This window comes from Nothobranchius furzeri, chromosome 19 (genome assembly GCF_043380555.1).
Source record: "Nothobranchius furzeri strain GRZ-AD chromosome 19, NfurGRZ-RIMD1, whole genome shotgun sequence".
Lineage (NCBI taxonomy): Eukaryota > Metazoa > Chordata > Actinopteri > Cyprinodontiformes > Nothobranchiidae > Nothobranchius > Nothobranchius furzeri.
In genome coordinates this window covers 16,598,174-16,670,262 of record NC_091759.1, presented here as the reverse complement: position 1 = coordinate 16,670,262, position 72,089 = coordinate 16,598,174, and the positions used below count along the sequence as shown (strand labels likewise).

General features: G+C 45.1%; 1 protein-coding gene across 1 annotated transcript; it reads left to right on the top strand.

Annotated features, from left to right (window-relative positions):
* Positions 1-24,583: 24,583 nt before the first annotated feature.
* On the top strand, positions 24,584-63,555 carry oprd1a (opioid receptor, delta 1a). The gene is made up of 3 exons (XM_015941929.3): positions 24,584-25,081; positions 59,185-59,540; positions 60,521-63,555. The coding sequence occupies exons 1-3, from the start codon at positions 24,843-24,845 to the stop codon at positions 61,048-61,050; spliced, it is 1,125 nt and encodes a 374-aa protein (XP_015797415.1). The 5' UTR covers positions 24,584-24,842; the 3' UTR covers positions 61,051-63,555.
* The last annotated feature ends 8,534 nt before the right edge of the window (positions 63,556-72,089 follow it).

The window sequence follows — 72,089 nt, the reverse complement described above, 5'->3', positions numbered from 1 at the left end:
CTTGTGACTCATATGATCAAATCTCATACCGAGCAATTTACTATTGTCGATTGTTTTCATCTGTTTTTGTGTGTTATCTTTATGTGTTATATTTCCCATTATTATTAAAATTTAGTATATAAACCGTTTCATGCTATACCCGTGACTCCAGTCATTCTTAAACAACCTCCAATTCTCCCCGAACCTAATTATTGGCCCATTTGTTTATTTTTTCTTTTAATTATCTTATTGTATCCTGTAATCCGGTTACACTCAGATCTAAATTGAGTTGCAGCTGGAGACAACAACAGCTAATTCTGCTGCAAACTCTTTTGAAAAGATCAAGAAAAGTCAACATAAGTGTGTAGCAGTACATGTGCTCAGACTGTTTGAATCCTCACATTACAGACTTTTGGTTTGGGTAACGTGATGAATCAGGCAGTCACAGCATATCAATCCTCTGAAGTGGTTTTGCAGCACTCTGAACCTGATGAAACCGAAGGCACTGCCTCTTTGGGTTCAGGTACCAAAACTACTTCACTAGCCTAGCTCACATAGAAGTTTGCAGCCAATTTCATAGGTTATGTAATCAATGTTACAACAGAATGTTAATATTATATGGTAAGTCTGTATGTAATTTAATGGGATTGGTTGTATTTGACTCTGATGGATTAATTCTGAGAATGACCCCAGCTTTCCACAGGAGCCGTCAGCAGCACGTTACTGCAGCAGCACGTCATAGCTGCTGATAGGAACCGCTGTGGTCAACCACCGCAGCCGTCAGCAGCGCGAGTCGGCCGCGTCTCAGGAGCAGCATGTCGCGGCCTTTACGCGCCGGTTCTATTTTCTACGCGCGACGCCTCTGAAACGGGTCAAGTTCGACATTTTTGGGGAAGGAAAGACAGGAAATCGGACGCGGAAATGGAGCGACGCTCCAGAGATTTTCAGAATAAAGAAACGTACTGCCTTCTGGTTGCTTTACTTTAAAAAAAATGCTAACTGTGAGAAGTTATCACCTAGCTAGCGGTCTCCTTTGTTTTTCAGGTCCGTATTGGTGATTATAAAATGGACAGAACATAAAACACAAACCTTTTGGAGCCATGTTGTAGTTTTCTCCTGCTTGTTGTTGTGTTTACTGACGAAGACACTCGTGTGACTTCGTGCTCGGTCGGTGACAGCTTCTCCCCTACTGATTCGCGTCTCGTGGGAAGGGCCAAGCAGCAGCTTACGCGATCAAGACGTGCTGCTGCAGTAACGTGCTGCTGACGGCTCCGGTGGAAAGCCGGGGTAATGCATCATCAATGATGAGTGAGAAAGAAAACGTAATACTCAGAGGTTTTTAAAACACTCAGATGGGACAAATGTGTGAAAAGCAAGCTCAAAATATGGGTTTGATAGAAAGAAATACACCTCCTTGAAAGCATGCAAACTTAAAATGCAACAGTTCTTAGATGCCTTTCTAACACTGACATGTTTTCTGTCAGTTTTCAACCCTTTGGGCCCCAGGCCTTTTGCTGCCATGTTTGTCCCTCTATTACGGGACGCTTTGGCTCAGTTTAGAATTTATATTTTCTTTTCATCCATGTCATTTTGCAGTCCAGATGGTGCTGGTTGTCTCATAAAATAAAGTTAAGCCTGTTTGATCTGTACTACGTAATATCACACACAAACACTGGTGCTAAAAATCTTCACAGTAAACAGTCCAAGGTAAATAACTATGAATAAGCCAGTACAATAATGTGATCATCCACAGGCTGGAATGGTCGTCATATAATGGAATGAGGGCCATATTGACTCTATTATATAAAAACCTGATGCACCAGGCCAGCAGTTCCCAAAATCTTTTCCTTGAGGACCCCTTGCTCGTGTCCAAGAGAAGCCAGGACCCCCAACCCCAACTCCTACATGATTACACACATTAAATTAGATAATTAACAAACATTATATAGACATTTACAGAGTTATGCCATTTATATGAAGTTCTCATTATACTATAGGGTAACTGTTATTGGGATTTTATAAATGTCATTTTTACAAATAAAATAAAAAATAAGATCTCCAACTTGTTAACCACTGCACTAGGCTACCTGTTTCAACCACATATGTGCCCATGGAAAATTAAGCCATTTTAGTGCAAAAAAACAAACAAACATATGGTACAAACCAATAGAGTGTCAGGAATGTTTTTAAAATTGTTATCTAACCACAATCAAATTTACTTTACCTGGTAGATTTGTGTTGTCTTTGACCATCCATCCATTTTCATCCACCTATCTGGGGTCAGGTCGTGGGGGCAGCAGCCTAAGAAAAGTGGCCAGGATTTCCCTCGCCCCAGCCTCTTGGGCCAGCTCCTCTGGACAGTAGCGGTTTTAGGCACGGGCAGACAGGGCAGTTGCCCAGGGCGGCATTTTTTCATGACACAAAAGGGGCGCAGAAGCGCTGAGTAAAAAATAAAAAAGAAAGAAATCTGCGCCGCACCGAGGTTTCCTATTATCTGTCATATCACAGTGTTTGGATCGGAAACAGTGAGTTGGTGCCCCCTGCAGCTGCAGGCGCTCCTGCTGACTCCACACGTAGCCGGGGATCTGCCAAAACGTAGATATTTTTCTACATTTTGGCCTGTCATCCACACGAAAACTGAGTTTTTTCACACGAAAACGGATCTTTTTAAAAACTGCGGCCAAAGTGAAGATCTGTGTTTTCTCCGTTTTGGGTGTCTGCGCGTGAACAGACAAAACCGGAGTTTTAAGGTCCGCAACGTCACTTTGCGCGACAAAAAAATGCTGACATCACGTGTGCGACCTGTGTTTACACTAGTCGACAGCATGGAAGCCCTCAGAGCTGCGCTCGCTTTATCAATTGTCCAAGCGCTTTTTGCTTGTTTGTTTTTGCAAGCAGAATTACTGCTCCTTGCGGAAGACCACAGACGAAGGACGAGGTTAAGAACGGGGGAAGTACTGCCGCCTACAGGTCTGGCATGTCCTTAACAACGTATTTATCCGGGTACGTGTGGACAATTTTTTTTAAACGAGGTGGTGTGGATGCAAGTTTTTGGAGGGGCGGATATTCGTTTAAAAAAAACAGCTACGTGTGGACTAGGCCTGAGAGGGTTCAGGTGCTCCGTGTGTGTATGAAGAAGAGGAAGGGGAGGGGTGCGGCGGGGGAATTCACCTCTGAGTCTTTCCCAAATGAAATGAGCGGGTAGGGGCTGAATCAACTGTATTAACATGGCTAAAGTCAATCACATCTTGATTTCTTCAATTTAACGCACATTTCATTCATAATATCATAAACACAGGCCTATCATTCTTTCAGGTTTTTCTGAATTGTGTGAAATGGCCGAATAAAAAAAGGAAAATCAAAACGATTTTGTGGTCACCCCCCCATCAAGGTCAAATTGTTTAGTCCTGACTAAAGGAAACTTATTGAGTCAAGAGTCAAACAGAAGAGATGACCATAAAAAGGCTAAAACCACCAGGTGCCCGATTCAGGAATAAAAAAGAAAAAAAGAGGAGAAAGATAAAGGTATGTACGCTCTCATGATGCATGTTTTCAATTGTTTGAACCAGTTAACTGGGATTTTAACAGTTAAATTGGGTCAACTATTTGCTAACAGAGCTAATAGGGCTGAAATATTGAAACGAATATTGAAATGGTTCGAAAAAATTCCTTGAATAGTTTTTTACTGATTCAAACTAGTATTTGTTAAATGCTCGCTGCAGCCCGTGGCCTGCCAGAACAACAACAAACACATGTTGATCATGTTCACATAATAATAAATAAAACAACTCTACAAGCAGAAGAAAACTCCCCAGTCACCACTAACTATCCTGTTTATTTATTGCAGATGGCTGCACTGATTATTTGTTTACATGATTTGTTCTGTAAAAGTTGGCATTTTTGGTAGTCTACAGTTTTTTATGTCAGTTTAAATTACAATTTCAGAGGCAATTCTAAAATATTATGGATCATGATAAAGATCTATTGGAGATCTACCCCTACTTTTGGACTGTGGCTCAAGCTGAGAGGAGCTTTTCAAAACTTGATCAAGTCATACCTGAGGTCAACTATGTTTCAGGGGCGGCTCACTAACCTGGCTCTGATTAGTATCAATCACTCAGTAGGGGAGCAGATTTCATATGATGACATTATTGATGACGTTGCATCAAGGTCAGGTTTTAATTTTAGTTTGTGTTTTCTGTTCTAAGTGCAATGCTGTAGTGATTATCTTTAGTTTGTTATGTGTGAAATATTTTTGCTATTTAGAATATTTATTATATATTATGTTCATATATTCTTAATATTTAGTTATTGTTTGTTTTTGTATATTTGATTCTATATATTTTGATACAGTATATAATAGGACCCGACCGATATGCTCTTTTTGGGACCGATACCGATATAAAACTTTTAACAAAGGCCGATATAATGGCCAATAAATCTCCCTCACAAAAAAAGAAATAAATACAAATGTTCTTAAGATTAAACCCTTCATTCTCTGCCTTTTTGATGCTAACTTATTTCTATATTACACACCAAAGAACTGTCTCAGTAACTCACTAGGGTTTCCAAGTAATGCAAATAAGATTTATTTTGCAATCTCAAAAACAACAGAACACACAAACTCAGTCAGTATAAATCTAACATTCAAGTTTTTTGTTTTCTGAGTCTGTGGAGTTTTACACTTTTGTGTTTTTATCCTTTCCAAAGCCGACAGTATTAGGAAAATAAAAATAAGATACGTTAAATGACTAGTATGTGGCAATGTATAAGCCTTATGTAAAATATAAGGCTGAAAAAATACAATAGATTTATTCTATTGTAGAGAGGAATGTTTATTTTCTCGTATTACCGCCCCTACTACTCTCCCAGCTAGGGAGAGGAGGGGGGACACCTTTCACAGCTTTTCATTGCTTTGTTCCCAACCCCGCGCAGATGCCGGCGCGCAGCACTTCGGCATCTGCGCTATTTTTTTTCGCGAGCCACGGGTGAACCACGTGACTTTGAAAAGACTGCTGAAGAAGAGTGGAGGAAATTGTCTGAGAATATTCCAGAATGTCTACCAGAAAAAGGCCATTGTTACTTACTTACTGCCCTGCATAACTAAAGGGGAAACAGTGTGAGCTCTGCATAGAGCGTAATGCTGCAGCAGTTTTATTTTATTTTATTTTTCAGGTTAACTTTTCAATACGAGGCCACGAGGCACACAATAAACTTAGGAAGCATGTTGAGGGGAAACATACTTTTGTCATTGTTTATTTTACTGTTCAACTTACCACTGACACAACAAACATGCTTAAAACTGAAGACTTACTTCCTCATCACCATCGTCTCTGCTGCTGCTCTGCTGCATGTGTGCTGTGACCATGGCTCCACCCCCCAAGGAGTGGAGCCACACAACATGAGTTCATAAAGCTAGCGCCATCTGCTGGATAAGTAGCGCAATATCGGCCATTTCGGCCATCTTTTTGGCTGATAGCCGATAGTGTTAATGACCCCTATATTTGCCGGCCGATATATCAAAGTCAAAGTCAAAGTCAAAGTCAGTTTAATTGTCACTTCTGCCACATGTACAGGACATACAGAGAAATGAAATTACGTTACTCTCAAACTCTCGCTAGATAGAAAATAAACATTTAGTATAAAAACAGTAACCAAGTTCAGAGAGACTGTGGGGGAAAACAGAGGAGAGTTGGGAGAGCTGGGAGGGAGTTTAGCTTCCTAACTGCCTGATGGATAAAGCTGTCCTTCAGTCTGTTGGTCCTGGCCTTGAGACTCCGCAGTCTCCTCCCTGACGGCAGCGGCTCGAAGAGGCTTTGCATTGGGTGAGTGGGATCAGCCGCAATGCGAAGGGCCTTTTTTGTGAGGCGGGCACTGTAAATGTCTGATAGGGAGGGGAGAGAGACCCCAATGACCTTCTCTGCTGCTCTCACTATACGTTGGAGGGTTTTAATGCATGAAACGTTGCAGGCTCCGAACCACACAGTGATGCCGCACGACAGGATGCTCTCGATGGTGCCTCTGTAGAAAGTGTACATGATGGGGGCTGGTGCTCTTGCTCTTCTTAGTTTGCGGAGGAAGAAGAGACGCTGCTGTGATTTCCTCGCCAATGCTATGGTGTTGTTCGTCCAGGAGAGATCCTCTGTAATGTGCACACCCAGGAACTTGGTGCTGCTCACTCTCTCCACAGACACACCGTTGATGGTCAGCGGAGGATGCTGAGTGTGTGCTCTCCTGAAGTCCACAACAATCTCCTTGGTCTTCACCACATTTAGAGAGAGGTTGTTGTCAGCACACCATGTGGTAAGGCGGCTCACCTCGGTCCTGTAGTCGGTCTCATCCCCGTTGTTTATGAGACCCACCACTGTTGTGTCATCCGCAAACTTGATGAAGAGGTTAGAGCTGTGTACTGGTGTACAGTCGTGGGTCAGCAGAGTGAAGAGGAGGGGGCTCAGCACACATCCCTGGGGGGCCCCCGTGTTTGAAATGATGGTGCTGGATGTGTTTCTACCGACCCGTACTGCTTGTGGTCTTCCAGTGAGGAAGTCCAACAGCCAGTTACACAGTGAGGTGTTAAGACCCAGCTGGACCAGTTTTTGAGTAAGCTGTTGGGGGATGATGGTGTTGAATGCTGAACTGAAGTCTATGAACAGCATCCGGACGGGCCCTAGTATATAATGTATATTGCTGTACATTCTGACAGCTTCATAGTAATTAATGTAAATATGTGCAACTTAGAAAAATGAATGTTTAATAGTCATTCTAATAAAACATGCCTGTTTGTAGAAAACATGCGTGTGCGCGTGCAGGTGGGGTGGGGGTGGGGGGGGGGGGCTCAAATGGTGTGTATGGGGAGCTTCAGGAGGTGAGCATGCGCATGCGCTGACGGCCCAATCACCAGACACACTGCGGCGTCTTGAAGCAGATGGCAGCTTGTTAATCAACTTCCACAAACAATTAAGACAGATTTTCGCCTAATTTACTCACTGACAACGCAAAAAAATTAATAAATCTGGTAAATATAACACACTCAATCTGGAGGTAAGTGGAGAAAATCTGGAAAATTTGCAAACATATATTGACGAGGTTTTTAAGACTTTTGTCATGGGACCGAAGAAAGCAGCAGCAGCTGAGGCGGAAACGCCTGTGACCAAGAGGACCGTCCCCAGGACTCGCCCGAGGCCTCATCTCCCCGTAAGGATGTCTTAGATTTACTACAGTCCATAGATAAACGGCTTCTGGGATTTGAGGGACGACTCCACCTGCTTGAGGTGCTTCACAAGGAGTTCCAGGACCTCCGAACATCTCTGGAGTTTAGCCAGGAGCAGGTGGAGCGGCTCGCGGCTGAGAACACGGGAATCGGTTTCCTCCTTAACTGCAGGACTAGATCGGATCTCCCAGGACAACAAAGCTCTAAAGGAGATGGTTCTGGATCTCCAATCACGCAGCATGAGAGATAACCTGGTGTTCGCAGGCCTTCCAGAGCAGACCGGAGGAGAAGCGGAGGATTGCGAACAAACCATCAAGAACTTTCTCCACACCCACATGAAGATACCTGAGGAAACGGTTAAAAACATCACCTTTCATCGGGTACATCGCCTTGGAGCCAGGAGAAAAGACAGCAGAAGAACTAGTCCCATCGTGGCAAAATTTGAGCACTTTAAGCAGAAAGATCTTGTTAAAAGCCGCGGGAGAGAGCTTAAAGGTAAAGAATACAGCGTAAACGATCAGTTTCCTAAAGAAATTCTGGATCGCCGCCGAGTTCTCTTCCCACTGCGCAAGAAGTTTATCCAGGATGGGAAGCGGGCTGTGATCTCCGTGGATAAACTGTTTGTTGACGTAAGATCTACAAAGAACGAGGAGTAACAGACTGGCTTTATTAGACAAACTTCAGGTACAACTTTATTGTTATTAAAAGCACTCACTGCTCCCCATACACACCCTATTCACTCTGGTCCCGGTACTGCTGCACATTGGGTACAACCATCACCGGTAACCAGAGTTTGACCCTTTCTGCTGGGGTGCTGATGAGCAGGCTCACCCACCCAACGCTGAGCACAGCAACCCACCACCCCAGACCCCAACCAGACAGGCAGATCTCCCTCCTAGCCTCCAGCCCCAGGAAGCCAAGCAACAACAGAGGTGTGCTAAGACCCCTAGTCTCCCGCCGCCTGCTCCAATATAGTCTTGTGTGATCATGAGGTGTATTCCATGGCTGTGGTGAGCGGGCAGTGCGGGCATCATTCGGCCTATGCCAGCTGATGCCACCGCACCACCCCACTTACACCCTCAGCCCTCAGTGTCTAAGTGCGGTTTAAAATTGGAAGTGGGCACCAGCACCCGGGAGGAGGCTGAGATCCCCCTGCCAAATGCCGTTGAATGTGCTCACTTCCAAGGCCCTAAGTGTGTGTTTGCGTGGAATGTCGTCAGTGGAAGTGTATAAGGTGCAAATAAAATTGGGGGGCAGGTGGCCACAGGAATGCAGAAATGGGGTCCATACCCGCACTCCCTGACTTGCCCACCCCCCAAGGTCCTATGTGTATGTTTGTGTGATGATGTGAGGGAGCAGGAGGAGAGAAATATGCAGGGATGGAGAGGAATGGCTGGTTGGGCTTAGCCCTCCAGGGAGCCAGCTCCCCTACTGGCCCCAATAGGCACCTCCGTTGTCAAACTGCCACCCAGGGCATGGAGACCCCAGCCCATCCTGCCAGGGCCCAAAGCAGCAGCATTACAGAGCCTCACGGAGTCCGAGGGCACCAACCCAGCCCCACCCCAGCAGAATATCTATGCCCACCCCTGCATTTGCACAACTTCCAGAATATATAAGACATGGGACATCCAGGTAAGGTTGGGTCCTCCCCCTCCTGGACCTCCCCCTCCCCTGTGATGGAACGGCAGAGCCAAGGCCTACCTGAGGCCCACGAACCCGGGCCAGGCACTGCTGGGTGTCCCTGCCTTCTTCCCGGCAGCATACATGTCAGGACCCGACCCCCAAGGCCCCGCCCAGATCCCCACACGGGACCGGCCACCCCCAAACCCAGAGCCCCCAGGCCCCCACCCAGACCCGCCCAGGGGCATTGCAGCCGCCAGGCAGTGACCCATGGCCGCCGCCAAGATCCCCAAAAGGCCCCACTCACAACCGCCAGCAGTCCACCCCCTGAGGCAACCCAAGCACCCCCAGAGGGGGGCAATGGCCCCCCAGTCCCAGACACCCCCAGTGAACCCACCTCCAGGGAACATCCGGATACTCCAAACTCAGACCCCACACCCCCCCCACCCACACCATCCCGCAGGACAACATCAACGGCCCCCCACCCTCGCTATGTGATGGAACCGATCAAAGGAGCCCAGAGAGATTCATCTGAAGTGGAAGCAGAGGCTATATCAAGTGCAATATGATCTAACAAAAGATTTCTATACTGGTTAATGCAGAGACTTTCTCTATTTTTCCAATTCAAGAGGATAGTTTTCTTAGCGATGCATATGGCAGTCAGAACCACGTGAACCAAAGATGTTGCAATCGGGACATCGTCCAGCTTCCCCAGTAAACAAAGAGAGGGGGTGGTTGGGATATGACATTTCAGACATTTTGACAGATCCTCACATACTCTACCCCAAAATTCCTGGACAGGTGGACAGGACCACAGTGCATGAATGTAATTGTCAGGAATGTTGTTTGTGCAGTGTGTACAGGTGTCAGACGACACAAACCCCATCTTGAACATCCGATGACCTGTATAGTGTACTCTGTGTAGAATTTTGTACTGAATTAATTGTAAATTGGGGTGTCTGATCATTTTAAAAGTTTTTAAACAAGTTTGGGACCAGAAGTCCTGGTCAAAGCTAAATGATAGATCCACCTCCCATTTTTCAATAGGGATTGCAATTTTATCGTCTATTTTGGACAGTGTCTTATATACTTTAGACAGTAGTTTGGGGGGTTTGAGATTATAAAAGTCTAATACCCTTGGTGGTGTTTGTAATTCTATTTTATTGAGCTTAAATTTTTGTTTGACTACAGATTTAATTTGGTGATATTCTAAAAAGCTATTCTTATCCATTCCAAATTGGGAGACTATTTGATTAAATGGGATGAAGTCCAATCCTTCATATATTTGTTCCAGGTATAGGATTCCTTTATTTTTCCAGTCTGGAAGGTTCATCATTTTGTTGTTTTGCAAAATGTCAGGATTGTTCCAGATAGGTGTGCGTCTGCATGGTACTAGTGAAGACTCTGTCATTTTAAGATACTCCCACCATGCTGTCAGAGAGGTGCTGATACTAATACTTTTGAAGCTTTCATGTTTTCTTATGCTTGAGCTAATAAATGGTAAGTCTGAAAGCTCTATCGTATTGCAAAGTGTCTGTTCTATATCTAACCAAGACTCGTCTAATGGGTTATCTTGCAACCATCTTGGTATATATTGCAGCCTGTTGGCTAAGAAATAATAATAAAAGTTGGGTAAATCCAGTCCTCCTCTGTCTTTGGTCTTCTGAAGCGTTTTTAAGCTAATTCGTGGAGGTTTATCCTGCCAAAGGAATTTAGTAATTGAGGAGTCCAGAGATTTAAACCAGTCAGCTGGTGGATTGTTTGGGATCATTGAAAATAAGTAATTTATTCTGGGTAAGACCATCATTTTAATTGTAGCCACTCTCCCCATGAGTGATATTGGTAAGGATTTCCATCTTGCAAGATCATCTTCCACTTTCCTTAAAAGTGGGATGTAGTTTAGTTTGGTTAGATCTGCTACCTTGGGAGAGATATTAATTCCCAGGTATGTGATATTCCCTGACTCCAATTGTGTATTAAGCAAATTTACAAATGAGAAATTAATTGGTAGAACTGTGGATTTTAACCAGTTTATAGAGTAATCTGAAACTCTTGAAAAAGAGTTTATCAGTTCTATTGCTTGGGAGAGAGAGGATTGAGAATTCTGAAGAAAGAGTAAAACATCATCTGAATAAAGACTGATCTTATGTTCTATTTTCTTACACTTTATCCCTTAAATATCTGTTGTTTGCCTAATTGCTGCTGCTAGTGGTTCGATAAAGATAGCAAAACGTGAGGGGGAGAGTGGTTATCCCTGCCTGGTCCCCCTCTGAAGACAGAAGCTAGCTGATATTTGGTCGTTCGTCCTGACACGTGCTGTTGGTGAACTGTATAATGTTTCTAGCCAGTTTATGAAGAAGTTCCCAAAACCAAATTTATGTAAAGTTGCAAATAAGAACTTCCAGTTAACTCTATCAAAAGCCTTTTCTGCATCTAGAGATAATATACTAGTTTCTATGTTTCTACTGTAAGAGAAATCTATCAAATTAAGTAATCTACGTGAATTTGTGGATGACTGTCTACCTTTAATGAAACCAGTTTGGTCAGGGTGTATTATGAAGGGGGTTACCTTCTCTAATCTTTTGGCCAGGGCTTTACAAATTATTTTGAGATCAACATTAATAAGAGAAATTGGGCGATAGCTGGTTGGAAATGCTGGGTCTTTGCCTGGTTTTAACAAGAGACTAATATTGGCTGAATTCATGTTTGGCTGTAATCTGCCGCTCTCTTCGATTTCCCTCACCATTCTGAAAAATGTTGGAGCCAGAATGATCCAGAATTCTTTGTAGAATTCTACTGGGAACCCGTCTGGACCTGGAGCTTTCCTATTAGTCATGGATTTAAGGGCTTCCTGGAGCTCCACTGATGTTAGTGGCGAGTCCAGGACTGTAACTTGGCTGTCTGATAATTTAGGAAGGGTTATCTTGCCAAGGAACTCATTGATCTCATTATCTTATGGGTTTATCTGTGGTGAGTACAAAGTTTGGTAAAAGTCTCTGAAGGTGTTGTTTATTCTTTCAGGGTCATTAAATATATTCCCAGTTGGGTCTTTAACAGCAGATATGGTAGTTTTCTCTTTATTTATTTTTAATTGGCTAGCTAAGAATTTACCTGATTTATTACTATGTTCGAAGTTTTCTATTCGTAGTCTTTGTGCTAAAAATTGTGTCTTTTTGTCAATAATTCCATGAAGTTCTAATTTAGCTTTACGTAATTTGCTCATTGACTCTTCTTCTGTGGATGCCTCTAAAGACTTGATGATTTCCTCTAACTCCTGAATACGTTTGTTTTCAGTTTTTTTCCTATGTGATGAGAAAGAGATTATTTTACCTCTCATCACTGCCTTTCCTGCCTCCCAAAGAATAGGTGCTGATGTTCCAGGCAGGTCATTATGTTCTAAATATAAAGCCCACTCCTTTTTAAAAAAAATCTATAAAACCTTCGTCTTTAAGCAGTGATGTATTAAACCTCCAGTTTTTGCTTGGTGGGATTGTCTTCTTATTTACCAGAGTTAAAGAAACCGGAGCATGGTCGCTGACAACTATGGGGTGTATCTCAGTGTCTGAAATGTCAGCCAACAATGAGCTGCTGACTAGAAAATAATCCGAACGTGAGTGAGAGTGATGGACGTGCGAAAAAAAAGTATACTCTCTACGGTTAGGATGAAGAGATCGCCATGCATCACAAAGCCCATAATCACTCATGTACTGTTTAACTATATTAGTGGATTGCCAATTGCGCTGAGTCCCAGCTGTACTGAGCCTGTCTGTTAAGGAATTCATCCAAAAATTAAAATCACCTCCAAGTATAAGTGGACAGTCCAAGTGTTCGGAGAGTACAGAGAAAAAATTATGAAAGAATGGAGGGTCATCAATATTTGGACAGTATATGCTGATGATACATAAGCGTTGGTTCTGTACAGATAATTTTAACATTATAAATCTACCCTCTGGATCAGAAACTGTGTCCAATACTGTGAAATTGATGTTTTTGTGTATTAAAATAGCTACACCCATTTGCCTAGAGTTATAGCATGCAGAGAGCATGTTGGGAAACTCAGGCGTTTTAAGTTCATCTGCAGATGTGGCAGATCTATGAGTCTCTTGTGATAATATTACGTCTGCTTGCACTCTCTTTAGCTGATCAAATTTTTTTTATCTCTTCTCTCTAGAGCCAGCTCCATGTACGTTCCATGAAACAAACCTTAGTGCACCCATAGATATATGTGTGAGTAGCCATAATATGACGCCTTCATGTGTATGAGATAAAATAAGTAATTAAATGCATACATTAATCTTATATTAAATAATAGAGAGTAAATAAGGGTATTATTATAATCATTATTATCAGTTGCAACATTAAATATAATAACAATATTAGTAGCAAAAAATAAAATAATTCTTTTTATTATTATTTTTTCCTACAACATTAATATAATAATATTATGCTGATAATGATAAAGTATACATAAATAATAATAAAAACCAAAAACGACAATAATAATAATAATAATAATAATAATAACAATAACAAGACAAGCCCAACAGTGTTTTGATTGTGCAATGAAACGCCTTAGGCTACTTATCCGTGTGACTGCATATGGAGTCTATGTGTGTGTGTGTGTGTGTGTGTGTGTGTGTGTGTGTGTGTGTGTGTGTGTGTGTGTGTGTGCACGCGCGTGTAAGTTGTGTGCTGCAATGTGGAAAGAGAGAAAAAAAATTGTGCCATGCAGATGTAAAGACCCAGAAGCAGATAAAAAGGGAAAGAAAGGTATTATAAAGGTTAAAAAAGGAAAAAAGAAGAAAGAAAAGAAAAAGTGTTGTGGGTGTGAGGTGGTGAGGGAATAGGTGAACATTTCTAAACAGATCTAGCAGCTATAAATCCTGACATGTTCAAACCCAGTGAGTGCTGTTAATAATAATAAAGTTGTACCTGAAGTTTGTCTAATAAAGCCAGTCTTCTTTGTAGATCACATATGTCAGACTCAAGGCCTGCGGGCCGCATTTTTATGTGGCCCGCGAGATAAATATCAAAAATATATTAAAACTGGCCCGCTGGCCAATTTTACAGCAAAGACTTCAACTCCCATGATGCTTTGCGGCGTTAGCGCGGAGCCGACGCGCCCCCTCCTTTGTGTTTTTTCAAGCGTCTGCTGCCGGTGTCTGCAGCTCCACTGTCTCGGACAAACTACACTCCTCTCACTCAGCGCCGAGTTCACTCAGCTGTTTTCTGATGTTGAAGCCCAGAAACGGAGATTCTAGCCGCTCAGTAATGTGTTCACGACTGAAAGAGAAAGTTTTCCAACTAACGTCCAGACAGTGCAACTCCAGCGAGCAGCGACACGCTGAAACCAGCACGACTCTGAAGGTTGCTGTCGTGTTTCCTCCCCGACACACAACAACGTGGTCAAGCTGCTCAGACATGTTCATCAGCACAAACCTATGTGAGCACCTGTTGTCATCTAATGTTGTCATTATTATGATGAAGATGAACAAAACAACAGGAGTCTCCTCCTCAGCTCAGATCAACCCCATGATGCAGGTATCTGGCTGGAACAGGTGAGCATCACAGTAAACCAGTGGAGCAAACTGAGCTTTAAATATGTTGGTTTTATGCTCTTTTTCTGGTCCAAAACATGAAAGTTAACAGGTGAGATGTTGCATTTTCATTTAAGATAAAATGATATTTTTATTTTGTTGTTGGCCCGTGAGAAAAGATTTAACCTACAGTAAACAGGAAGTGGAAAGGGTGCAGATAGATGAATAGAATAGAAAATCCCTTTATTGTTCCTCAGTGGGGAAAGCTAGACGTCACAGCAGCGATGACACTTATTACAGGAGAAAAAAAGGAATAAAAATAAGAAAAATGAATAAACAACAAGAAAACATAAATCCTGAATAGATTTAAAAAATGCTGATTATACCACAAGTAATGAATACCACTGATGCCTTTTATTTAAAACTGACTTGCTCGTGTGTAATTTGGTTATTCCACATTCAGTGTTAATGCAGAAATAAGTTTGTTTCCTAATTTAATACATGTTGATAAAGAAAATGTGCAAATTTGCCGTCACTTTTTCAAAAAATATTAAGTTTGGCCCTCGACTCCGTCCCAGAGTTTCATTTCGGCCCTGTGTGAGTTTGAGTTTTACACCCCTGTTGTAGATCTTACCGTCAACAAACAGTTTATCCACGGAGATCACAGCCCGCTTCCCATCCTGGATGAACTTCTTACGCAGCGTGAAGAGAACTCGGCGGCGATCCAGAATTTCTTTAGGAAACTGGTCGTTTCCTCGGGGGGTGGACTACTGGCGGTTGTGAGTGGGGTCCCTTGGGGATCTTGGCGGCGGCCATGGGTCACTGCCTGGCGGCTGCAATGCCCCTGGGCGGGTCTGGGTGGGGACCTGGGGGCTCGGGGTTTGGGGGTGGCCGGCCCCGTGTGGGGATCTGGGCGGGGCCTTGGGGGTCAGGTCCTGACATGTATGCTGCCGGGAAGAAGGCAGGAACACGCAGCAGTGCCTGGCCCGGGTTCGGGGGCCTCAGGTAGACCTTGGCTCCTCTGCCGTTCCATCACAGGGGAGGGGGAGGTCCAGGAGGGGGAGGACCCAACCTTACCTGGATGTCCCATGTCTTATATATTCTGGAAGTTGTGCAAATGCAGGGATGGGCATAGATATTCTGCTGGGGTGGGGCTGGGTTGGTGCCCTCGGACTTCGTGAGGCTCTGTAATGCTGCTGCTTTGGGCCCTGGCAGGATGGGCTGGGGTCTCCATGCCCTGGGTGGCAGTTGACAACAGAGGTGCCTATTGGGGCCAGTAGGGGAGCTGGCTCCCTGGAGGGCTAAGCCCCGCCAGCCATTCCTCCCCATCCCCGCATATTTCTCTCCTCCTGCTCCCTCACATCATCACACAAACATACACATAGGACCTTGGGGGGTGGGCAAGTCAGGGAGTGCGGGTATGGACCCCATTTCCGCATTCCTGTGGCAACCTGCCCCCCAATTTTATTTGCACCTTATACGCTTCTACTGACGACATTCCACACAAACACACACTTAGGGCCTTGGGAGTGAGCACATTCAACGGCATTTGGCAGGGGGATATTTCAGCCTCCTTCCGGGTGCCAGTGCCCACTTCCAATTTTAAACTGCACTTAGACACTGATGGCTGAAGGTGTGAGTGGGGTGGTGCGGTGGCATCAGCGGGTATAGGCCGGATGATGCCCGCACTGCCCACTCACCACAGCCATGGAATACACCTCATGATTACACAACACTATATTGGAGCAGGCGGAGGGAGACTAGGGGGTCTTTGCCACCTCTGTTGTTGCTAGGCTTCCTGGGGCTGGAGGCTAGGAGGGGGATCTGGCCGTCTGGTTGGGGTCTGGGGTGGTGGGTTGCTGTGCTCAGCGTTGGGCGGGGGAGCCTGCTCATCAGCACCCCAGCAGAAAGGGTCAAACTCTGGTTACCGGTGATGGTTGTCAGCAGTACCGGGACCAGAGTGAATAGGGTGTGTATGGGGAGCATGAGTGGGTGTCCGACGTGCATCTTTGTAAGTCTTGGGTTTTATGTGCATGTGTGAGCATGAGGGAGGGAGTGTGTGACTGTGTTTGTGTATGACTGTATATGTCAGGTGGGGCCTTTGACTCCTCCCCTCTCCTGGAACTTCTCTTGATAATATAGATCTTTGTCCCCCCTCCCCCTGCCACACCTGGTGTGAGGGGTTGTGCCATGGTCTGCCTGAGTGTTCGTGGCAACCGGGTCTGGGGGTTCAAGATTTTGGCATCTGCCTGATAGATCCCTGTGGTTTCCTGGTGGGGTCTGGGTCCCTGGGCTCTGCTGGGCCCCCGGCGGGGGTGGTCGCCCCTGGGTCCCGGGTCGCTGGGTCCCGGGCTCGGCCGGCTAGGGGGTGGGAGGCTGCGGGCGGGCCTGTGGGCTTGCCGCTGATATCTCCCGGGACTCTGCCGGCTGCTGGTTGTGGCCCCCCAGGGCGATCGTCTGTGCCTCTCGAGGGGGGCGGGGGCCTTTCTGGTTGCAGTCTCCTTGGGGTTCCTGTGTTCTGGGGCAGCGCCTGGAACTCTGGGACTTGGAGCTCCCCCCGTCCCCTGCGCATCTTTGGGGGGCGGATCTGTGGTCCCTCACACTCTCTGTTGGACGCTCCTATAGAGAAACCTTACATAAACAAGCGCGTGTACACACACAGGTGCTCACATGGTGCTCTCAAAAGTATGGGTTTGGGCACGTTAAACACAGGTCTTAAGACTATGGTGGGCATTTAATGCACTGTGATTTATTATCGTGATTCTTCAGTTAAGCAATGTTGATTATATATTTTTTCATCAAGTTGACGCAGTGATAGCTAGATCTTGTTGTATTGTTGTTGTGTCCCTTTTTTTGTCTCTTTGTTTTTTTTTGTTTTTTTTTTTCTGCAGGTCTAGAAGCAGACTCTTGTTCATTGTTTATTTTTGTGGAACCCCCCCCCCCGCTCCCCACCTTTTCTTTTACTTTCTCTTTCACCTCTGTCTCCGTGTCTGGTCAGAATTACAAAGCATTCAAAAACAACAACAATAACAATAAAGATTTAAGTATCAGGCGTGACATTAAAAGCAAACGCTTTGATGTTCCACCTGAGAGTAAATCTGTAAGGCTTGTCACCAGCATTCAGACATCAATTCTGCTTGCTTCACAGCCAGACAGCACACGGTAAAAAAAAAAAAAAAAGGAAACTGGTCGTTTACGCTGTAGTCTTTACCTTTAAGCTCTCTCCCGCGGCTTTTAACAAGATCTTTCTGCTTAAAGTGCTCAAATTTTGCCACGATGGGACGAGGTCTTCTGCTGTCTGTTCTCCTGGCTCCAAGGCGATGTACCCGATGAAAGGTGATGTTTTTAACCGTTTCCTCAGGTATCTTCATGTGGGTGTGGAGAAAGTTCTTGATGGTTTGTTCGCAATCCGCTTCTCCTCCGGTCTGCTCTGGAAGGCCTGCGAACACCAGGTTGTCTCTCATGCTGCGTGATTGGAGATCCAGAACAGTCTCCTTTAGAGCTTTGTTTTCTTGGGAGATCCGATTTAGTCCTGCAGTTAAGGAGGAAACCGATTCCCACAGAGACGCGTTCTCAGCCGCGAGCCGCTCCACCTGCTCCTGGCTAAACTCCAGAGATGTTCGGAGGTCCTGGAACTCCTTGTGAAGCACCTCTAGCAGGTGGAGTCGCCCCTCAAATCCCAGAAGCCGTTTATCTATGGACTGTAGTAAATCTAAGACATCCTTACGGGGACTAGCAGGTGATAGTTTATGTATTTAAATGATGATCAGGCTGCTGTAAAATGTAATCTTCATCCACATCCAGACAGAATTATCCTCTATTCTTTCTCTATTTGCTCTGCTCTTGTCTGGGCTGATCAGCTGATGGTGCGCGCGACGCGCCTAACTAGCGGCTGATGCACATTTTACGCATTTGGAGAGGTGGGCTGGATGCTTTGCTTTTACTGGAAGATGGTCCACTTAACGCACGGTACATATTAATGACAAATGAATGAAAATTAAATTGTGAGTTTTTACTTCATATTTTATAAATAAAAATGACGGGGGAACACATTTATGACATCTTTTTAAACTAAATTTTCTAGCGCGTCCTGCCTGCTTCACTAAGTCACTGCTTATTAAGGTCCGTCCAGAATGACCGTGGCCCACCCAAAAATGAAAACCTGGTGCTGCACCAGTTATAAACTTCTGCAAATGGTTGTTCTCAGTGTTGGGAGTAACGCCGTTTAAGTATAACGGCGTTTCTAACGGCGTTCTTTTATAGGTAACGGAATAATCTAATTAATTACTTTTCCCGCCGTTGCAACGCCGTTACCTTTACTGGGGACGGAACGTTGTGCGTTACTATGTGCTTGTCGAACGTTGAGCAGCAGTGTGAGGCTTTCTGACCGCCACACTTCAGCTGCAGCCAGGGAGAGAGAGGTGTCGGTAACACACTTACAAACACGATGATGATTGGCCGGGTGGGCGGAGACCCTCACGGTCTCAGTCGCTGCATTCTGTAGACACAACAGAGCAGTGACGGGAATAACTCCGTTTAAAATAACCGCGTTAATAAAAAATATTTCTTTCTGCAAACTAATTAATTACGTCTTCTTTTATCAAAACGTCGTTTCTGTTACTGATAAGAAAATGCGTGCGTGAAGCAGCGCGGTGTGTTGAAGCTGTCATCATCAGCTGATCAGGAGCTAAAGAGGTAGATGTTTTCATCGAAGTGCGTCACGGCCCGCGAAGAACGAGGAAGACGTGATGAATATCTACAGCTGCAGACCCCCCGCAGACTTGTTGCTGCAGCAGCGAATCTGCGGGGGGTCTGCAGCCGTGCCCTTAGCGTGACAGCGGGACGTCCCGAAGGTCCGCTCACCTGTTCACCGCTCAGACGTCCTGATCTTCTGCCTTCCTAGATCATCCAGCTGTAACCGGTTCCTGATCATGTCTTTAGTCCCGCTGTAACACTGATGCATCAGTCTCAGACGTCATGGAGCTCAGGTGTTATCAGAACTACCTGTGTGTGTTTACCACCCAGCTTCAGCTCTTATGTGGTTGGGTCTGACCCAAGTTAGTAAATGTAAGTCCTCCATCAGATCTGTGCCTCTTCTAGTGTCATTTTAAAGGATATTTATTTATTTATTTATTTAACCGTTACTAGATTAGCAGCAACAGAAATGCTAGTAAAAATACACAATTATGTGAAGCTGGAAAAATTAGAATACTGTGCAAAATTACATTTATTTCTGTAATTTAACTAGACTGAGAGACCATTTAAAGGCTCGGGAACCTTTACAGGTGTTTCTATTTGCAATTTTAAATTTTAGCTGATTGGGTTCTTGTTAAATATCACACAGTGACCTTTTAATAGTCTAGATTAGTGTAATGCTCTTGTTAGTAGTTCCTCCTGTTAAGCGCTTATTTGTTTAAATTATTCAGGTTTATATAAAACATTTGGACATACATTTTATTATCTTCAGTCATTAGTCATTTATATTTTACTATTGTAGTAATTCTTGCATTCTTTAATGAAAAAAGTAACTAAGTAGTTACTTTTGTTGGTAATTAGTTACTTTTATGTAACTGAGTTACTTTTTTGACAAAGTAATCAGTAACTATAACTAATTACTTTTTTAAAGTAACGTTCCCAACACTGGTTGTTCTTCACTTTATCAAACTCAGACTTTGTACAGCTAATGTCAAGATGTAAAATTATGAATTCAGTCGAGCTCTTCCGTCCCTCCCTCTCCTGCTCTCCTGGAAACCCGACATCGGCTGTCAGAAGCGGGAGGGGAAGAAGGAGATGAGGCAAACAGAGTGAGTGCGACATAAAGAAACCAGACTGGTGTGGAGGTGAGCAAAACAGCTGGAAAAGTGTGGGTGTTGAATCCCCCACGGGTGCGATGCCCATGCGAGCGACTGGTACCGGCTGCTGTCACCTGTTGTGAGCAGCTCTCTGCTGTCTGAGGGTAGGCCCCGTCCACAACGCTGCGGCCGCTGTGGCTCCCAGTGTTTACTTTACTGTGGGAAACGGGTAATAATGGCTCTTTGATGGAAACAGGTTGCCGACCCCTGGTATAAGATCTGAGCTGATAAAACAAAAATCCTCATCAGCAGGCATTTTTTTAAAGTGGGGGGGGACACAGCTGCCAATCACAAATTTTGCCGGGGACATGTCCCCGGCGTCCCCGGTTAAAATTACGCCTGGGAGGGGGGGGGGGGGCACAGGTTCTCACACTCTGTTGACTTCATGAATATTCATCAAAGGCATGCTATATATCAAAAATCAAAGGATTTTCTGCAAAATTTCAGATACTCATTCACAATTTTACTTTTGCAAAATGTTATTTCAATAAGTATAAAGCATTTGCATGGATGAAAGCTAAGATGAAGGCTGAAAAACTTCAAAGGCGTACATTTGTTTTGCAAAACAAATTCCTGCAGAGTCGAATTTTGTTTACATTCAGTAGGGACAGCTTACACAGGTGCACCAATTGACTAAAAGTACATATATGAGACTCAGATCAGGATTCATTTCTTTAAACCGCAACCATGAGAAGAAGTTTCAACGTGAATGAAGCCCTGGAGGTGTTTCAGCAGCTTGAAGATGAGGGGAAGTCAGTCAGGAGGGACCGCAGCAGAAGCCGACCGTAATCATCGATTACAACCGCTGCAAAGGGGCAGTTGACAACTTGGACAAGGTAATTTATTTATTTTATTTTATCATAATTCACCAACCTAATTGCATATGTAATTTATTTATTCATTTATATTTATTCTAGCTCATTGCAACATACAGCTGCCGTCGCAAGACCAGACGTTGGCCCATGTCGCTCTTCTGCAACATGTTAGATGTGAGCGCCTACAATGCCCTGGTCCTGTGGCTGTTTGTGGAACCGGCCTGGAACCAGCAGAAGAGGAGCATATGCCGAAGGCTGTTCTTGCAGGAGCTTGGGAGCTCCATGGTGAGACCAGCCCAGGCGAGGCGCACTCGCTTGCCGCGGTCCAGCAGCGCTGCAGCTTGGTTGCAGGTGCAGCAGCAAGCAGACAGCTCCAGCCCAGGAGCAGACAAAGAAAAAATGCCACCTTTGCAGGGGGAAGAGGAGCGTGCATGCACGCTTTTGCCAAGCATGTGGACAGGCTGTGTGCAAGGAGCACTCAACAGTTGTGTGCGAAGCCTGCAGCTGTTAGCTCACTCCCCTGTGTGTTTCTCTCTCTCTCTCACACACACACACACACACACACACACACACACACACACACACACACACACACACGCACACACACGCACACACACATACACACACACACACACACACACACACACACACACACACACACTTTTTTTTGTTCGTGTGCTTTAATAAAGTGTTCAACTGGCCATCTTTGTAAGTGCCTTTTTTGTGCCCTAATGACTAACGTGAGTATTTTAGAAAATATGACATCACACAAAAACTACAAAGTAAGCAAAAGATATTTTTATGCCTATTTGTGACACTCCAAGGCTGTGACAACTTACCCACAAAAAAGGTCATCTGGACATAACACACAAAAAATGATTTGATTTTTTCATTTTTTTTGTACAGTTTTCAAACTTCGGGTTTTGCTAATAAACCTAGCAATGAAGGGGTTAAATCTGAGAAACACACACATGTTTTATTATATTTTGTTAGGGCTGAAGCCAAGGATGAAATTCATGTAAAAAAAATTGGGACTTATGAAATATTATATAATATTTCTATGGGAAGCTTTCTAAGTGCATTTTTGTGCTCCAATGACTTTAACGTTAGAAAATTTAAACGTTGGGTAAGGGTTAAACAAACTTGTGCTTTCTGAGCTTTGTGCACAACTCCACTATTTCCTGAATTAAGCACAGCTCTTTTATTTCCTGTCTTACATTATTGGACAAAGGGATTAATCCACGTGTGTCTGACTATTGGCACGCTGCCTTGCAGACCAAGGTTGAAAAATACTGCATTAAATTGCACATAAAATAACATGATCATATATGGTCCACATCCACATTACTGTTTGTGAAACTAACATACTGGAGAATTTCATCACAATAATATTAAATAAACAAGTATGTACCTGATCTTTTGCATACTGTTGGTGAAGCTCTGGATGACCCCTGTGATGGAGACAGAGTCAATGTTCCTCTTCTGCAGCTGGTTGAACAGCATGTCCACATGTGCATGATCTTGTGACACAATGCCAGCAGAAAGCCGAAATCTTCTTCCTCCAGCATTCTCACAAAGCCTCCTGCCTCTCTCTCAGTGATTGGATCAAAGTCATCTGAGTCTCTGATCATCTGGAAAAATGTGAGGAGGTCATCCTTGTGCTCATACACTGTGTTGACATCTCTCTCTTGGACAAAATGTGCCGGTTCTGATCCACTTCTTCATTGTGTTTCTTCACTGCAAGCCTGCGTCCCTCGTCTCTAGCTGCATGGCAATGTTAGCTCTGCCTAGCATAGCTAGCTTCACCGTGTTGTCCATGTGCGCCCGGGATGACTCGTGTTTCTTCACCTTCTCAGAAAAATGTTTCATGTCCGTAACTCCTGACTCAATCCATGCCTTATCTGTCCCAGTCGTTTTGAATAACAAACACGAAAAGCAAAATAATGCATTAGCGTGATTGCATCCAGCTAGCCAAGCCTTCCCAGAAGCCTGGTGTGTACAGTTTACCTCTCTCCTCCTCCTGCTGGCTTATCTTTACGTCGGGCTGATCTGGTACAAGCTCTTTGACATTAAGTTTTTCCACCATAGTTCTCCTCTCGAACGGATACTGGAGAAGAGACCGAACTGAATTCAGCGGCTGCTGAGATCCGGTATCCATGCTGCTTGTATCACTGGTGTCCATCTGCGTCACGACCAACAACGTGCTGAGTAGTCGAGACTCTCCGAGTTCTACCGAACAGCAACGAAAGCCTTTGGCGGTAGCTCTATCGCCCATCATGCTTCTGAAACAACGTTGACGCTGATTGGATACATTCCCATTCCTACCGTTTGATTTTCTTGTCAGCAATTGGCGGACTGCTTTCGTGCTGTTTGGGCGATTGAAACACAGCCCACAGCCTTTCTGTCGGCTCCACAGCTCGGCAGAGAGCTTCTGACCAATATATATATATACAAATATATATATATATATATATATATATATATATATATATATATATATATATATATAGATATAGATATATATCTATATATATATATATATATATATATATATGATTTGTTTTTGTTACAAAACACACAATTAACTTAGAATATGTGATTATTGTTAATTTTATTTATTTATTTATTTATTTAAATAAAAATTAAAATACTGGGGAAAACTGGGAGGGCGACGCCCTATCGCCCTCTACTGGCCAGCTGCCACTGACCACATTGTCTACAAAAAGCAGAGAGCTGATCCACAAGCCACCAAGAAGGACCCCTCAACACCTTGGCTGCACCTAGAAAAGCTGTCCATTAGAGTTATGAACAAAATCAGTGATGAAGGACAGCCTTGGCAAAGTCAAACTCTCACCGGGAATCAGCCAGACTTACTGCCGGCAATGCGGACCAAGCTCTGGCATTCATCATGGCCTGTTACCCCACACTCTCGGAATACCACAGGATTCCCCAAAGGACACAGTCAAATGCCTTCTCCGAGCCCACAAAGCCATATACTGGTAGGGCGAAATACCGCACACCCTCTAGGACCCTCCTACGGAGCAGCAGCAACTCTAGCTACTCCAAGCTAATCCCAGATAATGGAGCTTCTCAGTTTATAGCAGCCTGAATGGGGGAGGGGTGAGCAAGGCCAGCTCCAGCTTGTTTTTTTCTGGAAGGTACTGAAACTGTCAAGAATATAACTACTGAGATGCTTTATGTGAGAGGGATCTAGTGCAAACAACATAAACATGTTTGTCACTGACCACAGGTTAAGAAAAAAGTGTCCTTGTGTCTCCTGTAAGGTATTATATTTGCACTTTTTTAGTTAACTTTTATGAGACATTAGGAAAAACAGACATTTGATTTTCTCAAAATATGAATAGAATAAAAAAGAAATTGCGTCTAAAATTTTGTCATCTGTATTATAAATAAGTGAATATGTCAGTAATGTATTTTCTGGACGGAGAATAAAACTGTCAAAGCGATCAAGGATGTAAATAGCTTCACCAAAAACGAATTTATCTTGAATAGATGAGATCAAATGAATTTGCTCCAGATGTCTGACAGTTATAGTTTCACCTCCTTGCTGTTCCGGTGACCATTTGCGGAGACTTGACGTTGGCGCACGGAGAGATGCTGCGCTGTGTCTAATAGATGCGGAGGGTATAGGAGACGCTCACTGGGCTGGAGCGCGCCCCGAGAGCAGGTCGCTTATACGGCAGATTTCCATCTAGCACTTGGATTAAAACAGCAACGCTCTCTGCTCTGGAGAAAGCTCCGTGTTTTCGCTGTAAGTCACGCTTACGCAGAAAAGACTCAAGTTTATTTTTATTATTTAACTTCGGGAATGGAGACATTCACGGTCCCGGGAGCTCAGCTGTCTCTGGGTGACCTTTACTCCGTCATCCCCTTCAACGTAACATTCCCGGACGAGGAGAGCGGCTCCACGCGCAACTCCACCGAGCAGCAGGCTTCGGCGAGGAGCGCAGGGGCGATGGTCATGGCCGTGTCCATCACTGCGCTCTACTCCGTCATCTGCGTCGTGGGACTGCTGGGAAACGTCCTTGTTATGTACGGGGTGGTCAGGTAAATACAGGAGACAATTACATGAAATTAAAGTTGGTATTGATTTGTTTTACGCGCGTTTCATCCTCGATCCTCTCAGTAATAAAAGTGCCTCAGAAATAATGACTTATTTTCTTAAAACCTGAACAATCGTTTTAAGACAATTACAACGTTATTTATTTCTCCATGAAAACATTTATTTCAATTAATAGAAAAATTTATTGATTGAGTACATTGTCATCCTTATTGTTCCAAGAACTGACCCCCAGTGGGGTTTTCTCTTTATTATTCAGCTAACTCTGCATCCAAATGTCCGTTTTACAATTAAAAATAATAGCTTCTGGTTCAGGTTTTACACCGAAGATGGTGAAAGTTGTTGGTCCAGATGCAACATGTCAAATCTGCTGCAGGGTGTGTGTTTATCATTAAAAAGTTTTTTTGTAAGGATTGCACCTTTAATTTGTATAAATTGGCACTTTAAAAGGTGTGATAAGTGATCAAATAGACTTTTAAATTTAATTCTAAACCATAGTCAACACCACTCATGTAAAGAAAGAAAATACATTAAATTATGCATGCCATTTCCACTAACGTAATAAAACTTACATAATAAATAAATAAACCAAATTTACCATCTGTGATGATCCTCAGTAATTTTCCTGTGACACGTAAATCAATACAACCTTATTTTGTGTTCCTCGGTTCTCACCCAAAGCAATTTTAAGTGTTGGGCAGCAAATCATAATAGCAGCACTTAATTTACAATAACTCAGTCAGCAGATATAGACATGAGGCAATAACTGCAGGGCAGAAAAAGGTAGATTTATGGGGGCAAACAGTCAAAATCACTGGTGGTTTGTTTTTAAGTTCAACAGAGGCGAAAGACTAACATTCTAATGAAATTTGCTCCCTCATTAAGCATTAAGAGGTCAGAGCAAAAAAACAACAAAAAAACAGGGAAACAAAGCACTCAAGACACGGAGGAGAAAGGGCCAGCGAGAGAAGGATGGAGGCAACAACAGAAACCCTAACCCTGGGCTAACGAGCCAAACGAGGCAGAGAAACTAAACTAAACAGCTCAGTTATAGCCAAATTATTACAGGGAGTGCAGAATTATTAGGCAAGTTGTATTTTTGAGGAATAATGTTATTATTGAACAACAACCATGTTCTCAGTGAACCCAAAAAACTCAATATCAAAGCTGAATGTTTTTGGAAGTAGTTTTTAGTTTGTTTTTAGTTTTAGCTATTTTAGGGGGATATCTGTGTGTGCAGGTGACTATTACTGTCAAGTTCCTGGGAATGTGTTTAACCCACGACATGAAGAATCATCACAAGAAAGGGTGGAAAGTTCAAAACAATTTATTAGAGGAATCTAACAAAAAGTGTCCCTGGAATAAACCCAAACAGCTGGAGCCAGAGAGAGTCCAAAGTCCTGCAGGTGGAGGAGGTCGAGGAGGGCAGATGGAGTGAAGGGGTGAGTCCAGGAGAGGGAGCCAGGCGGGGTGGCAGAGGATAAGAGGAGAGGCGAACCGTGAAGTCCAGGTAGGTAATGGTTCTTTCCAGGTGAGTAATCCTGTACTGGTTCCGCTTCTTGGATGGAGGATCAGATCCAACAAACCCAGAGCGTCAGGGAAGATTGTCCAATAATCCTGGAGAGAAAATACAAACTTGAGTCCAAAAAATCCAACACAAGAGTCCAAGAATAATCCAAGAAATTTCCAAGAACTGTATCAGCCAATTATCAGCGTAGACACCAAGCTTCCTAGAACGAGAGGCCAGATACTACCGTGAGTAGCTAATCATCCAGCGCTGTGTAGTGGTTCCCTCTCCTCTTAAATAGAGCTCTGCTGTGGATGACCTGAGGAGCTGCAGCTGCCACTGATTACTGATACCCCGCAGCTGGTGAGCTCCCTCTCCTGAAATGAAGAACTCAAAGATGTTATAGAGATGGAGTACTCACCCCACCGCACAACAGTGCCCCCCCCCTCAACGGATGCCACCTGGCATCCTAGCAACCGCCTCCTCATACTCGAGGTCAGGGTCCTCGATGAAGGAGCGCGGGACCCAGGAGTGCTCCTCCGGGCCATACCCCTCCCAGTCGACCAGGTACTGGACTCCACGACCGCGGGGTCGGGAGTCGAGGATCCTCCGGACGGTGTAGACCAACCCACCCTTGTAGAGCCGGGCCGGCGGCGGAGGTGCAGGAGTGGGGCACAGAGGACTGGATACAATGGGCTTCACCAAGGAGATGTGAAAAATGGGGTGTACCTTCATGTTCCTGGGGAGGTCCAGCCTGACCGTGGAGGGAGTGGGTGTATCCAGGATCTTGAAGGGACCGATGTACCTGGGAGTGAGCTTCCTAGAAGAGGCCTTGAGCGGGATGTCCCCGGAAGACAGCCAAACGTCCTGTCCAGGAGAGTACAGCGGGGTGGGATGATGGTGTCGATCCGCCAGCTGCTTGTTTCTGGCAGCAGTACGCTCCAAAGCCGCCCGGGTAGCGGCCCATGCCCGTCTGGCCCCCCTGAGAAACTGCGGGATGGAGACTGAAACCGAGGCCTGCTGTGGAAACAGTGAGGGTTGGTAACCCAGTGACGCTTCGAACGGTGACTCACCTGTGGAGGTGGATACATGACAGTTGTGAGCATACTCAATCCATGCTAGATGTGTGCTCCAGGCGGTAGGCTGGGAGGAGCAGACACAACGCAGCATGGCGCCCAGTTCTTGATTCATACGCTCACTCTGCCCATTGGTCTGAGGATGGTGACCGGAAGTGAGGGCGACCCTGGCGCCCAGAGCCCCTGCAAACTCCTTCCAGACCCGAGCCACGAACTGGGGACCCCGGTCTGATAGAATCTCTGTGGGAATACCATGCAGTCTAAAAACATGCTTCACGAGGAGCTTGGCAGTAACGGTCGAAGGAGGGAGGCCTTTAAGAGGTACCAAATGACACGCCTTGGAAAATCTGTCAACCACTGTCATAATACATGTGAACCCCTGAAATTTTGGAAGACCTACTACGAAGTCAAGCGCAATGTGTGACCAAGGACGTGACGGACTGGGAAGGGGACAGAGGAGCCCAGCTGGGGCTCGGTGGTCCCCCTTTTGCTGAGCACACACGACATGCAGAAATATAGTTCTTAACGTCCCTGTACATGGAGGGCCACCAGAAGGTCTGTTTGATAAGGGCTAGGGTGCGACCTATGCCCGGATGAATGGAAAATCTCCCCGTGTGTGCCCAATGGATGACCTGTCCCCTAAGCGCCTGAGGAACGAATAGCCTTCCCGGAGGCCCCTTTGGGCCAGACTCGGTCTTAAGTGCCTCTAACACCCTGTCCCAAATCTCCCAGGTGACCCCACCCACCACACATGATGAAGGGAGGATGGGTTCGGGCTCGGGCTCTTGGTCTGGTGTGTACAGTCTGGACAGGGCATCGGGTTTAGTGTTCTTAGAACCAGGGCGATAGGAGATCTGGAAGTTGAAGCGAGAGAAAAACAACAACCACCTAAACTGGCGGGGATTAAGATGCTTAGCTTCCTTCAAATAAATCAAGTTCTTGTGATCAGTCCAGATAAGGAACGGCGTTTCCGCTCCTTCCAACCAATGCCTCCATTCCTCGATTGCGAGTTTCACTGCGAGCAGCTCCCGGTGTCCCACGTGAAAACGGCTCTCTGTCGGGGACAGCCGTCTGGAGAAAACGGCACAGGGGTGAAGCTTATTATCCTCGGGTGCTACCTGTGATAGGACCGCCCCCACCCCGGTGTCAGATGCATCCACCTCCAGCACGAACTGTCTCTGGGGATCCGGTCTGTGGAGTACCGGAGCGTCTGTGAAGCGCCTCTTAAGTTCCTGGAAAGCAGCCTCGGCTTCTGGGGACCAGACAAATGGGCGTTTCACAGAAGTTAAGTTAGTCAGAGGTGCAGCTACCTGGCTGTATCCTTTAATGAAGCGCCGGTAAAAGTTTGCGAAGCCGAGGAAACGCTGTAGCTGCTTCCAGGATGAGGGGGTAGGCCACTCCGTGACCCCGCTGACCTTCTCCGGAGCCGCTCGGAGTCTCCCGTGTTCCACAATGAACCTGAGAAACTTGACCTGAGGAACATGAAAAAAACATTTCTCTGCTTTGACATGTAAGAGATTCTCCAATAACCGCTGGAGAACCGCTCTTACATGTTTCACATGCTGTGCAGAGTCCTCAGAAGAAAATCAAAATGTCATCTAAGTACACAGTCACAAACTTGTTCAAGAAATCGCCCAACACAGAATTTACCAGCGCCTGGAACACCGCAGGAGCGTTAGTTAACCCAAAAGGCATAACTAAATATTCAAAATGTCCTATAGGTGTCTTAAAAGCCGTCTTCCACTCATCCCCTTGCCTGATGCGCACCAAGTGGTACGCATTCCTAAGATCCAGGCAGCTAAACACCTGCGCGTTCTGTACAGGCTCGAAGGTCGAACTGAGTAAAGGCAGCGGGTATTTATTATTTATGGTGATCTGGTTAAGCCCTCTATAGTCTATACAAGGTCTGAGGGTACCTTCCTTCTTCGGGACAAAAAAGAATCCCGCGCCCAGGGAAGAGGAAGAGGGACGAATGAGTCCGGCGGCCAGAGACTCCTGTATGTAGGTCTCCATACTCTCCTGCTCAGGTCTGGAGAGTTGGTAGAGACGACTGCTGGGAAGAGGAGCTCCAGGCAGCTGTTCTATACTACAGTCAAAGGGCCTGTGTGGAGGAAGAGAAGTAGCTCTGTCTTTACTGAATACCTGAGCGAGGTCATGATACTCCTGGGGTACGTTGGACAAATCTATCTCCTCTGCTGGCGGCGATCAGGACACGCTGCTGTCAGGGGAAGCAGCTCCGAGGCAGGACAGGGAGCATCTCGGACTCCACCCCTCCATGCTTCCCGTCTCCCAGTTCACCTGGGGATTGTGACGGAGGAGCCAAGGGTGACCCAGTACTAATGCTGTCTGCAGGGAGGGAAAAACAAAGAACACTATTTCTTCCAAGTGATTTCCCGACACCCTGAGTCTTACCGGGACCGTCCGATGCGTGATGGTGGTTAGGCTGCGTCCATCCAGAGCCGCTACCGCGAGAGGACTGGAGAGCCGGGTCGTGGGAATTCCCCGCTGACGCACCAGCTCTGTGTCAATCAAAGACTGCTCACATCCTGAGTCCAATAATGCATCTACCGGAAACTGTTTAGCATTAACATATAACAAGGTAAAACACTACGGGAACCTTCAGAGTTCTGATTGCCCACCAGTAGTCCCGACTTTACCGGTGGGCACCCCCTTTTACCAGAACCGGGCAGGTTCTAGCAAAATGCCCAGACCCCCCACAGTACATGCAAAGACCCGACCTCATACGATGTTCACGCTCCTCCTGGCTTCCCTAGTTGCATGGGTTCCTCCGGGGCGAGAACCTCCGGTGGGGAATGACTTGCTGACCCCGACCGGCCCTCCACCACTCGACTTGATCTGATCGCCGGTGCAGAAGTAGGTACGTGGAGCTCCCAGTGTCTCTTATCGAGGGAGATGGCCAGCTTGATCAAGCCCTCCAGGGACTGAGGTTCTGGGCACATAGCGAGCTGGTTCCTGATGCGGCTGTTTAGGGCCTCCGTAAAATTCAATTCAATTCAAGTTTATTTATATAGCGCCAAATCACGACAAGAGTCGTCTCAAGGCACTTCACATAATAAAAATTCCAATTCAGGTCAGTTCATTAAGCCAATCAGAAATAATTTTTCCTATATAAGGAACCCAGCAAATTGCATCAAGTCACTGACTAGTGTCAGTGACTATACAGCAATCCTCATACCAAGCAAGCATAAAGCGACAGTGGAGAGGAAAACTCTCGGCAATGAGAGCTCCATCGTTCCAGGCGGATCGAGCAGCCAGCGTTCGGAAGTCTAGGATCATCTCTGCCACCGTCCTCTGCCCTTGAGACAGCGTCCATAGCCTCCTGCTTATATCCATGGGGGACACGTCAGAGCCAAAAGTCTGTGTAAAATCTGCCAGGAAGGCCTCCAAGGGACCTGCCAAAAAGGCAGGGTTGTGGCTCTTAGCCTCTGCCCACCGTAAAGCCTTCCCACGTAGCAGTCCAACAATATAAGAAATTCCACTAACCTCAGTCTGGAAAGCACCTGGAGATCGAGCAAACGCCAACCTACACTGTAGGAGGAAACTGTGGCACTCCTCGAATTCCCCGCTGTAAGTCTGAGCAGGTGGCGCAGGGGCGGCGCGGAAGTAGGTGGGTTCCGGGGCAGCGGCCCCTTCAGCGTTGAGTTCAGGAACAGCAGGGTGTCCTTGGGAGGTGGAGGCGCCTTCCAGAGAGGGGTTCTTTGCCTGGAGCGGGGTGAGACCCTGTTGGAGTTGACGGATCATGACCTCCAGCTGTTGCGATCTTTGATTCACTACCTGGAGCTGCTCCAGTAATACTGGTAGGGCCTGTTCCTGCTGAGTTAACCTGGAGCCAAAAGCGGTTAGTGATGATTCCATGGGGTTAGTGTTTTGGCTGGATGATTCTGTCATGTTCCTGGGAATGTGTTTAACCCACGACATGAAGAATCATCACAAGAAAGGGTGGAAAGTTCAAAACACATTTATTACAGGAATCTAACAAAAAGTGTCCCTGGAATAAACCCAGACAGCTGGAGCCAGAGAGAGTCCAAAGTCCTGCAGGTGGAGGAGGTTGAGGAGGGCAGATGGAGTGAAGGGGTGAGTCCAGGAGAGGGAGCCAGGCTGGGTGGCAGAGGATAAGAGGAGAGGCGAACTGTGAAGTCCAGGTAGGTAATGGTTCCTTCCAGGTGAGTAATCCTGTACTGGTTCCGCTTCTTGGATGGAGGATCAGATCCAACAAACCCAGAGCGTCAGGGAAGATTGTCCAATAATCCTGGAGAGAAAATACAAACTTGAGTCCAAAAAATCCAACACAAGAGTCCAAGAATAATCCAAGAAATTTCCAAGAACTGAATCAGCCAATTATCAGCGTAGACACCAAGCTTCCTAGAACGAGAGGCCAGATACTACCGTGAGTAGCTAATCATCCAGCGCTGTGTAGTGGTTCCCTCTCCTCTTAAATAGAGCTCTGCTGTGGATGACCTGAGGAGCTGCAGCTGCCACTGGTTACTGATACCCCGCAGCTGGTGAGCTCCCTCTCCTGAAATGAAGAACTCAAAGATGTTATGGAGATGGAGGAGTACTCACCTCACCACACAACAATTACTGTGCATAATTATTAGGCAACTTAACAAAAAACAAATATATACCCATTTCAATTATTTATTTTTACCAGTGAAACCAATATACCATCTCCACATTCCCAAATATACATTTCTGACATTCAAAAACAATACAAAAACAAATCAGCGACCAATATAGCCACCTTTCTTTGCAAGGACACTCAAAAGCCTGCCATCCATGGATCCTGTCAGTGTTTTGATCTGTTCACCATCAACATTGCGTGCAGCAGCAACCACAGCCTCCCAGACACGGTTCAGAGAGGTGTACTGTTTCCCTCCTTGTAAATCTCACATTTGATGATGGACCACAGGTTCTCAATGGGGTTCAGATCAGGTGAACAAGGAGGCCATGTCATTGGTTTTTCTTCTTTTATACCCTTTCTTGCCAGCAACGCTGTGGAGTACTTGGACGCGTGTGATGGAGCATTGTCCTGCATGAACATCATGTTTTTCTTGAAGGATGCAGACTTCTTCCTGTACCACTCCTTGAAGAAGGTGTCTTCCAGAAACTGGCAGTAGGACTGGGAGTTGAGCTCGACTCCATCCTCAACCCGAAAAGGCCCCACAAGCTCATCTTTGATGATACCAGCCCAAACCAGTACTCCACCTCCACCTTGCTGGCATCTGAGTCGGACTGGAGCTCTCTGCCCTTTACCAATCCAGCCACGGGCCCATCCATCTGGCCCATCAAGACTCACTCTCATTTCATCAGTCCATAAAACCTTAGAAAAATCAGTCTGGAGATATTTCTTGGCCCGGTCTTGACGTTTCAGCTTGTGTGTCTTGTTCAGTGGTGGTCGTCTTTCAGCCTTTCTTACCTTGGCCACGTCTCTGAGTATTGCACACCTTGTGCTTTTGGGCACTCCAGTGATGTTGCAGCTCTGAAATATGGCCAAACTGGTGGCAAGTGGCATCATGGCAGCTGCACGCTTGACTTTTCTCAGTTCATGGGCAGTTATTTTGCGCCTTGGTTTGTCCACACGCTTCTTGCGACCCTGTTGACTATTTTGAATGAAACGCTTGATTGTTCGATGATCACGCTTCAGAAGCTTTGCAATTTTAAGACTGCTGCATGCCTCTGCAAGATATCTCACTATTTTTGACTTTTCTGAGCCTGTCAAGTCCTTCTTTTGACCCATTTTGCCAAAGGAAAGGAAGTTGCCTAATAATTATGCATACCTGATATAGGGTGGTGATGTCATTAGACCACACCCCTTCTCATTACAGAGATGCACATCACGTAATATGCTTAATTGGTAGTAGGCTTTCGAGCCTATACAGCTTGGAGTAAGACAACATGCATGAAGAGGATGATGTGGACAAAATACTCATTTGCCTAATAATTCTGCACTCCCTGTAAACTGTTAATCATTTTAAGTTTTGCTTATATGGATTTTTGTGCCTTTTGAGAAATTAGTAATTGTTGAAATTGGTAAAGAAAGATGCTGGAACAAGGAGAACCGAGCAAATCAATGATTATTGGGGAACTAAACTCTGACCAATTACTAATAACTCTAAATGCCAAATAACTATAACTAATACGAAAGAATATGAGTACCTCTGAAAATACCCTTCATTAAGCTGTAGGTAATAATGATAAACTGGAGTAGATGATACATTTAAAGCCAACTGTATGAATGAAATCGGTAAAGAAAAGGCTAAATTTCCAAAATAGTTACAATTTCATTGCTTTACAAGAAAAAGATTTAAATGACATAAATAAATTACTGAAAAAATTAACTGGTAAACAGTTTTATATCTGTTGCTTTGCCTGATTTAAATCATCCGTGAGAAGGCTGTTCTCCCCGGGCTGCATCCAAATGAGCAAAACATCATGAATTTTAGATCTTAGAAATCAGACAAACGCTTGGTCAAAACACAAAAATGCACAGGAACCCTATTTATAGCAGGATCTGCATGGGTCCTCACATCATATTATGCTTTTGCACTCTTAATAGCCCTTGATCTGATAGCCAATGGAAAACATCTCTGGGGATGGTCTACTCTGTTGTGCTGGAGGCCCCTTGTATCTCCCAGCTTTCATCTCCTTCACCTTCCTGCTTAATATCTGTTGGGAATGAGCCAAACTTGGAGTTTGTTTTCAATGGTTTCAATTTAAAATGAGCCAATGAAATGATCCAAATGGAGAACTGAAAGATGAACAGGGGTACTTTTATTAACAAATGACCAGAAATGCCAGGTCAACACATAAAAAATAAACAATTAAAAGAAAAATATTTTCATCAGTTTAAAAAGGAAATATTTATTGAATAATCTTAATATTACATCAGAATGATGATCTGTGATGCAGTTATTTGTTTATAATAATAATAAAAATGAAATAAAAATGTCTCTTTCCTCCTGTAGAATATTGTATATCCTCCACCAGAGGGCAGTAGACATGTATTGGATGGACTTTGATATGTTTTTGAGGAAGGAACTCATCCTATAACTCCATCTGGGTGTTTTAAATGGGCCATATTATGCAAACCCCACCTTTTAAACCCTTTTGTGCTGTTGTGTGTGTTTCTACTGCTTCTATAAACAACCCGAATGTGGAATAAAAAATCCATCCATCCGTTTTCTTTTAGTGTGTGGATTTTAAACAGTCAATAAGTCCCCATTTGTGATGTGACAAAAATTGGCATAGGACCACCTCACACCTGGAGGAGCAGTGGTTCTACTCCAAGCCCCTCCTGGATATCAGAGCTTTTCAGCTAATAGCAGCTTGAGTGGGGTGGGGTGGGTGTGGCCAAATCCTGCTTGTTTTCTTAAAATAACAGAGCCTTGAAACAGCTAATTCTCGAAGGTCCTGAAAATGTCAAGAATAAAACTGCTGCAATTGCTTAATGAGAGCAGGATTGTGTGCAAAGAACTTCATGAACATGTTTGGTATCCACCATAGAACTATAGAGGTTTACGGTCAAAAAGGTTTACATGTGAATTTGTCTGCAAATATTTATATGAAATAGTTTTTTAATGAATCTTTTGCATAAATCAGCTAAAATGAACCATCATGCTTTGCACTCAGACATCCTTGTAATGTTGTAGGGGGGTCGATAGAGTATTCTGGGGTTTCGCATTCTAAGAATCATAAAGATTAGTCTTCTTTTTGTTACTAAATCTCTTTGTATGTTATATACAATGTGATTGAACTGTATCACATGAAACTTTATTGAATCACTGGCAGTGTGGCAAGATTGATATAGTCCAAAACAGTTGGATAAAGGCTGCAATGATTCTCTGTAATACAAAAGTTGTAGATCTGAACTTGGACAGTCTTTTCAACTTTTAGAGAGAGAACTACTAAAACTCAATTAAAAAAAAAGCTTGTAAATGTCTGTTTTCCACAGAAAGGTTGCATGTGAATTTGGCTGTAAATATTGTTACTTGTTGCCAGAAGTAACATGATTCTGTGCTTGTGATGGGGGTGATACAATCTGTCAATTTCCTGAGTCTTCCATTTCCTCCAGAAACCTTCTAATATGTCTGTTTATGGCCTTCTGCCATTGTAAACATGAAACTTGAAACCACTACTGTGTCTGTAGTCTATATTTATTATGTAAAAATTTAGAATTGTATTTTAAACCATAATCAATAACAGAGTACCAGCTCTGATCTAAATGATTATCCTATGGGTAAGTCTTACAATTATTTGGTTGATCAAAACTAGCAAAAAACTATGTTTAAAAAGCTAAATAAATGGAATCTATGACTCTGAATTGTGACTTAAAACAACAAAAAATTAGGAAATACAAATAAAAAAATAACCTTTTTGCCATGTTTCTGCTGCTCCTCATGCATGAGTTTTGGTCCCTTACATTTAACTACAAATTATCATCAGAACAAGAAAAGCCTGTATGGAGTGCTTTAGTTTTATCTGTTAATGTCTGCATAATTTGCACAGTGCATCAGTTCTAGTGTTAATTTTCTCTTGCTATTATATCCTGATGCTGAATTTCCCTTGATATCTTGGTAATATTGTAACGGGCGAGCTGTAGAGGTTCGAGCTCGTGGTCTCAGGACAAATAAGAGATAGGCAAAAAATACCTTTAGAGTACGGGAACACGTCTCCGCTTATTTGGAAGCTTCACTTGTTAACACCACAGCAGCCTGCGAACGAATGAAGGTCTACACAGAGAGCCTCCAGTCCGACAGTTCAAGGTTAACGGCACATGCGCACAACCCATCACACGTTTACAGTCGTCCCCCCCTCACAAAAGCAATGTCCCCATTTCATGAACAACACTATGAAATGGACAACATCATAGTAGATATAACATAAATTCCTCAAATATAACATGGCACTACATGACAGAAACCCAGCATACCAGCTAACTTGTACAAAACAAAATAAAATAAAAACCCAAAATATTACCTCATCACATAGTCAGCAAAACGTGCTGGTGGTTTGGTACAGCGTCCAGCACGAGAAACCTGTACTGGAGTACCCATACAAAAAGAGGACCCTTCCAAACTAGGGCTGGTACTAACACCAGACTCAGGTGAGGGAACAGGGGTCCCCGAATCATAACGAGTTGGTGAAAGGGCAAGATCTGGAAGTTCGAGGGATGGTAAACACACATGTGGAGTGCAAGACGGGCCTGTCAGTGGGAAGGTTACGGGAAGGCAGTAGCGCTGTAGTCGGTCATAGTGTACAGTTTGGATGGGAGCCTCATTTCCAAATGGGCTACTGATCACATAGGTAACCCCAACCGAGTCGCCCCTGTCCAGCCTCTGCTGCACAATGTAAGGTCCTTTCCAATGGGGAGCCAGTTTACGATGGCTCTCTGTTGGATCATTTAACCACACTAGGTCCCCAGGCTCATATGGATGATGTCGCTGTCCTCTGTCATAGAATGTTCTCTGTTTGTCACTGGCAGTTATGCTGTTGTCCCTACACTGTCGAAAAGCGGTCTGTAGGCGTCTTTGTAGGGATAGAACAAACTCATTTGAAGAATTCTGCCCAGGGCCACATTGCAGATTCGGACCCAGTACCATGTCAACTGGAGTACGAGCTTCTCGCCCGTGGGTGAGAAAATAAGGTGTGAATCCAGTACTGGAGTGTACGCTAGTGTTGTATGCAAAGGCGACTTGTGAAAGAAAGGAGTCCCACTCACCCTCACATGCCAGCAGAATCTTAGCAAGCTGATCAATAAGGGTTCTATTTAGCCTCTCCACCATGCCATCAGACTTGGGGTTATAGGGTGTGGTATGTGTTTTTTTCATCCCCAACATTTCGCATAACAGTCTAACCACTTCAGATTCAAACTGCCTGCCCATGTCCGTATGAAGAGTCTCCATCACCCCATGCTCAAGGATATAACTATTAAAGAGGCATTCAGCCACCGTAGTGGCTCTTTGGTCAGTTACCGCATAGAGATTGACAAATTTAGTGAAGTAGTCTTCAACGACCAAAACATAACGATTGCCTTTTGAAGTGATAGGCAACTCCAGTATGTCAGCCGCAACACGTTCGAAGGGACGCTGCGCTAAAGACGACTTCATAGGGGCTTGCTGATGGGGAACTGGAGATTTCCATCTCTGGCATGCATAACACTGGTCACACCACGCTCGGATGTCAGCATACATACTGGGCCAGTAGCACACACTGCGTGCTCGAGCCAAGGGTCTGTTCGACCGCGAGGTGGGCAGACAATGGACCACCATGCAGATGGCACAAAACCTCGGGAACCAGGGTGACTGGTGTGACAATTTGCTGAGTCTGCTCCACATCTCACAGTGCCACAACCCTACACAAAACCCCGTCGACTAGAGCCATCCTGGGAAACTCATGCCACAAAATCCTAACTCCCCGGCCAGCACCCTTCATTCTCCCTCGTGGTGGCCTTTGGCCCTCTTTGAGCCAGTTTAGAACACATGCGATATCTGGGTCTCTCTCTTGGAGCTGCTTAATGTCAGAGCCATCATGAGACAGGGATTGAACCATGACCTGGTCAGCCTGCAAAGCAGGCTCAATAGGTGCGGGCATGTCAGGGGCTGGCACATTCTGGGGGGCTCCTCTGGGGTCTCAACAGAGCACATCATGCTGGTAGAAAAATCAGCAGTCTGTGTCCCTGAACTTGCCACTGCAACAGGCAAGACAGGACACCGAGATAAAGCATCAGCGTTGGTATGATGCACCCCGTTCTTATGAACAATCACCCAGTCGTGTGGGTCCAACTCAAGGGCCCAGCGACTACGCCGGCCTGTATGTCACTGTCAACAGGGAGCCGCCTTAGACCAAGTAAGGGTCTGTGGTCAGTAACAATGGTAGAAGACCGTAGGCCTAAGTAATGTCTAAAGTGCCGGACAGACCATACTATCGCCCACAGTTCTCTGTCGTACGTGGACCACTTGCGCTCCGCTGCAGTGAGAGCATGGTTGGCGTATGCAACAACTCTTTCAAGACTATCAAAGGTCTGCGCGAGCACAGCCCCAACTGCAGTTTGGGACGCGTCTGTGTACAATACAAAAGGTTGTGCAAAGTCAGGGTGACACATCACAGGTTCGGCACAAAGCGTGTCCCGCAGGAACTCAAAAGCCTCATGGCATTCCGCTGTCCAAAGAAAAGAGGCATTTTTACCAGTGAGGCGGACAAGAGGGAAGGCTCTTTCAGCAAAATCCTTCACAAACCTCCGATAATATGAACAGAGGCCAAGGAAGGCACGCACCTCTGTTGCGGAACGAGGGAACGAGGCCAGTTCTCAACCTTGCATGTGTTCCTGGGATCAGAGCATAGCCCATCCTCTGAGATGACGTGGCCCAAAAACACTACATGGTCACGAGCCAACTGACATTTCTTTGCCTTCAGTCGCAAGACTGCGGATCTGATCATTGAAAGCACTTTGTCCAGTGCCACCACATGCTCACTAACAGACTTACTGTAAATCAGTACGTCATCAAGGTATACCATACAGATCTGCCAGGGGAGGCCTTTAAGCACCAGCTCCATGACTCTCTGGAAGGTTGCTGGAGCATTGGTAAGACCCATTGGCATTGACCTAAACTGGTACAGCCCATGTCCAGTAGTGAAGGCAGTCTTTTCACGGTCTTCCTAAACTACCTCAACTTGCCAGTAGCCATCTGAAAGATCTAATGTACTGAACCATGTGGCCCCCGCTAGAGCATCCAAAGTGTCATCCACCCGGGGGAGGGGGTGGGAATCCTTCACTGTAACGGCATTCAGGCCCCTGTAGTCTACACAGAACCTCCTTTTTCCTAACCAGCACCACAGGAGAGGACCATGGACTAAAACTTTCCTCAATGACACCATCAGCCAAAAGCTGCTGCACCTGCCTGTCCATCTCCTTACGCTTGTCTGGGGAGGTACGATATGCTCATTGCTTAACTGGGGGGTGGTTGCTGGTATTAATCCTGTGTTTGATCATGCCCTCACCTTTGGAAAAACCACGTCCAGGACGGAAAACTTCTTGATGTTTATACAACACAGCATGAAGCTGTTCTTTCTGGGTGTCAGACAAGGGGCAGTCAGACAGGTCAGGTAAGGTTATTTGCTGGTGACCGGAGTCCACACAGTCCACAGGTTCAAAAACATCACATTTGTCAACCTGGTAAAGAACCCCTAAGTGTGACCCAGTGTGCATGTGTAGCTCATGATCAGTTGGATTAAGCAGCCACGCAACAGTGAGCCCATTCTTTACCGGCGCCACTGTACGCGCAACCACAAACTCCACACTGTCACGAGCCTCTGGCTCAAGGTACCCAATGTAAGGGTCAAGGTGTGGACCCGTGGTCCGGGGGGGGTTCCACCTGCACAGGAACAACCATTTCACAGTATGGCGGAACAATGACATCTGTAGACATGGTTATATTGCAACATTTTGGGATAAAGTCTGCAGCATGTAAGAGAGGAATGTCTATCCCTTTGAGGCGAACAAACCCCCCGGCCACATCTAGGACAGCCTGATATGCAAGCATGAAATCAAGACCCAAAATAACCTTTTGTGTAGCCCCCCTGACAATATGCACAGACTGTTCTACGTAAACCTCACTCAAACAGAATGAAATGGTCATTGTTCCAAGTGTGTCCAAGAGTTGTCCATTCACATCATGAGCAAATGTGTAGTCAGCACCAAGTACACGTTTGCGTAAGGCAGGGATCGACGTCTTGAAGTCTTCCGAAATCAGTGAAACATTCGAACCAGAGTCAAGTAGAACAGCAACATCCACCCCCCTCTCTGGGGGCTCCTGCTTCCCAGGCGGTTTGCAGGATCATCTGGTGAACCTCCACTGGATCCCCGTGAAGGAGCAAGCCATTCGTCGTTGCGTCCATCTGAACGTCCTCCTTGGGAAGAGCGCCCCCTTCCGTGAAACTCCGGCTGGTGTGCCCTAGCAGCGGATCGGCAGCCATCTCCACCACAGTCGCACAAACACGGAAGATGCGGGTCCATATATGCTCCACGGTCTGACAGACAAGCCCGTCTGTCATTCTCCACACCACAGCTTTGCGCCTTCATATCTGTCACATCCATTTGTAATTTGTCCATCCTTGCAGTTAAACGCTCCACAGCACCAAGGAGAATCTCTGTGTCCTTATTATCACAGCCCCTCCCAGCGGTCCCAGCAGGAGAAAGTGCAGCCACCGTCACTGGGCCATTCGAGGAGAAGCTGCCGGTCTGCGTCCCTATGCCCAAGGCCAGCCTAGCCCGCTCACAACGTCCAGCAATAATCAGGGCCTCGTCTAGATCAGTAGTCTCCCGTTCGTGACATTTATCACGGAGGCCTGGGTCCAGACCGGCGAGAAACCGCCTAAACTTTTCTCCATTTTGTGCCCCGGCGTCATACTCAGGAAAAGTCTCCGTGACAAGCCTCGAAATATCAGCCGCATATATCTCCAAACTCTCATTAGCCAGCCTAGGCCGAGCAGAAACACAGGTATGAAAGTTGAAGATGAACTGTTTCTGTCCAAATGCCTCATTTAACTTCTCTTTAACACGGTCAAAGTCACCTTGCGTAGCTGCAGGGAGGCTGTCCCACAAAAGGAAAGCGGCCCCGTCCAGTCTAGTGGGCAAAAGAGCAGCCAAAGTGGCGGTTTAGCTCTGTCTTCCCGCTCCTCGGGTTTGGGCGCAAACGGCAGCCTCAAACTGTTTAATCCAAGTAGCAAAGAGTTTACGACCGTCGCCACAAAATGGCGCGGGCAGCTCCACTTTGATGTTACACACATCCTCAGTCCAAACTGGGCTCTGCTTGTCCTCGTCCATACCAGTAAAAGAGCCTCTGAACATGGTCCTGCGTAGCCTTCTCATGAGCCACGTCCCAGGGGTAAACGTCGCCAAACACTGCTGCCACCAATGTAACGAGCGAGCTGTAGAGCTCGTGGTCTCAGGACAAATAAGAGATAGGCGAAAAATACCTTTGGAGTACGGGAACATGTCTCCGTTTATTTAGAAGCTTCACTTGTTAACACCACAGCAGCCTGCGAACGAATGAAGGTCTATAGAGAGTCTAGTGACTCCACCCTCCAGTCCGACAGTTCAAGGTTAACGGCACATGCGCACAACCCATCACCCGCTTACAATATAAAAAGAACTACCCACAGGTCAAAGTTTTAGCATGCACGTAGAAGGAAGTCATGGCAAATTTAATCCAATCATAAGATGGTTTCTAGTTTGAAATTTAAAGGATGAACTTGAATTCTCCTGAGGAGAAAATGTGACCAATGTTAGCTCTTGTTTGCACAATACTGTAGAGCTAGAGACCGATCAGGAAGCTTCTGTCATATTTTGGATTTTGGAAAAGACTTTGCTCTTTGTCCATTAACACCTGCAGATCACTCAAAAACTGGTTCATTTCTTCTTTTCTGTCATGTCTTTCTCTGCTATGTCCATCTTTAATTTGTGAAGTTTGATCATCTCCTTTCAGGAAGAACCCAACAAACATTGGTCTGACGCTTACGTGTCCACATCCAAAAATGGTTGCGGTAGGATGGCCCGAATTTGTAAAAATAATATAACAGAACATGTCTTAAAAGTCCATTGAGATAAATTTGTACATGCCTACAGTTATATGTATAATTATTATTTTGTCAATTAGTTACGTGTAGTTCAACATAGCAAATATTCCCAGCAAATATTGGTCCGACGGCAACGTCGTGTCCACGGTTAAAAATTATTGTGGTAGGACTCTACAAAACATTGGTCCGGCGGCGAAGTGGTGTCCACGGTTAAAAATTATTGTGGTAGGACTCTACAAAACATTGGTCCGGCGGCGAAGTGGTGTCCACGGTTAAAAATTATTGTGGTAGGACGGTCCAAATTTTAGAAAATATTTAACATAACATTTCCTACAAATCCACTCAGATTTGTAGTTACATGTATAATTGTTACGTTGACAATAACGTATGTATAGTTGAGCAGGTGGCATGTTGTGAATCAGTTGTTAGCGAAAATCTATTTGTTACATCATAGATCAGAATCAGAATCAGAATAGGTTTATTGCCATTGTCAGTGAACAAACAATTCACAAACTAGGAACTTGCTTCGGTACTAATGTGCTACATATAACATGAATAATAAGATTAAAAATAGAATAAAATATAATAAAAAAAACTAGAATAAAACTTTCAGTTATAAAAAATGGCAGGTAATGGTAACATGGCCGATAACGTGACTTTGTGTCGAGTACAGAAGAAGAAATAACAGGATAGCTCAACTGGTTAGTCATCTGACTTACTGTACGCTCTAGAGCAGGGATTCCCAAAGTGTGGTGTGCGCACCCCCAGGGGGTGCGCGAGCTGCCGCTAGGGCGTGCGCGAGGTGAAAAGTGTAATCGCTGCGGAGCTCAGAGAAGTCTGTCATATCTCACCATTAGCTTAGTAACTCATTTGTGGGTGGGCCAAAGAAAAAGTAAGTGGGCACAATAAATTTAATTGAAAACAAGTATATTTTTGCGCGCGCGCGCATGTCCTCCGCATGTGCCCTAGCTTCATAATAACAATGCGTCGAGCTTCAGCGCTCTGGCCTGCGCACGCCGATATGTTCCGTATTTCATCATTTTTAACGGTGTTGGAGAAATCTGAAGGTGGCGAGTCATTCTGGCAGATTGTATTTAACACCTGTCTCATGCAGGTGTTCTGACATTGTAAACCTCACACACAGAACATTGTGGATGTAACAAAATAACAAGAAATGATTCCCATTCAGGCTATTGACAGCGCGCTGAAGATCTGAAGTTCAGAGTGCGTCTGTCAGAGGTCAGACGTGTTCCAGCGGAACCACGGCTCACGGGTGCACATGTGAGCACATCTGGGCTGGGCAGAAGTTTAAATAGCGCCAATAATGAGACGCGGGGACTTGAGCGGCTGTGCCGCGCGCGCGTGCGCGCGCACACACACAGATTCAATAAGCGCGCACGCTGCTTTAACTCCGGCGCGCAGTCAGACTGAAGGCAGAAATGAACGCTGCCTCCACCATGATAAAAACTTTTAAGAGGTTATTTTTCATTCAAGGTCAAATTAAGATATTAGCTTCTGGGATGAGTCGGGTCCGCTACAGCCAGTGACTCCTCATGAACCTGACCACAAGCTGTTACTGCAGCATTTGTTATTCCAGTCTGCGTGGCAGCGGATCGCAGATTCAGCCACACCATAAAACAGCAATAAGTCAGTCTGAGGCAAAAGTGAACCTCATGGCTGTATCTTGTCCCCTATTGACATTTGATTACGCACAAGTGATCAGCTCAGGTTTACGCAGAACAGAAGGAAGGAGAGAGCTCTGTCCGCACAGGTTAAACGTTCCTACTTTAAGAAAACCGTTAAATTGCATTGTTTATGTGCTACCTGGACACTCTAAATATTTATTTAAAATGAAATCAAAGGAAATTGTAATGGTATCGAATGTTTATTAATTACTATTTAAAAAATGAAAGTGATGGGGAGTTTTTTAACCCTGTCTGTGTAGCTTGACATCTGATATATATATATATATATATATAGCCATGCCCCGATGTGGGGGCGGGGGGGGTGTCGACATGGTCGGGACATAGAAGGGGGTGCGCGGCTAAATAAGTTTGGGAACCACTGCTCTAGAGGACTTGGGTTCAAGTCCAGGCTGGGATAAGTCCATTGGTAAAGTAAGGTTGGACACAGGAAATATTATATTTATTATAATTATTAAGTGTAAAAACTACATTTTATTTTACAGTGTAGATGAGATGTACACTGGCTGTCAGTTAACATCCAAATGAGACATGCCAAAAGACGTGTAATTCACATCCAGAAAAGTCGTTGGTTCAACTTTCATTTTGGAACTATTTTTCAGCCATGACTGGACATGTCGGCCTGATGTCTTTTCAACATTGATTAAACGTCCGAATGTTTGCTGGGAAGATATAGGCTCCCTATAATCAAAAGCAACACAAATAAGTTTTACTTTTGGTCCTTTGCAGTCAGAATGTTTTTACAATCACTGAATTTCATCTTTGGATATATTTACTTAATATGTTTTTATATAGCTGGTTTTACTGTATATGATAGTTGCATTTCAATCATTTATCTTTAATGGGGTCCACAAAATGTATCGCTTTAGTGTTTTCGGTTATTTTTCTAGTATTTATTAGAATGTTTTATCGTATTATATACTACTGCAAACCAAATTCTCCTCTAGGACAATACAGTCGAGTTAAGCTCAGGTGTGATGCGTTGTGTTGATATGAGTTGAGTTGCGTTGCGTTGCATTGAGTTGCGTTGCTTTGAGTTGCGTTGAGTGCTAATTGCTCAAACTTGCTATAAGTCATGGGCGTTTCTATACCAGGATGTATTTAGTGATGTTTCCTTTGTGAATCAGTGTCTGAGCAGGACCATTAGAATAAAAGAGCGCCTGAATTCACCTGTCAGATGATTCTGTATCCAACAAGCTAAAGTTTTCCTTTTAAACTTATATCTTTGTGCTGTGGCTCTGCCGTTCTGTCTATGAGTTTTATTACTGTCATGGATTTTATCAATATGTTTAGCAATAACCCCATTTCCTGTAGTGAAGAGAGAAGGAGACAATGAGCAGACAAGTCAAACAGTTATAACTGCGGCACATGCACGAGGCAAAATGCCCCGAACATCTGATCACAGAGTTTATTTAAACAAGGGCATAAAGATGGGAGTGAGGTCATTGTGAAAGGATGTGTGTGTGTGTGTGTGTGTGTGTGTGTGTGTGTGTGTGTGTGTGTGTGTGTGTGTGTGTGTGTGTGTGTGTGTGTGTGTGTGTGTGTGTGGGAAGAACAGTGTCTGGGTGTGTCTAAGTGTGAGAATGCTTCAGGACATTTGAGAATAGGATTAAAGCAATGAAATATAAAATTTCCAGAACAATTACAATTTGAAATTTGTTATATCTGGGTGTTTCACCTCTTTACATCCCAGAGGGATGATTGTAAAAGAAAAAAAATGTCTGTCTGGACCATAGACTGTACATACTGGACAATTCGATTCCATAGGCTCCAATAACACGTTTTTTGTCTATGATGGGAGGTGGCTACATACTGGACAATTCGATTCCATAGGCTCCAATAACACGTTTTTTGTCTATGATGGGAGGTGGCCACCACCGCCATTTTGACCGTGCCACAGGTTCCCTCCAGCCCAGACAATTCCATAAAAGGGAAGAGAGGAGGAGCTGAGGGTGGGGCTGTAAGGCTGGGATCGACTGACGACACCCGGGTGAACTAGCTACAAGCTAACGTGAAGCTAACCCAAAGCTAACGCGGAGGTGGGAGCCGAGCTAACGGATGTAGCCACCTAGCTTCAACCCAACCGGAGCTAACTGTGGAAAACCCATCGACCTGAACCTCACACGAAGTTTAGTTGGAGGTTTTCGGCGCCTGTTCGTGAAAAGTACCTGGATTAAAAAAGTATAAAATCGGTAAGTTTATAATTTATTTCTGTAATGAAAACATTTTGCCTTGAGCAAGTTTTCAGTACCGTATTTTCCGGGCTATCGCTCCTGAGTCGCACCAGCCATTAAATGTATAATGAAGAAGAGAAAATATATTTAAGTCGTATTTTGGGGGACATTTTATTATTTTTCTTACAAAATCTGGGACCAAGCGTTTCACATTGCAAGACAAGTACCGGTAACCATAACAGAATGAACAACAGCGCGCCATGGTCTCCAGCCAGCAGAGGAGAGGATGGCGGTGTTTCAAACCCTCCCGGCCGGCAAGGAGAGCTCATTCCTGGGCTGGAGCCGGCCCTCAGCACCCCACCACAGGCTCTAACAGATGCTGGCGGTGTTTGAAACCCTCCCAGCGGGACAGGGGAAGTCATTCTTGGGTCGGAGTCGGCCTGCAGTAGTGCGCCACGTTCTCCAGTCGGGGAATGCGGTTTTTGAAACCCTCCCAGCGGGACAGGGGAACTCATTCTTGGGCGGGTCGGAGTCGGCCCGCAGCAGCGCGGTGTAGCCTACATATTTTGTTATATAAGTCGCTCCGGAGTATAAGTAGCAGGACCGGCCAGACTATGTAAAATAGTGCGAGTTATAGTCCGGAAAATACGGCAGTTATTAGTATTAGAGCTAAATTAGCAGCCTAAATACATTTCATATATTTCCAAAACGTAATACTTGTTTGTATCTTGTACAGCCAACTAGCCTTTATTCTGGACTCAGTAAAATTCACCAAAAGTAAAGAGACATTATACAGATAAAGTAAGCACAAGATAACTTACTGGAAGACACAGAGTTATCATCAGAACCAGAACAAGAGAGCCTGATAACAGTCATGTGAAAATAACAGTTAAAAAGTATGTATGTGTAATAGAAATAAAAATATATTTGAATTAGTGTAACTCACTGTGATCCAAACAATAAATCAGCCATAGCTGATTAGTAAATATGACATGAAATCTGGGAGTTTTTAAGTTTCATTCTTTTATTACATTTTTTTCTTAGATCTGTTTAAAGGTCACCATGGCAGCCTGTGTGTCTCCAACGTCAGCTACACAACGCAGCAAGTGTAAGTTCCAAATACCTGTCTCACCACTTCATGTATGGTTTTGTACTTTAAACAATTATGACAAACCTGTTATTTTTTCTCCATAGCCATTTGGATCATTGGAGACAGCTATGTGAGGCGTGGTGCCCAGAGAGCTGCAGAGACCCTCGGAGACAACCTTTTAATATTTTACGTTTTTTTTAATGCGTCGACACTTTGTGCCCTGTTGTTTTATAAAATGTAGTGTAAAAAATAAATGTTTTTGCTCAATTACTGGAATTTCTTTGGTTAAGACTACAAAGTGAGGAATAATCATTTACAAGTTCTATTTCGTCTAGTCTTAGCCCTTAAGCTAGCTGCTATTGGAAGGATGATCTCCGCATCAGCCAATCATGAAGAGCTTAAATGTACGCCCACCAATAGTGGGCCCCCTCGTGGTATATAACCGCAGTGACCCCACTGCTCACCTCCTTTTTCTCTTCATGCCAAGCTTGAGAGCTTTATTAAAGAGCAAATATTATCCCAAAAGAGCAAAATTATCCGAAGACGACTTACCAGCCATGTCCAGCGACGCCAGACCCTGCCCGACCTGCCAGACGGGCTCCATTTCCAGCGGCGACCTGCACGCTAAGTGTGAGGTCTGTCTCGGGGCTCACCACGCTGGCCTGGCCTTGACCCCGCAGGCCTCGTGCCCGTTCTGTGCCGCTCTGCCGGTGGCGGAGAAGATTCGCCGGGTCGAGTACTTCACTCCCGCCGCCGACGAAGAATTTCCGGTGGCTGACTCCTACCTGCTAGACAAGGCTTTGGTTTTCTTCGACGCCGGTCAGGAGCCGGCTGGCTTCAACCGGCTGGATGACGTCACCGACAGCGAAAACTACGATGAGGCAGCATCCCTCCTAGACATAACGGAGGTCGACGAGCTTCGCTCAACGGGTCCTTTTGCCCCAGTGGCTTCTCGCTCCTCCCTGCCAGCAGTAAGAGCACTGCTCCAGGAGCTGCCCGCCATCATTTCTGCGGCAGCAGCCCGCAAGGGGCTAGCTGTGCCAGAACCAGCCCTGCCTGAAGCGGATGATTTGGCGGGAATTTTCGGGGCAACTCAGACACGCTGTCCAGACCCTGTCTGGCCGCGCTACCCCGCTGCTATGAGCTGCTGGTCTGCCGCCTTCTACGAGCCTGCCAAGCTCAAGGCGCCAGTCTCCACGTATGCGCCCATCACCAAGGTCGAGGGGTTTTCCGACCAAGGCTGGCCGTCCGTTCCTCCACTAGAGCCGGATTTGGCCTCGCTGTTCGGCGCCAAGAACCACCTCGCTGGCCCGCGAGCTGTTCCCGCTTCAAAACATGACCAGCTGCTGACGCGGCTCACCGACCGCGCACATCAGTGTGCCTTTCAGACCGGCGCTGCAGGGAATAGCATCGCCCTTCTTGCCTTCGGCGTCTCCAAGATGATGGAGGAGCTGGAAGCTCCCGAGGAGTCGAAAGCCGTCATAACTAAGACTGCTGATGCTATCCTCAATCTGTGTGCTGCTGTGCTCACCGGTTCTGCTCGCATCGCTGCCTGGCAGACCCTCATCCAGCGAGCGATCTGGCTGAAGGCCCTGCCCTCCATTCCGGAACATCTGCAAAGGGAGATGCTAGATGGCCCCATCACCATCGATGTTCTGTTTGGTCCCCATCTTAGGGGCATCATTGAGAGGGCTCAGAAGACGGCCGAACTATCGGCTACGGTGCGAGACCTGGTCCACCCTCGGTCAGCCTCGCACTCCGGCCGTTCAGCCAGAGGATGGGACGAATGGTGCGGAAGCTTCAGACGTCCAGCTGCACCGCCCGCTCCACGGAGCCGGCCTCCCGCTTCGGCTCCACATCAGCGGGACCAGCGAGATGGCGGACAACGGTTCCGGCGGGGCCAGCAGACGCCGTCTTGGCAGTCCCAGGTGCAGGAGCCTCGCCGAAAGCAGCCACGGAAGTGACTCTTTGGGGGGAATGTGTGTGTTACTGATTGTTCTGATGTTGTTGGTTTTGAAATAAAACCCTAAAAACGTCACTCAAAGAGCACAATCCTACAGTCCTCCGCAGAATCCTCTGCCGAGTTTTCACACATGTTCCCCACACCAAGCACTGCTGCACGCACACATGTTCCTGCAGGTAGTCATAATACACGGCCAGCCGTAAGGGTGCGCTCCATTTGCGCTCTGGCCCCAGCATCCGGCCAGGCCCAACTCTTCCCGCTCTCCCCACGCCGTTGGGTGGGGCGGGATGTCATGTCGCTGTCTCGACCACGCGCGGTGGCACAGTGCGCGGCTCCATCCGCTAGCACTCTGTCGCCCCAGTGCACAGGCCCGGCTCCCACTCGTCCTTCACTCTCGGACTCCATGCTCCGCGGTGTGGACCAGCCTGTTCCAGCTGTTTCGCACTCGCCCTTTCGAGCGCAGCCCTCCATGGGTCGCCCCCAGTTCTCTGGTACGGGCGACGGCAGTAAGGGCGCATGCACAACCCTCAGACGTTGTTCACGTGGCCGCGCACACGCGTCCGCTGTCGGAACGCGCGCACGAGTGGCGCCGCCTTTGCATCATGAGCGAATGGATTTCGGACACCATTCATTGCGGTCACACACTTCATTTTCAGGCCACTCCACCTCCCTTCAACGGGATCGTGGAGACGACGTTCACATCGCAAGTACAGTCTCAGGCGCTAGAGCTGGAGCTGCGGGAACTTCTGTCCAAAGACGCTATTTCCCGAGTCCCTCGCGGACAAGAACTCTCGGGTTTCTACTCCCGCTACTTCGTAGTACCGAAGAAGTCGGGAGGAATGAGGCAGATTCTCGACCTGTCCCTGTTCAACTGCTCCATAGCAGTAATGCATTTCCGCATGTTAACGATGAGACAAGTCCTGGAATATGTGCGCCCCGGGGATTGGTTCACGTCAATCGACCTGAAAGACGCATACTTCCACATACCAGTAGTTCCAAACCACCGGAAGTTTCTGCATTTTTCGTTCAAGGGAGTTCAATATCAGTTCAATCGCCTCCCTTTCGGCTACTCGCTAGCCCCGCGCACCTTCTCCAAATGTCTGGAGACCGCGCTGCAGCCACTGCGCACGGAGGGAATGAGGGTTTTATTTTACCTGGACGATCTTCTCCTGTGCGCTCGGTCCAAGGACGAGGTGTCACAGCAAACCAGGAGGTTGACAGGGCATCTGTCAGCCCTAGGGTTTTCTATAAACTGGGAAAAGAGCTCCATCCTTCCATCCCAGTCGATTGTGTACCTCGGGGTGGAGTTGGACGCCTCCCTAATGAGAGCACGTTTGTCGCCTGCAAGAGCGGCAGATCTCTCCACGGTGATCTCCCGTGTTCAACCCCGCAAGATCGTGAGAGCCCGGTTAGTCATGAAACTCCTGGGCATGATGTCCGCAGCCCATTCAGTGGTGCCGCTAGGTTTGCTGCGCATGAGGCGCTTGCAACGCTGGTTCGTCCGCCTCCGGGTACACCCGATACGTCAGAAGAGACGTATGTTGAGGATTCCCCCTTCAGTGGGCGGGGACCTCGCTCACTGGGGGAACCCCTGCATCCTCTCACGCGGGGTTCCCATCGGACGTCCTGCGTCACACGTATCTGTGTTTACGGATGCGTCACTGTCGGGGTGGGGGGGCACGTGCTTGTCCCATACGGTGGCAGATCGCTGGCCCTCCCACACGCACGAGCACATAAATGTGTTGGAGCTTATGACAGTGAGGAATGTGATCAGACACTTCGCTGCCCTTCTAGAGGGCCGTCATGTCGAAGTTCACACAGACAACCGGGTAGCGGCAGCCTACATAAATCGCCAAGGGGGAGTTCGATCCCTCCCACTGTTGCGTGTCGCCACAGATTTACTGTGTTGGACACATGTCCACCTGCTGTCCATCAGAGCCATCTACATTCCGGGGGTACTGAATGTAGCGGCAGACATCCTGTCGAGAGGGGGACCCCGCGAATCCGACTGGCGTCTACATCCTGCACTGATATCACAGATCTGGATCAGATTCGGGGAACCGTCTGTGGATCTGTTCGCGGTTCGCGGAAACACTCAGTGTCGCCTGTGGTTTTCCCTGAGTCCCCGGGACGGACCCCCGCTCGGGGCGGACGCCTTCTCACACCAGCCCTGGCCTCGAACGCTCCTTTATGTGTTTCCACCAGTCCCTCTGATTCCCCGTCTCCTGGACCGAATTCGGTCGGAACAGCTCTCGGTGACTCTGGTGGCTCCCAGACGCGTGTCCGCGTCATGGTTTCCGGACCTGCAAGCGCTAGTGTCCGGCTCCCCGTGGAGGCTCCCGTGGAGGGTGGACGCCCTTCTCCAGGCGGATGGGATAATCAAACATCCTCCGGAAATAGGCCAACGGCTGTGGGTCTGGCCGCTGCGGTCACGCTTAGAGGCTTCTGGGCTGCCGCATGATGTGGTCGCCACGATTCAGAGTGCGCGGGCACCCTCTACCATTGCGTCTTACGCTGCTAAATGGGCAGCTTTCCAGAACTGGTGCGCAGAACGGAATGTTCAAGCGCTCTCCTGCCAGCTGGCGGATGTCCCATCGTTTCTGCAGATACTGATGGACAGGGGCCTCGCATTCAGCACTGTTAAGACATATGCTGCAGCTATCTCATCATGTCATCAGGGTTTTGGAGATAGATATGTTTTCAATCATCCCCTCACAAAACGTTTTCTAAAAGGTGTCAGGAGGAACAGACCTGTGTCCCGCCTGCTTTTTCCCCAATGGGATCTAACGGTGGTTCTGCGTGGCTTATCTGAAGCTCCATTTGAACCCTTGGACCAGGTCTCACTCAAGTTCCTGTCGCTTAAAACTGCATTGCTGCTGGCGCTAGCATCAGTTAAGAGAGTGAGTGACCTAACCGCCCTCTCAGTGGCTCCCGCATGCCTCAGGATCCGGGAGGATGGCGGGTCTGCTGTTTTATGCCCCAACCCAGCCTTTGTGCCCAAAAGCATTAATGCTTCCTTCAAATCCAGGTCAATTTCATTGGCTGGACTTTTTCCTCCTCCCCATAATTCTGAGGAGGAGGCGGCTTCTCACCTTCTCTGCCCGGTGCGCGCGCTTGTACGATATGTGTCACACACTTCAGGGATTCATCGCTCACAAAACCTGTTTGTGCACTACAGGGAGTCTTCCCTTGGTCAGGCGCTGTCGGCCAAGCGCCTTTCACGCTGGCTGTGTGATGCCATTTACCTCGCTTACACATCATCAGGGCAGGATCCCCCTGAGGCTCTCAGGGCTCACTCAGCCAGAGGGATTTCCTCTTCGATGGCGCTCCTCAGTGGTGTGTCAATGGAAGACATTTGTCAGGCTGCTTCATGGGCTTCACCCTGTTCCTTTACTCGTTATTATTTACAAGATATGTCTTCAGGATCCATCACTCGTTCAGTGCTTGGACCCCAGCAGGCTAAATGAATGCTTATGGCACCTCATTGGCCTTGCTGAGATGGATTTCATCCTCTTGTGGATGATGTTTTTTAGTGGGGGCCCCTCTCTTATCGTGCCTGCCTCAGTCTTTAAGCCTGGTCTGAGGCTGAACGTCCCCCACTAGAGGAGATTTGATTGGGTGTGTCCATTGGTTGTGTTAACCAGTGGGGCGTAAACCCATCCAGCTGCGCTTTATTCCAATAGCAGCTAGCTTAAGGGCTAAGACTAGACGAAATAGAACGTTGGTTACGTATTGTAACCCCAGATTCTATTAGTCTAGTCGCAGCCCTTAAGCCACTGGCCCCACTGGTTATGATGGGAATAAGAGCCATTGGAGGTGAGCAGTGGGGTCACTGCGGTTATATACCACAAGGGGGCCCACTATTGGTGGGCGTACATTTAAGCTCTTCATGATTGGCTGATGCGGAGATCATCCTTCCAATAGCAGCTAGCTTAAGGGCTGCGACTAGACTCATAGAATCTGGGGTTACAATACGTAACCAACGTTATTTGTACAACAGGCACATTTTAAATCCCAACAGTTTCTTAGCAGCCAATAGAAATGTGTTCTTTACTAACTTTACTTGGTCTAAAAATCTTACTAAAATAAACAGAGTGCCGTATTGCAAAACCCAATCATACTTGTTATGTAAACATTAGCTTTGTAGATATTTGTGTGCAACAAAAACCAAACAAATAATTTGTCATTCTTTATTGAAAAACAACAAAATACAGGTATACAGAAAGTGTTGGAAAATGATAACGTGAAAGTATTGCTCTTTAAATGAAATACTACTTATTTTTAAATAGAAAAACTAAAAATGTCCTGTACAGCAACATGACAGAAGAATGGTGGTCTGTCTGTCAGAATGTGCTGAACAGATTTGCTCTATAAAGAGGAGCCTTAATGTGTACGAGGTTCCCCTTGAGTAATATTGGTTTGGGTTATGTATCGCCACATCAGCATGTAAATGCTGAACCAATCTGGAATAAAGACTGCTGATAGAGGATAAACAAGTAAATAAGAGGAAAAATTAATACAACTAGGAAACCAAAATAAAAAACAGCAATCAGCAGCTGCACCTGTGAAGAAACATTTCTAAGAGTCATCAAGAAAACGTGGGATGAACAACTATAAACATGTAAACCATGAACCACAAACATCATGAACAACAAACATCAACAAGCATGTGTTCGTGCATATGCTGGGATGTGAAGTCTTAAGCCGGGCGTACACTGTGCGACTTTTTCACTTTTTTGAGCCAATTTTCCAGTCGTGCGAGAATCCACGACATCGGGGCGAGTTTTGCGCCGAGCGGTCGTGTAATGTACAGGGTGTTACGAGAGGCGATTAACACCACGTGACCAGCTACCGATCAGCAGTCGTGAGGTCGCACGGACTTCTGGCATGTTTAATATTTCGCTCGTCCCTCGTGAGGGTATCGCACTGTTGAAGCGACGCTGCGAGCAGCTGCGACCCAAAAAGTATCAGAACCGCTCACGGCGCATGCGCAATCCTGCATCAACACCGCTCGCCCGCTATTTCCCTAATAACACACGCTGTTCGTTTTTGTTTCTACACGTTTTTTTTACTCACAAAGATTGTCAAGAAAGCGTGTTTGTCGTGTTCGTGTCAAATTAAACTGATCACAAAACACAGATTCACTTTCTTTATTTCGTTTTCCTCATCCAACCCCCATAAATCCCTGTGTGTCCTCCTGCAGCACTCCCGAAGGACAACAGGCAAGACAGGACAAAAAAGTCTGACGTGTTGAGTAAAAACTGCTATTTTTAGCATATTTTTAGGGCCGACGTGTTGCTACCAGACGTACAGTGTGAGCAGTCAGGTCGCATCCGAGAACCGGGTCATTCAGTGTGAGCGACTGACTCGTGAGATCTGCCTTGCGAGGAAGTCGTACAGTGTGAGCTGAAGCTGAGTGCTACGAGTGAAAAAGTCGCACAGTGTATGCCCGGCTTTAGACTGCCAAGGATCAGGTGCACTCTGGCACGGCCCCAAGCGCCAGAAAACCTATCTACAGAGAACTCAGCAAGGCCACATACAGAACCGGGCTGACACAGGTCATGGGCCACAGAACACAGGATTCACACAGCATTTCCACCTGAAACAGAATCATTCAAATTAGAATCAAATACAACAGTTGTTCAGTATGACATCAAATGGATTTTTAAAGAAGGCAATTGGACTTCTTTGGTTTCATGAATATAGGAGGGTTGATCTTAAGCCTGATTCATGCTTCTCATCCAGCTTCATGCTGGATTTTATCCAGAATCGAGACTTTGAAAATATATAGTTTAATTACAGTTTGATTTATTTGACATCTGTATAATGTTTATTATTTTGTTTTTTCCCCCTAAATGCCTAACATTTTAGTTTAACATGAATATTTGTCATTCATCCCAATACATAAAGTTACACATTAAAGACTGTCCAAAAATTAATTGTTTCTCTGAGTAATTAACCATAGAATTAGATGGAAATTAATAACATGATTGTTTCCCATCTAAACAGCCCTAGTCACAGACAATTCAAGGGTGGGGAAGATTTTCTTCTAGTTACACATTGGTATATTATACAGCTAATGCTTCAATTTTTTATATCTCAACCAAAATATGAAGTAATGTGTTTGTACCCTGGAGTCCGTGGTGAAGTGATGACTCTCAAAGTGTTCACTGTACAAGCGGGAGAATGAATTGGGAGTCCAGCACTCTCTTCTTTGGTTGCTCACCCAAAGGTCAAGCCTCTCTGGATCACCTAGAGGAAAACTTCATACAAAGAACTAATTAATTATATGGCTTTCAAATACTTACCGGAAATTACTGACTCGAGCGTACTGCAATATAAGCCTCACCCCCCAAAAAAAGAGCGAGTTTATCTGATGGCATACAGACTTCTAACATCAAGCACTATCTACCAACTCACCGAGCTGCAGTATATCTGCGGTCAGGTCAGGCTTGGGGAGAAAATATGACACGTCTTTAAATAAAGTAAAAATTTCTAGCGCAGAGTGGAGACAACCCATAGAAGCGCTGATTTGATCTCATTTCAGAGAAAAATAGAACAGGTTAGATGCACCAAATAAATAAAATTACTAACATAAACTCAGGAATCTGTTTCTTTGCTTCACTGTTCTGGTGCTGAGAACATCACTAATGCGGATCAAAGGAGATACACAGATGAATGCACCTCTTAATTATTATATGGAGTCTACATTTACTGCAGCTGGCAGAAGCAGACATTTTTTCTATTGATACACGGAATTTAAAGAATCATTTTAAATTTTAATAGGGGAAGACTGCAGGAGGGAGCGGTAAAATACAGGGGGTCCCCAGCAAAAACAAGAAACTACGAGTCTGATGAAACCCGCTAGTTTTCCATCAGGCAGTCACGGGGCAGCTCCAACGACCCAGTGGCTGTGCTGGGTCAATGTTATCGAGCTCAGTCCGGCTCGGCCGTGAAATAGCCGAGGCGACGTTGTGCTCTGCTTATGAAGAAGTGTTATTTTCCCGCTTCAGAAGAAGCGTCCAACGTGTTTTTACGCTTTCGCAGAGACATGTCACGTCACTAAGTTGTTAGCCCCGTGCGCTAACACGTCGATAGTGCAGCGTAGCCTGCTGGAGGTTCTAAGGGTTCAGATGAAACACCCGACCTCTCAGGCTGCTCACACATCGATCTTAAATTGTCGCTGTTGCGCTCACGCCGTAGTACAGTATTAGATGTGGTTAAAGTCAGACACGAAAAACTAAATTTTACATGAATAAGTGATGCTTAGCCTGGTGGGGGGAGGGAAACCTGGCCTAGTAAGCACTGGAGGAAACCCTGTCTAGATCATCAACACTCGTTTATCTTAATGCTACTGAAAAATGTAAACCGAAAGGCATTATATCCACTGCTACCTTTCTAATTTTAAACTCAGTAACTTCACCTTGCCCGGCCTGCTCCTCTTTGCTGGCCGCCGGCTGTGATCACAAGCGACAACATAGTAGTTCCCGCTGCTTCTTTGGTAAACAGCGCCAACAAAAACAAAGAAACTTGGGATCTTGTCGGCGTGGCGGTGGGATTTAAGGGAAACGCTGTATGTCCTATAGACTTCTCACCGAGCTGCAGTATTTCTCCGGTCAGATCTGTCTCCGAGTCCGAGAGCTCCACGAGCGGTCAGCCCGCGAAGAAGCTAGCCGCCGCATCGGTCAGGCTGCCCGGCCTGACCGCTGGGGATTACCGGATGGAACATTGGAACACAGAAGTTTCCCTCCAAGCGCTCTGTCATATTTCAACCCATTTTTATCTTAAATGCACTGGGTTTTACCCTATTACCCATCGAAATATGCCCTATTAATTATTTTACCGTATTTTACATTTAAATTTCATGGTTAAACAGTACATGCTACATGTTAAACTGATAGTTAGCTAGCTACTTCAGTAAACTCAGCTAGTTTAAAGGCGGCAGTGACATAAAATACAAATATAGATTTTAACTTACCGAAAAAATGAAGTGGAGACTCCTTGGACGCTCTATTAGTGCAATTAATACCACAGCAAGTCATTTTGTCCAACAATTGCACAAATAATATCCAAAACAGATTTCACAAGCACAGAGACTCAAAATCCCGAAACAGTTTCCAGGAGGGACCGAGGCTCTACTGAGGCCTTTCCACGGAGCTAGTTCTGTGGTCACGTGGGTCTGATGCTCATTAATTATACAGAATTTTAGGCTTTCAATACACTTAAACAGAAGAGTAAGAAAAAAATTCACCCCCTCAGAGTTGTCAAAGATTCAAAGTCATTTATTGTCATATTCTCCACATGTGCAGGACATACAGAGAAATGAAATTCAGTTTCAGCACACACAATTCAAAGATCAGACATACGTGGGTAAGACACATAACAAGAATTGGTGACTGCGGTCATTCGCAACATGAGTCACGCTACCTTCATAGATAGATGAAAAGGGTGTTACATGAGGGAAGTTCAGGGAGGGAGAAAAAAAGGCATTAACAGGGTTACACCATCAGGGTGTAGCACTCCAATGCAAAAAACACCCGACATGTAAGCAACAAACGTCACAGTTCACAACATGAGACCCGGTAGGTAGGGGGGAGGGGCTGGGATCCTGGTTTCCTCAGCGGGGGCTGCCTGTGTGGCGCTCAACCAGCTGGCTCCGCAGGTGGGAGGGAGGTCATGGGGAAGCACAGAGAGCAGTGAGTCCTTTAGCTTGATGACCTCGGTGGAGACCTCAATCTGAAGGCGGGGGGGGGTGGGGGGGTGGGGGTGGGGGGGGAATAGAGATTCACAGCATTTGTCTGCATTCCTTCCAGCGTGGGGGTTTTTGCATGCAACTCCAAGGCTGCTTATGGCGTCAGATTCGATAACAGAACTTTGTTTGGGTCAGACAGAGATAATTTTTCCTCTCTGCCTTAAGTCTGTATTGATCATTCAAGTCCTCCAGTGAAGCCAATTCAGTGATTAAACATCTCCACACCGTCCGGAGACCCTTTCCGAGATGTTATCAATCCTGCGCGCTAACACCGGAAACGCAGCTAAGACATTGTCCAGCTTGCGATTCACCTCGAGCAACGTCCCAGTCTGTGAGGTATCCACACGGACGGTGCCGTCCATGGATGCGGGTCGCCCTCCAATCGCTCCCGTCATCCCAATTTTACGGAAAGCCAGATATCCTCCCACTCCAATCAGAAGAAATCCAACGATCATCAGGCCAAATATCCACATATCTTCAACGTCCTCAATGGACAGCTGAGAGAGACAGATGACATTCCACTTCTTCCAGGAATTGAGCATATATCCCGCTGCATGTGTCCCCTGAGGACAAGCGTGAGCCCCCTCCTCCGTCCTCATTGTAGAAAAAATCTTATCAATCGCGTTGAATGACCAATTAATTAAGTCCATGTTGAAAAAGGTGATTGCAGAGGAAATGCAGAGAAGTGCTCTGTAGGCAGACGGGACAAAAAGAGCCTTGGGAAAACACAGATAAGGGAGAAAAAGGCAGAAGCGTCTGCTCCCTGTGAGTGCCGGAAGTCTTTTTTTTTTTTTTTTTTCATGTCATGAGTGTAAACTAGATCATTTAAACCTAAAACATGTTTTGGTACCAGGCTGTAAACATGTTTATTTCTGCTGTGAAAATGGCATTTTTAACACGGGAGTCAATGAGGATTTGCTCGCTTCTGACACCAACCCCCAGCGGATGAGGGTGGAACTGCAATTTCTCTTACTTCCGGGATGGGACCATTTTTAGAGCCGCATTGTGGGGGCTTGGTCTGTACTAACAATGTCCAAACAGATTAAACTCTGCTGATGCTGATGATGATGTTTACAGATTACAGAATCAGTAAGAATCTAATGTTGGAAGTGCTACCTCCACATAATAGATTACTTTACCCTTTGTTTTCCTACTCTTTGTTTTATGTTTTACAAATAACTGTGATTTGTGTTTTGACTTGAACCATTGCTTTTCTTTTATCACAACCAGATACACCAAGATGAAAACTGCTACGAACATCTACATCTTTAACTTGGCTCTTGCTGACGCCCTGGCCACCAGCACATTGCCCTTTCAAAGTGCAAAATACTTAATGAGCACTTGGCCTTTTGGAGAAGCTCTGTGCAAGCTCATCATTGCCATTGACTACTACAACATGTTCACAAGCATCTTCACCCTCACTATGATGAGCGTGGATCGTTACATTGCTGTATGTCACCCAGTCAAGGCACTGGGGTTTCGGACACCGGTCAAGGCTAAGATGATCAATGTCCTAATCTGGGTCTTATCGTCTGCAATAGGTGTGCCTATTATGGTGATGGCTGTGACTAAAGTAACAGATGCAGGTAAGATGATTCTTGTTGTGCTAGTGATGGTTTGTCCATAACACTATATTTCTGTCTAAGGGATTTCCATAAGTGCACACATTTGTGGACATCCTTGGTTGCAGGTAGTAGATCTGCCCTCTTATAGCATTCAGATGAAACGAGGAGGTGAGTTGTCAATTGGATCAGGTGCTAGAAGGAGATCTTCAACTGCTGCAATGCTTTTCTAGCACTCAGAGGGAGACTACTCAGACTTCTTTGTGGGATGCGCTGAACTTTGACAATAGAAAGAGGTTTTTAGATTGCATCACTACTTGTTGGTAGTGATCAGGTCCTGCTGGACTCATTGATCTGGAACTTTCAGCAGGAACTTGAAGTATTTGCTGCCAAGTCTAAAGGAGCTGGTCAGAGATGAACACTTCCATGTCTGAAATCATGGTCCTCAAGCAGAAAATGGTAGATTGAATGAGTCAGTGCCCCGAGGTAATGAGCATTCCAGGTGAAGGCGGCTCAAAGGTTTAGAGTTCACCAGTAGATGGGTTACTGGTTCAAACCCAGGCTCTGGCTGCACCGATTGTGTAGCAGCCTTGTCTCTTTCAGTGTTCACCAGCGCAGCTGTGGCGAAAATGGAGACCATAACTATTAATATGGAGAAATGGCTGTAGTGTAAAGAACTTTGGAGTCCTCTGACTTAGAAAAGTGCTATACAATTGCAGCACATCTACCATTTGCCAGCCAGTCTGGTTCACAAGTAAGGGTAGAAAGAAATGGGAGATTGATGTACGTAACGTATGTCAAATTGGGTAAAAGAAAATAAAGATGGAACTGGATACCTTTCATTTGTTGTGGTTGGCTAAGATTCATCAGGGGGAAAATGGGCATTTTTAAAAAGACATACAAATTTGATATCTTCCTTCGAACGTGTTTTGAGAAAGGAAAGGACAAAATTTCAATCCCATCTGTGTCACATGACATATTAAACTGTATTTGCTCTCTTTCAGGCAACATTGCATGCATGCTGAAGTTTCCTGATCCTGACTGGTACTGGGACACTGTGACTAAGATCTGTGTCTTCATCTTTGCCTTTGTGGTCCCAGTAATGGTCATCACCATCTGTTATGGCCTGATGATTCTGCGACTGAGGAGTGTTCGTCTACTTTCTGGTTCGAAGGAGAAAGATCGCAACATGCGCCGAATCACCCGTATGGTCCTTGTGGTAGTCGCAGCTTTCATCATCTGTTGGACCCCCATCCACATATTCATTATTGTAAGGACAATGGTAGAGATTGACACCAGGAATCCCTTCGTAATAGCAAGCTGGCACCTTTGCATCGCCTTAGGCTACACCAACAGCAGTCTCAATCCTGTCCTTTATGCTTTTTTGGATGAAAATTTTAAGCGATGCTTCAGGGACTTCTGCGTGCCCTGTCAGACTCGCGTGGAGCAAAACAGTCTGACCAGCGGCCGCAACACCACAAGGGAGCCAGTTTCTGTCTGTGCTCCATTGGAGGCAAGGAGGAAGCCTGTATGACTAGGCGTGGACCGTGTCCCCCACACCTCCCACTCCAGGAGGATCCCTCTAGATCAACAATCTGTAGATACGCTGGTCTCCACAACAGAGTTTTAAAGCTTTGTTCCTGATCATAATCATTTTTCTGTCCAAGAATAATGTGAAAACCCATAAATGCATGCAACAAACTGATTGAAGAGGGATGTTTAAATGACAGTGATGAAACATTTATTTAATTTTTTTTTGTCACACCTCAAAGTAACAATATTGGAGCACCACAAAAAACATCCTCACATGTATCCTCAGCATTGGTACCAAACAAATAAAGAGCAAATCTATCCCAGTGATGCCCACTTGAAGCTAGGGCTGATTTCTGGATCAACTTTCTTTGAGGAAGGAAATGTTACAGTCAACAGTTTTAGAAATGAACTTGACTTCTTCATAACGGGAGCCTATTTTTGCTTATATTAAACAAAGATGTTTGGATTTCATTTAGCATTTTTGTCACTCAACCATACAGACATCGCTCTATTGTAATCAGAACATCAACGTGAAAGTGGTAGACACTGCTTGTAGCCAAACCTAAATGAAAAATGGGTTTGCTGTTGAAGAAGACAAGTACAAAAACAAACACTGGACAACGAGCAGCTGCTTGCACATCTAGTTTCGTTCAATCAGATCACTGGTCTATATTTCATATTAAAGACATTTGTCATCTGTCACACTGAACATTTGCTGGACATTAAGGACAAGCAGCATGGTGTTAACTACAGAGATGCATCACGCCTGGAAATCCAAGAGATCATCAGTGAAACAGGATTAATGATGTAGTGATGATTCATAACTTGAATTTTTTTAGTTTCGTTTCAAACGAATTAATAAAAAAGAGACGAGGCATTGAAATCAAGTGTAAATCAACGTAAAGGAATGGTGAGTGTCACCAAATGTGTTCTTGTATATAATAAAGCTTCTGCACTTAACAAATTTAGCTTAAGACACTGCTACAATGGTCAGGAAGTGTGCTTGTGATTCTTTAGGCTTATTTCTACTTTTTCGTTGAGTTAAAAAAAGAATTTGTAAATTTATTAAGAGGAAGCAAAGATGACATTTCAATGTTTTTAAATTGATTAGTTTTGCTAGGTGGAATGGAAGTGTTGCTGTGTCATTGAAATGATTTTTACAAAGGAGGTTAAATTTTACCTTGAGACCACATTCTGTACTTGGATGTTTTTGTTAAAGTAAGTAAAAAGTCAAAAACAACTTTTTCCATGAAATTCCATCATAGGTTTGAATCAAGGTAACATCCTTTCTGCAGAGAGTCAGCCTGATCCCCTCAATGTCTGTACAAAAACTATGGACAAACCCTCCGTGATGTCACCTGTAGGTTTCTAAAAGACTGAGTTGACGCTCAGTGGGCGGTTCCGATCACAGCCCTCTTGGCCATGTCCATGTCTCGACACTCCTGGGCAATACAAAAAGAAAAAAGAGGCAGTGCTGAGAGCGAACTCTGAGGATCTCAGTCTGCTATTGCTCCTGGCTACAAGCTAGCCAAAGCTAACAGAGGTTTGCCGCTTTTAGCCAGAAAAATGCAGTTGAGCATGCATCAACTTATCAAGTTGCAGAGTTTCTGTGGTCTCCTCCTCCTCTGGAGAGCTCCACAGGCCACAAGCACAGACCACAGTGATTAAAGCCAGGTGCCCGGGCTGCGTGAGCCCACCTCCTCATTGCCATTGACTACTACAACATGTTCACAAGCATCTTCACCCTGTCTAGGATGAGTGTGGACTGTTACATCACTGTATGCCACCCAGTCAAGGTTGTAGGCCAGCAGGGCTTTGACTGCGGTCAGGCGGAGGTGGCCCAGCTCTGACCCAGCAAGACGCCACAGAGACGACTATACCAACACGTCGTATTTCATCCAACTTGGACCAAGCACCCTTATGCATTTTCTTCTATGATTAACATTCGAACATGCATTCACAGACGACACAACTAAAGCTCAGAAAATCAAAATGGCCGAACACTCAAGGCCGAGGCTGAGACCTCCCTGGAGCTAGCCATTGGTGCTAGCTGTGACAGCTAATCCTATCTGTCAATAAAATCTAATCATTCATAGTTTCAAGTATTTAAATACACCTCAAGGGAAAAGTTACAAAAGATTCACTCCTTTGTTGTCATGCCTGTAAACTATTCAACCTAAAATGGCTGTTTGTACCAGACTGTAAACATGATTTTTTCTGCTGTGAAGTTAGGATTTTCTAACATGGGAGGCAATGAGAGTTGCCCCTAGTGGATGAGGGGGAACAGCAATTTTGGTCATTTTGTGGTTGGCTTCAAAAAATTAAGACATAGGCTGCCCCTTGGTTTACCATGAACATTTCTGTCCTGTTAGCTTTGTCTTCTTTTAAGAATACTTGTTTCCATCCACTTACAGAAAGGTTCTTATTGTTGCTAAGTAAGTTGATGCTATTTTGTCATAAAATGTGTATTCTTTTATTCAATAAATGGAGCCGTAGTTAAACAGTTTGTTGTTTGAAACTTTTTCTGAAGACGTTAGTTTGAGTTTATAACAGTTGTTTTATTTTCTGACTTGATCTGCTGGTTATCAGTAAACGTACTTTGCAAGTCTTAAATTTGGCCTTCTACACATCTAAAAACAAAGGTTTCCTGGTAACACTTTCATAAGTTGTTAATGCCAGATGTCTGACTGTTATTTGTCTTTACTTAATAGCTTGGTGATCATTTGGGAGTGTAGTTGAGCCCTACAGGAATACTATCTTCATTCAGTCTCATTAACAGTGTTGGGAGTAATGCGGTACAAAAGTAATTAATTACTGTAATGCATTGCTTTTTGATGTAATGTGGTAATGTAAGGCATTACAGGGAAAGAAAATGGTAATATTTACTCGGTACAATCGTCAGTAACGTGGTAATTACAATGCATTTTTAAACCCAGAATCAAGATGTGTTCCTTAAAAATTCAAATTGCGGGAAACCCGAAGAAAGATCCAGTTTCTGCATATATTACGTGATTTATGGACTCAGCTTTGCGGGCAGAGAGGATGCCGCGGTAACGGCTCAGCTGCGTCCTGCACGCGGCCGCTGTAACATTCACAAAATCGCTCCACTAAAACAAAATAATTCACTTGCGATCGTTCATGTCAGTGCATGTTCTCTGGTATTTTGTGCTTTTCTGACGTGCTTTGCCTCAGCTGAGTTCATAATCTGTGCCCCGGTGATTTCAACTCATTACTGCTGGAGCGCCGCGCGTGTGAAGATCCCTTTGGCTGATCGTTAGAAGGTAGGAAGTCTAGGAAACAGTTTTTTCTGGAAGACGGAGAAAACATGCAGCATGCAGGAAGGTTAGAGAGAGAAAGGGCCGGAAATTATTCAAATAAAATCAAGAAAAAAAGAAAAAAGTAGGTAGATTTATCCCAATACACATTTTTACCAGTGAAAAGCAATAATTTATAAGCTTTCAATATTTATACATGTGATAGAATCAGATCAGCCCAGAAGTCAGTCCCACATCCAGGGCCGTATCAAGGCATTTGGGGACCAAGGCAAATATAGGCTTGGAGCCCCCACCACCTCACTCCCTGCTCAGTTAATATAAGATGGCAGCGCGCTGAGAGTACAGATTGTTGTTGCTTTTATTTAATAAACAATCATTTTAAAGCACTGTTATTATATCTGACTGTTTTTAACAGCAATCCCAGCTCAGACACCACATCACCTTCCACATATATGTCATGAGCTCACTGAGCGTCACATGACCAGATTCATATTGAAGTTGTTTTGGTGAAAGTTACTTCAAGTAATGCAAAAGTAGTGTAATGTCTTACATTTTAAAATCAGTAATATTGTAATGTAATGAATTACTTTAAAATGAGGGTAACAAGTAATAAATAATGCATTACAGTTTTGAAGTAACTTGCCCAACACTGCTCATTAATGTTATGTCTCCTTACTTTAGTGGGAATTTGAAGGGATCACAGATGGACAAAACCCAGAGGTAAATGGTGCATTTGTAACTGAACACATTCTCCCAAAAAATCCTATTCTAATGAAACTCAAATAATAGCATTTTTGTTTGCTTGAGAATTAGGATGTGTCTTCTTTTAAAAATGTGTACTCTCCTGGAGTTTAATGGTCAAACATGTTTGGCATGTTTGTGACTCACCAGAGTTTCACCTGTTAGTCCAAAAGTATGTTTTCCACTTAGGCAAATTCTGTCCCTCTCTACTCGGCTCATTAGTAAAAGTGGAACATTAATGGGATCATTTGAACATTTGTAGGTTTGATTCGAAGGTTAGATATAAGTTGGAAAAATGGAGTATAAGTCTTAAGGAAACACTAAAGAGTTACATGATTGCTTTCAAACTGGTTTCAGTGATTCTTGATCCATTAACCTGAGCAACTTCACATTGGACAACACGTTGCTGTCCTCTGCTGACCAGAAACTGCAATTAACAGTTTTGAGGTTCAAGTAGGAACACCAGGGGGAGGTCTCTACCCGCTTCATGGCTGTAAGCTGTTTACTCAGCCAGTAGCTCATATAAAGGCTAGGGGTTAGCTTCTTTTAGTTCGGTGATAAGAAGCACTAGAAGAATTTTTTAGATTTGTTTTTGGCATTATTGCAGAGCTTGAAAGTAAACGTAAGAGAATAATTTCTTTGGAGGCAAAACAAAAAGCTAAAACACTGGCTGGCCTACTTATTTGAGGGAGCTGAAGGAGGCTACAAAATCACAGATTGATAGTGACCTGGCTTTGTTGCTACTGGACTTGTAAGAAATAACATTTCCGTCCAACAATGTGGATCTTAAGCTGGTGTTTGCAGTGGTTAGCTGTTAGCGCTAACTTCTGCAGGTAGCAGCAAGAGTTTTTATGACAGTTGTAATTCTATTACCAACCAGTAGGAGGGAGAAGCAGAAAACCTATTTATTGTTACTTTAACTGAGCTGATAGTTTGAATGCAGTCAAGACTAAAGTGGATAACCCTGTAACCTTTATTTTTAAGTAATTAGAGACTGCTGCATAACCCAAATATTTATGTGATTAAATGATGCTTTAAGTTATTAAATGATGGTCTGACTTTCTTTGTTGCTACGTTTCTGCTAGACAGCAGAATTCATTACATAAATTACAAGCAAGTCATCCAGGTTCTCTCTCTCTCTCTCTCTCTCTCTCTCTCTCTCTCTCTCTCTCTCTCTCTCTCACACACACACACACACACACACACACACCACCACCACCACCACTACTACTACGTCTGCTGATATCTGCTTTAAATAGTTTCTTTATCTCTAATTTCTAAAAGTAAATCTATCTAAAAGCAGCTTTATTCACGTGAGAACAGGAGAAATCTTTATTGGACATTTTTTAATGATTGGAGTGATAATTTTAAATTTAGTCAGAGAGCTCCTTGCAGGTGTTCATTGACATTTCCCACAAGCACTCTGACAAAAAACCCAGAGACTGACCCAAGGCTTTTCTGTGGTCCAGGGAATGCTATCCACCACCATCAGAAAATAAAACAGATAGCTATTCTCTCCACTTGTACACTAGCATTTTTCTGTCACCATGGAAACCAGCAGCATCTGAATCGCTTGATCCTTGAATGTAAGAGCTGAAAGTTTCTGTTAGACTATACAGAGTTCCCTTAAGATCAGGCTCCTGTTAAGTAGCGATCTTCCATCTGCAGTGAGGCCATGTCTAATCCCTGCTGGCTATTCGAGGGGTTACCACTTCAGCAATGAGAAGGAGAGCTCACATCCTTGATATGCTGGGCATGATTCAATTGCAGATGCATTGAAGCAGATGTTGTTGGAATGAAAGCTTGTTCATGTTTTACAACAAATGCAAGAAATCACCAATCCCAGGTGCTAAGGTCACTGAGGTGGTCAAAAAGCCCCTTGGTGGCAAGCCTCCAGGGGTAGGTGATGATGATGATAATCCATCACCTCACATCATAATACCATCAATTTCTCGGAGAGAAATAGCTCGCACTGTTGGAAAAGACGAGGACGCTGTTAAAAATGCTGGAATGCCATGTTGTAAACAACAGTCATTTCTACTTCTACTATGGTGTAGTGTTGGATGCATGCCGTAGAGCTCCATGCTGCCCCCTACAGTTTGGGAGAATATTGGCTCACCCCAGAGACAAGCCGCATGAACCATAAACGCTGGAAGTTGTGAAGCGCGTTCCATCCACGAGCCACATCACCAAGCGGAAAGTAAACGCGTCAAGAATACACCAAGCTTTAAGGCTCTGGATGTTTTGGGGCTGTGTTGGCTGACGCGGCTCTGCAATATCATGTGGACATCAGAGGCAGTTCCATTGGATTCGCAGACCAGGGTGGTGGCCCCCCTATTTAAAAAAGGGGGACAGCAGGATGTGTTCCAATACATGGGGATCACTCTCCCTGCTAAGTTCTATTCAGGGGTTCTGGAGAGGAAGGCCAGTCGGATTGTTGAATCTCGGATTCAGGAGGAGCAATGTGGTTTTTTTCTTGGCCGTGGAACACTGGTCCAGCTCCATAGCCTTAAGTGGGTCCTGGAGAGTTCGTAGGAATTTGCTCAACCAGTCTACATGTGTTTTGTGGATTTGAAGAAGACGTTTGACCGCATTTCCTCGGGAGATCCTTTAGGGAGTACTTCGAGAGTATGGGGTACCATGCCCTCTGTTACAGGCTGCTAGGTCTACATATGACGGGTATCAGAGCTTGGTCCGCATTGCCAGCAGTAAGTCAAGCTCATTTCCGGAGAGAGTTGGACTCCACCAAGGCTGCCCTTTATCACTGATTCTGTTAATAACTTTTATGGATAGGATTTTTATTGAGGTGATCCATTTTGGTGGCCTAAGGATTGAGTCTGCTTTTTTGCAGATTATGTGGTCCTGTTGGCTTCATCAGAACGTGATTTCCAGCTCTCACTGGAGCAGTTTGCAGTTGAGTGTGAAGCAGCCAGGATGAGAATCAGCTCCATTAAATCCGATTGAGTCGGCAAAGGGTAGAATGCCTTCTCCAAGTCAGGGAAGAGGCCCTGTCCCAAGTGAAGGAGTTTAAGTATCTCTGGGTTTTGTTCACGAGTGAGGGAAAGATGGAACGCGAGATCAACAGGCGGATTGGTGCTACATTCCAAACCTCACCTATGGTCCTAAGCTTTGGGTAATGACCGAAAGAATGAGATCGTGGATATAAGCAGCCAAAATGAGTTTTCTCCGCAGGGTGGCTGGGCTCTCCCTTAGAGATAGCAATGAAAATGGTGTTAATCTGTTTTTCTTAATATCAGTTTAGTAGTGAAGTGGAGTCCAATCTCATTGGTTGGTTTGGTTGTCAAAGTGGAAACAAGTAACCGGTGGGTAAAAGATGCTTGCAAAATGGGTACTTATCATACCCAAAGGTATAGGCATGTAGTGGCTGCAGCTGGAAAAGTATTATTTTGTTCAGGCATGAAAATTACCTGGAGCCTTTATTAGTGTTGCTCAAACAATAAAAGGAGCATTTCAAATCCACATGTAGAAATTAGTTTGAAATAAATGTTTGGTTAGGTCACGCTGCGCAGTGTCGCAGTGGTTAGAGCTGTTGCCTTGCAGCAAGAAGGTCCTGGGTTCGCTTCCCGGCCTGGGATCTTTCTGCATGGAGTTAGCATGTTCTCCCTGCGCATGCGTGGGTTCTCTCCGGGTACTCCGGGTTCCTCCCACAGTCCAAAAACATGACTGTTAGGTCGATTGGTCTGTCTAAATTGTCCTTAGGTGTGTGTGTGTGTGTGTGTGTGTGTGTGTGTGTGTGTGTGTGTGTGTGTGTGTGTGTGATTGTTTGTCCTGTGTGTCTGCTTGCCCTGCGATGGACTGGCTCTCTGTCCAGGGTGTACCCCGCCTGATTGCCCATTGACCGCTGGAAATAGGCACCAGTCCCCCCGCGACCCTACATGGACAAGCGGGTTCAGACAATGGATGGATGGATGGATGGATGGTAAGGTCGCTTTGCCCTGTGTTGGGCAGGGTTTCCTGCTCATTGTTACCCCAGTTAGAATGGGATCATCCCCTGAGTCCAGGAATGTTTGTGCCCTCATGTCTTCAAGGGGTCTTGGGGGGCAGGTGTGTGGCCCCTCACACTCATTATTTAACACTACGGTGGCTCACATGGTGTTCTCACAAGTATGAACTCAGATGTTTTTGACACATTACCATGGGCTGTGGTTGGCACTAAATGCATTTACCATGTGCTTTTCTGCAAAAATTGTTACTTTTACATATCCTTATGTTGTTTGGCACAGTGAGATCTTGACTGTTTTGTAGTTTTGTGTCCTCTTGTCTCTCTCTCTTTTTTCTGCAAGTCTAGAAGCTGATTCTTGCTCATTCTGTATTGCTTATTTATTGAACATTTACCCCCACCTCTTCATTCTTTCTCCATCCTTTCTCTTTTATTTTTATCTCCCTGTCCATTGGGATTAAAAACATCAATATATATATATATGTATATATATATATATATATATATATATATATATATATATATATATATATATATATATATATATATCCAACTCAAAGTGCCATAATTCAAGTGCAAAACATTAAAAAATGTATAATCTTTCAGTCAAGTCCCATTGAAATTTTTCTGAATGAACTTTGACTCCTGCACACAGCATAGACGTAGAAGTGTAGATGCCGCACCAATCGCTACTGCCTAAGTTTGGCCACATTTGCGGGTTCTACTTTTTATAAACTCTATGATTAAGAGGATGTTTTAGCTAGGCTTTAGCTCCGGAAAAGCTCCGTGGAGATCTGGAGCTAGAACGGCGAAAGAACTCATTCATAAACCCGTTCACGCACACCAGGACAAGCACACTAACTTTTACGTTCGTCAGGCAAAATACGAACGAGTTCAGTTCATGTTCACGTTCGTGAAAAACCTGAGTGAATTCACTAACGAGTGTTCAATGAATGCGTTCGGGCACAACACTGTCTGTCAGACCTATAAAATGTCCGAAATTGTTTAAAATAATAGCTGTCTCATTATAACCGGTTTACAAAGCATACATTTTCATGGCTGATAAACACATAAATGTCTAAATGAACAATTTTAGAATATTAAAAGTTAAATGCAGGTCTATCTTTTATAACTACAGGATCCTGATGTGACAAGGTGAGCATCCTGTCACTGTATCCGATTGATCCTGCACCCTGGCTACTTGGCTACAAGGATATCCCTTTGGCTGACGGCTTAGCGCGCGTGACTATCACCCGCGAGTTTGGGGATCGAATCCCGCTCAGGCCATTGTTTCTGGACCTAGCCACATTTGGCGTTGTAGGCAAGATCCATGTAGTACTGTCAAGTAGGTCCATGGATTTCAAGTTTGTGTCACCCTGCGCGGGAGCACAAAGACCTGATTTTGGAAAGAGGGGGGAAGATGCGAATCCCGTTCGGGCCCTTGTTTCTCCACCTTGCCACACTGAGATACTCTATATTTTCAAAGAAAAACGTATTGTCCCATCAATACAAATTTAGACAAAATCCAAAGGAAATTCAAATTTCCCAGCTCCACCTAGAATTCAAATGCACAATGTATGCACATATCAGTCAGGTGAGAAAAGAGTCTCAAAAGGATTTTTGTACTTGTAAACTGGTCTATGTGTGATGTAGTTTTGTCCGTGTGTACCAGGTGATTTGTGTGTGTGTTTATTCATTGGCTTGTATGTGTAGGAGCTGAAGTTACACACAAAAATGTATATATAAGTTACAAATCAAGAGTTTGTAATGAAATAGATTACGTGTTATTTAATGAGCCATAAGACAATAAAGATTCATATCTAGTATGAATCCCATCTTACGGACCTGTGAGTTATTTAAACCAGAAGATTGGATCTTTTTATTGCAGGGATTAGATAACCGCTCCATATTCACTCAGAGACAACAGAAGAGAGAGAGAGTCAAGTTTAAAAGTTAAGAATTTCATAACTAACAAATTAAGCTAGAATGACTTCCAAACTAAATGAATGGTGTAACTAAAATGGATGAGACGGTGGATGGATGACGTGTGATGTTAAATCAGAACCAGCAAATCCGAAGAAGCGATTGTTCTGACGGGAACTCAAGGTGTTGTTTTCGCATTAAGCTTTGGTTAGGAAGTTCAGAAACACATGAGACACCATCATGTCGGCCTACCTACCCTTCGTGGAAGTCCCCTTTAGATCCGGAATGTCGAGGTCTTAGCTTGACCCTCTCTGGAACCGAGCCGGTAGGAAAAGCAATGGTTCCGACCAGACCGGTCTTGAGTTACTTCCGGGTGCACGACAAGTTGTTGGCGTCTGGTGAGACCCAAGCCTGGGTCTGGATAGTTGAGCTTTTGTTCTGAAAGGAACTGTTGCCGCTGTTGGGAATAGCGATGAATTTTTCAGCTTGCTGTTCATTCTTTTTGGTTGAAGAGTTTTAGATCAGGATTGGCCACTCCATCACTTTCTCTGGAACACTTTGAACTGGCAATAGAGCTGATGTGGCATAGTTTTATACTTCGGATGTTATGGTTTATTGTCGAATAAAAAATTACCAAACACCATCAAAACCACGCCTCTGTCAGATCTGTAAGATTCTGATTGGATCAGTGAAAGTAATGTGTTATGTCTTTTTAGCGCTACGTGAAATGAGTCCTGTTGGAACCCTTAAAATCACAGTACCTTTATCTTCTATAGGATTATAATGTGGTAATTAATATTCTGATTTCACAGATCGATCACATCTTATTTATTGACTAACACTTTGATGGATTAGCTTTATTAAAATAGAGTTCTTTGATCAATTAAAAGAAAAGAGTTAATTTTTCATTCTTTTGTTGAGCTGAAAATAAGCAGGTTAGAAGGAATGCATGAGACCTTGAGACTATCTCTCATGCAGAGAGCAAAGAAGGGAAAAACAGTCTTTTCCTTCCGTTACAAGTTACACATGCATAGATCTATCTAGACACACACAGATAGAGACACACACACAAATCTTTAGTTACGCACACACAAATCTAGATACACACGCACAAATATTTAGAGACTTTTTTCTCCTCAT

Excerpts from the sequence above, each read along its gene's own strand:
- oprd1a (XM_015941929.3), top strand. The coding sequence starts at position 24,843 with ATGGAGACATTCACGGTCCCGGGAGCTCAGCTGTCTCTGGGTGACCTT. Across the intron at positions 25,082-59,184 it reads GTTATGTACGGGGTGGTCAG|ATACACCAAGATGAAAACTG; the intron begins GTAAATACAGGA and ends TATCACAACCAG. Across the intron at positions 59,541-60,520 it reads GACTAAAGTAACAGATGCAG|GCAACATTGCATGCATGCTG; the intron begins GTAAGATGATTC and ends GCTCTCTTTCAG.